The following is a 69530-nucleotide window of genomic DNA, read 5'->3' as shown; positions in this document are numbered from 1 at the left end:
ATCCCCAAAGCCAACACTTTCTTTGGCTGCCTTTCCTTCCAGGTCTCTGCTGTCAATGACTGGAAAGAATTGCAAAAACATCTGAAGCTGGAGACTTATATGTCCCTCTCTAACTTTAAGCATCAGCTGTCAGAGCATCTTACCGATCACTGTACCTGTACACAGCCAATCTGTAAATAACACACCCAACTACCTCATGCACATATTGTCATTTACCTTTTTGCTCTTGTGCACCCAAGTATCTCTACTTGCACATCATCATCTGCACATCTATCACTCCAGTGTTAATGCTAAAATGTCATTATTTCGCCTCTATGGCCTATTTATTGCATTACCTCCCTAAATCTTAATACATTTGCACACACTGTACATATATTTTTTTATTGTGTTATTGACTGTACATTTGTTTATGTGTAACTCTGTGTTGTTGTTTTGTGTCGCACTGCTTTGCTTTATCTTGGCCAGGTCGCAGTTGTAAATGAGAAACTTGTTCTCAACTGGCCTACCTGGTAAAATAAAATAAAGGCCGAAATAAAAAATGAATTTAAAATGAAACAAAATAAAAAAATAAAAAAAGGAAACTAATGCTAATCAAGTGGCTTTAAGTGCGACCTTGTATAACTATATAGAGTCCATTTCAAAATGATAAGGAACTGTGCAGATGATGAAGACAGACTTCATACCTAAATAGGTTCTCCTTGAGATCATGCTAAAAAGATCTCTTTGAGATGTATATCCCATGAATATATTCATAGCTTATTTTCCCATACAGTTTTGAAGACATACTATTAAATGCGTTTTTTTTCCAGTGCTTTTTTTCTATGCGTACTTGGAAACTTTGAAGGTACATTTTTTCAACTGCAATACAAAGGGTACAGCTACTGATAATTCTAATAGTTGGGCTTACTAAATGGTTTAGACTTATATTAACTGAGATGGATTGAAATTGATAGGATCATTAGCTGAATCATCATTAGCTGAATCATCATTAGCTGAATCATCATTAGCTGAATCGTATAGCTTTAGTGCAGGCTAGAACAGATCTCCCGTCCACTCCACTGCTGTACACTGAACATAGTGTTTCCTTACCAGCATGGATCAGGTGAATTCAACAAGTGAGTCGAGTTTCAAATAGTTACACACTACAATTGCTCCATACGCACACACTCGCATAGACTCCAACATGCACGCATGCAAGCATACACAAGCGCACACACCCACACCTTAACGGTAAACTGCTTATAGTCAATGGGGTTAACCTAACCTTGTGAGAGACTGTGACAGGGAACTTCAACTGTTCTGAAACAGGTTAAAAAAAATCCCACGGTGCAGCCATGATAAAATGAATGCTGTTTTTTGGGGTGGAATTTGTAGAGATGAGAGTCCAGAATGTCTCTCCTCACTTTTCTTTTCACTCCCCTCCTTTCCTTTCCTTTCCTTTCCTCTCCTTTCCTCTCCTCTCCTCTCCTCTCCTCTCCTCTCCTTTCCTTTCCTTTCCTCTCCTTTCCTCTCCTCTCCTTTCCTTTCCTCTCCTCTCCTCTCCTTTCCTTTCCTTTCCTCTCCTCTCCTCTCCTCTCCTTTCCTTTCCTCTCCTCTCCTCTCCTCTCATCTCCTCTCCTCTCCTGCCCTGTCCTCTCCTGTCCTCTCCTCTCCTGCCCTGTCCTCTCCTGTCCTGTCCTCTCCTGCCCTGTCCTCTTCTGTCCTGTCCTGTCCTCTCCCCTCCCCTTTCCTCCTGACACTCTGCCAGAGACAGATGATCATCTCTCCAGAGATGTTACACTCAAATATTTCTCATTAAAAATAGAGAGCAGCTTGTGTGTGTGTGTGAAGAGTTAGACAAAGACAGTGAAAGAGAAACAGAGAGGGAAGAGGGTAAAGAAATCTAAACTTGGCCCGGTGGCCCGGTGGCCCGGTGGCCCTGTGGCCTATCTCTGTGAAAGGTTATGTGCCAAAATCAAAAACATATATATTTTTTATTTAACTAAGCAAGTCAGTTAAAGAACACATACTTATTTATGGTGAAAGCCTACCAGGGAACAGTGGGTTAACTGCCTTGTTCAGGGGCAGAATTACAGATTTTTACCTTGTCAACTCAGGGATTTGATTCAGTAACCTTTTGGTTACTGGCCCAACACTCTAACCACTAGGTTACCTGCTCGAACCACTTGGCTTCCTGCTCTAACCACTAGGCTACCTGCCACCTCAAATGAATGCTGGAAATTCAAGCTCTTAAAAGTTATTTAAATAAAGTAATAGATTTTGAATGGTGAGCGAGTGTTTGGCCTTTTCCTTATTAATGATGATCTCATTTTTGGTTTGCACCTTGACTCATGTTGGTTGAGAACCCTCATCTCCTTTCCAACCAACCCAGGGGGCACTGGTTGTCAGTAACAGTGCCAGCTTAGATGAGACATTAATAAAGTTAATATTAAACCTGGGCAGACGTTGAGTGTGTTATCAGTCAGGCCTTTATAGAGGGTACATCTGACATGGGGGCAAGGGGCGGGGGCGGGGCGGGGGGGGGGGGGGGGTGGGGATGGAACATCCAGAGAACAGTGAGGGTAATCGATGGAGGGACTCTGTCTGTCTGGAGGGCAAAGAAGTAGAGCAAACCAAGAGGTCAATGGAACTAAGGCTTCTCTCTTTTCTATTCCATCTCTCCTCTCTCACCTCTCATTGCTCACTTTTATACTATGGACATGAGTAGTGCTTTGTTCAGCACAAGCTTGTCTCCCGAATACGTGTTGATCATCCCAAAAAACAACCTGTTTACTTCAGTTCAAAAGATGAATCTGAATTAAATTGTGTTGTCTATGCCTCAATCTCAAATCAAGGACCAAGTTTGGGACCCTGACAATCTGTGATTTTGTGACAAACTATTTAGTTCAAGGGAAAAGTTGCTACAGGACATCCGTGTTTTTGTTATGTATAAATGAATGATACAGTATATACCCATTGATTCTTAAAGAAAATAACTTAGACATGAGCATATGTTCAGCTGTCACACTCCATCAGAAGTTTTACTCCAATGTTTGTGAACACTTTAAATGTAAACAAACACTGTTTAGCCTCAAAACATGGTTCAAACTATTATGCTGATATCACTGATGGTATTTAGTATTTATTAGGATCCCCAATTACCTGCTGCCGAGGAAGCGGCTACTCTTCCTGGTGTCCAAACAAGAAAATTGAACAAACAAAATACAGATGAATATACATAGCACTGCCTCTACATTACAATTCAGCCGTTCAGCAGACACTCCAATCAGGAGCGACCGACAGCGAGTGCATTCATCATAAAAGATAGCCACGCCAGACAACCACATATCACAGTCGGTCCTTGCATCCATAGCTCTGTCAATGATTTTGAAAGTGGTTACATTTTTCCAAGCCTATCCCTCAGCGTTTTACCAAAACCCAGGTGGGGTGAGTTATTTACTGTTTGAACTGCATATTTCTCCAACAAAGGGTGAACCACTGTAGTTGTTTCAGAAGAAATTAGGATCTCTTTCACAGTTGAGATGTTACAGTAATATTGGACAAAAGTTTACTTTTGATAAGGGTAATGGTGGGCGGACATTTTATAAATACTGTGACTAACGGTTAAAAAGGATGAAAGATCAAACAACCGTTGCTGTTATACAAGTCATCGGATAATCTAAATAGCTCCAGTATCTCAATAGGTCGGTCGCAGCGTAACAAAGACAAAAGTGAATCAAAAATGAGAGTAAAAAACACTCAAAGACTCAAAACAGGTTTACAGCTTCATATACTATCACAAAGCACTTCACTTTTAAAGGAAGTCTCCTCATATCAACACCTAACTTTGACTTTCAAAACACGGCACTATTTTAAAGTAAACTCAGCAAAAAAAAGAAACGTCCCTTTTTCAGGACCCTGTCTTTCAAAGATAATTCGTTAAAATCCAAAAGACTTCACAGATCTTCATTGTAAAGGGTTTAAACACTGTTTCCCATGCTTGTTCAATGAACCATAAACAATTAATGAACATGCACCTGTGGAACGGTCGTTAAGACACTAACATCTTACAGACGGTAGGCAGTTATGAAAACTTAGGACACTAAAGAGGCCTTTCTACTGACTCTGAAAAACACCAAAAGAAAGATGCCCAGGGTCCCTGCTCATCTACGTGAACATGCCTTAGGAGGACTGCAGACGTGACTGCAGATGTGGCCAGGGAAATAAATTGCAATGTCCGTACTGTGAGACGACTAAGACAGCGCTACAGGGAGACAGGACGGACAGCTGATTGTTCTCACAGTGGCAGACCACGTGTAACAACACCTGCACAGGATCGGTACATCCGAACATCACACCTGTGGGACAGGCACAGGATGGCATCAAAAACTGCCCGAGTTACACCAGGAACGCACAATCCCTCCATCAGTGCTCAGACTGTCTGCAATAGGCTGAGAGAGGCTGGACTGAGGGCTTGTAGGCCTGTTGTAAGGCAGATACTCACCAGACATCACCGGCAACAACATCGCCTATGTGCACAAACCCACCGTCGCTGGACCAGACCGGACTGGCAAAAAGTGGTCTTCACTGACGAGTCGCGGTTTTGTCTCACCAGGGGTGATGGTCGGAGGACATCCTGCTTCCTCATGTGGTACCCTTCCTGCAGGCTCATCCTGACATGACCCTCCAGCATGACAATGCCACTAGCCATACTGCTCGTTCTGTGTGTGATTTCCTGCAAGACAGGAATGTCAGTGTTCTGCCATGGCCAGCGAAGAGCTCGGATCTGTTGGATCGGAGGGTGAGGGCTAGAGTCATTCCCCCCAAAAATGTCCTGGAACTTGCAGGTGCCTTGGTGGAAGAGTGGGGTAACATCTCACAGCAAGAACTGGCAAATCTGGTCCAGTTCATGAAGAGGAGATGCACTGAAGCAATGCAGCTGGTGGCCACACCAGATACTGACTGTTACTTTTGATTTTGACCCCCTCTTTGTTCAGGGAAACATTATTCAATTTCTGTTAGTCACATGTCTGTGGAACTTGTTCAGTTTATGTCTCAGTTGTTGAATCTTGTTATGTTCATACAAATATTTACACATTTTAATAAGTTTGCTGAAAAAAAACAAGGTTGACAGTGAGAGGACGTTTCTTTTTTATGTCTCTTCATATCAACACCTAACTCTGACTTTCATATCAACACCTAACTCTGACTTTCATATCAACACCTAACTCTGACTTTCATATCAACACCTAACTCTGACTTTCATATCAACACCTAACTCTGACTTTCATATCAACACCTAACTCTGACTTTCATATCAACACCTAACTCTGACTTTCATATCAACACCTAACTCTGACTTTCATATCAACACCTAACTTTGACTTTCATATCAACACCTAACTCTGACTTTCATATCAACACCTAACTCTGACTTTCATATCAACACCTAACTCTGACTTTCATATCAACACCTAACTCTGACTTTCATATCAACACCTAACTCTGACTTTCATAACACAGCACTCTTTTAAAGGAAGTCTCTTCATATCAACACCTAACTCTGACTTTCATATCAACACCTAACTCTGACTTTCATAACACAGCACTCTTTTAAAGGAAGTCTCTTCATATCAACACCTAACTCTGACTTTCATATCAACACCTAACTCTGACTTTCATATCAACACCTAACTCTGACTTTCATATCAACACCTAACTCTGACTTTCATATCAACACCTAACTCTGACTTTCATATCAACACCTAACTCTGACTTTCATATCAACACCTAACTCTGACTTTCATATCAACACCTAACTCTGACTTTCATATCAACACCTAACTCTGACTTTCATATCAACACCTAACTCTGACTTTCATATCAACACCTAACTCTGACTTTCATATCAACACCTAACTTTGACTTTCATATCAACACCTAACTCTGACTTTCATATCAACACCTAACTCTGACTTTCATATCAACACCTAACTCTGACTTTCATATCAACACCTAACTCTGACTTTCATATCAACACCTAACTCTGACTTTCATAACAACACCTAACTCTGACTTTCATATCAACACCTAACTCTGACTTTCATATCAACACCTAACTCTGACTTTCATATCAACACCTAACTCTGACTTTCATAAAACAGCACTCTTTTAAAGGACCTCTCTTCATATCAACACCTAACTCTGACTTTCATAACACAGCACTCTTTTAAAGGAAGTTCTTCATATCAACACCTAACTCTGACTTTCATAACAACACCTAACTCTGACTTTCATAGCTGAGACATGATAGAAAATAATACACAAGCTTGAGAATGCCTTCAAACTGAGAAACCGGCGTCTTCCTCCCTCTCTTCTCTCATTTCTTCTATTTCCATCTTATTCAAAGATAACCCCTGACCTCCAGTGAAAGGTTGGAGGTATTCTTCAGATAACCTTCTCTCTACTTCCTGAAACTCAATCACCCAAGCTTTTGTCCAAGTCTTAGCCAGGAGACAGGGAACAAACCAATCATTCCACTCACAATAGACCCTGGAGGACCGAAGGGGACCGAAGGAGGAGGAGGGGAGGATAAGTAGACTGCAAGGTCTCGTCTGAAGCAAAGCGTAAATACCTGAGCGTACAATGGAGAGCTGGAACCTGGCTGCACTCAGCCAGCAGACAAGGTCACCTTCTTGTCTGGGAGATGAAATGACTGTTGTCTTCTAAAGGTCAAAGGTCACAAAGGACAGAAGGGGGGTTGGTGATGACATGAGGGGTGGGGGTGACTCGCCATTGTGTGAAGTCAAGATGGCTTTATAGCAGCCGTGTAAACAACGAGACAGGCTGTGTGTCAGGCCACCATCTGACAGGCACATGGATTATTACATTAAAGCTGAATGCCCTTTATAGAGTTGTATAAACAGGGGGGAAGAATGAACATTTATAAACATGAAAGGCAGAGGTGAACTACTGTAAAGCGGTGTAACATTGAGACAGAATTTCTGGTTGTACTGTATCATATAAACTCTTCAGACATACACTGCTGTAGAGCTAGTCAGATGAAGTCCTGAAGGTCTGCCAATGGATGGATACATGACGGGTGGATATCTCTCTCTCTGTTGTGATGCTGAAGTCTCTAAAACAGATCCAGGGTCAGGTACTATAGAGAAAGATTAGCCAATACCGTAGCCACAACAGACCCAGGGACAGGTCCTATAGAGAGAGATTAGCCTGTACCGTAGCCACAACAGACCCAGGGACAGGTCCTATGGAGAGAGATTAGCCTGTAGCGTAGCCACAACAGACCCAGGGTCAGGTCCTATAGAGAGAGATTAGTCTGTACCGTAGCCACAACAGACCCAGGGACAGGTCCTATAGAGAGAGATTAGTCTGTACCGTAGCCACAACAGACCCAGGGACAGGTCCTATAGAGAGAGATTAGTCTGTAGCGTAGCCACAACAGACCCAGGGTCAGGTCCTATAGAGAGAGATTAGCCAATACCGTAGCCACAACAGACCCAGGGTCAGGTCCTATAGAGAGAGATTAGTCTGTAGCGTAGCCACAACAGACCCAGGGTCATGTCCTATAGAGAGAGATTAGTCTGTACCGTAGCCACAACAGACCCAGGGTCATGTCCTATAGAGAGAGATTAGTCTGTACCGTAGCCACAACAGACCCAGGGTCAGGTCCTATAGAGAGAGATTAACTGAGCAGACGGTCAGTAACCAGCAGGAGAGTGACACTATTGACCAGACAGAGGATAACCTTACAAATTCGCCAAACATTACAAATACGAATTCGGTCCATCCAGTTGGAAAAACAGATTTTCTCTACATGTGACAGTTGAACACACTTGGAGCGATCCTGGCTCTCTGTCTAGACGTCTGGGACATTAATAGTCAACGTGCTCCTGCCAACCAACGCAAGACCAGATGACACAGGGTTAGTTCAATGACGCCAGCCTCCCCTGGCACTACCTGCTGATGCCCCTCCCCCCTCCCCCCCACCCACGCGCTACAGTAAATCAATGACTCAACACACGTCATACTGCCAGGCTGAAGTGGTAAATCACTGCATCAACGCACGTCATGCAAGTTCTCGTCAATGAGACACCCAATAAAGGGGAGGTTGAGAGACAGTGAGGCACAGATCTAGGATCAGCTAGCCCTCTGTAAAGTGACACCCTGAGTCCCAAATGGTTCCCCTTGACCCCGTGTCCTATGCACTTGTAGGGATGAGAGGATTTGACAGGTGCAATCAATATGTTAATAGCGCCACCTTTTGCCTTCTGGATAGGCTGGAAGTTATTTCTTATAGAAATCAAATCTGGTCAGATCTCCGCAAGTGCATCGGGTGTAAGGTCTAGGGGTCCGTTTGGGATTGGGCCCACGAGTGACAGGAGCATGTTGTCCTCAATGGTGGTCTGTGAAATCTAGTGGTGGTCTGTGTTAATGTAGTAGTGGTCTGTGTTAATGTAGTGGTGGTCTGTGTTAGTGTAGTGGTGGTCTGTGAAATCTAGTGGTGGTCTGTGTTAGTGTAGTGGTGGTCTGTGTTAGTGTAGTGGTGGTCTGTGTTAATGTAGTGGTGGTCTGTGTTAGTGTAGTGGTGGTCTGTGTTAGTGTAGTGGTGGTCTGTGTTAGTGTAGTGGTGGTCTGTGTTAGTGTAGTAGTGGTCTGTGTTAGTGTAGTGGTGGTCTGTGTTAGTGTAGTGGTGGTCTGTGTTAGTGTAGTGGTGGTCTGTGTTAGTCTAGTGGTGGTCTGTGTTAGTGTAGTGGTGGTCTGTGTTAATGTAGTGGTGGTCTGTGTTAGTGTAGTGGTGGTCTGTGTTAGTGTAGTGGTGGTCTGTGTTAGTGTAGTGGTGGTCTGTGTTAGTCTAGTGGTGGTCTGTGTTAGTGTAGTGGTGGTCTGTGTTAATGTAGTGGTGGTCTGTGTTAGTGTAGTGGTGGTCTGTGTTAGTGTAGTGGTGGTCTGTGTTAGTGTAGTGGTGGTCTGTGTTAATGTAGTGGTGGTCTGTGTTAGTGTAGTGGTGGTCTGTGTTAGTGTAGTGGTGGTCTGTGTTAGTGTAGTGGTGGTCTGTGTTAGTGTAGTGGTGGTCTGTGTTAGTGTAGTGGTGGTCTGTATTAGTGTAGTGGTGGTCTGTGTTAGTGTAGTGGTGGTCTGTGTTAGTGTAGTGGTAGGTTCCTTCCTGTTTGGTTCCGTCTAGTTCTGTTTGGTTCCTAGTGAATACACCCCTTGTCATAGGAACAGCTCTAAGGCATCATAATTGGAGGGAGGGTGATGAAGTTGCCTTTAGACATTTACACTGATCTAAGATCTACTGGACTTGGTGAGTTCCTCACAGGACTGACCATTTGCTTGCTGACAGTTCCCTCTAGTGGCCAGGGCCTACTATTTTCTACATTGTAGAATAGACATTGAAGACATCAATACTATGAAATAACACATATAGAATCATGTAGTAACCAAAAAAAGTGTTAAACAAATCAAAATATACTATATATTTGAGATTCTTCAAAGAAGCCTTAATGACAGCTTTGCAAACTCTTGGCTCTGGCTGGGCCACTCAAGGTCATTCAGAGACTTGTCCTGAAGCCACTCCAGTGTTGTCTTGGCTGTGTGCTTAGGGTCATTTTTTTGTTGGAAGGTGAACTTTCGCCCTAGTCTAAAGTCCTGAGTCCATTGGAGCAGGTTTTCATCAAGGATCTCTGTACTTTGCTCCGTTCATCTTCGCCTCAATCCTGACTAGTCATTCCCACAGCATGATGCTACCAACACCATGCTTCACCGTAGAGATGGTGCCAGGTTTCCTCCAGATGTGACGCTTGGCATTCAGGCCAAAGAGTTCAATCTTGGTTTGATCAGACCAGAGAATCTTGTTTCTCATGGTCTGAGAGTCTTTAAGTGCCTTTTGACAAACTCCAAGCGGGCTGTCATGTGCCTTTTACTGAGGAGTGGCTTCCTTCTGGCCACTCTACCATAAAGACCTGATTGGTGGAGGGCTGCAGAGATGGTTTATCCTTCTGGAAGGTTCTCTCATCTCCACAGAGGAACTGTAGAGCTCTGTTAAAGTGATCATCGGGTTCTTGGTCACCTCTCTGACCAAGGCCCTTCTCCACCGATTGCTCAGTTTGGCCGGGCGGCCAGCTCTAGGAAGAGTCTTGATGGTTCCAAAGTTCTTCCATTTAGGAATGATGGTGGCCACTGTGTTCTTGGGGACCTTTAATGTTGTAGAAATGTTTTGGTACCCTTCTCTAGATCTGTGCCTTGACACAATCCTGTCTCAGAACAATTCCTTTGATCTCATAGCTTGTTTTTTTCTCTGACATACACTGTCAAGTCTGGGACCTTATATAGACAGGTGTGTGTCTTTCCAAATCATGTCCAATCAATTGAATTTACCACAGGTGGACTCTAATCAAGTTGTAGAAACCTCTCAAGGATGATCAATGGAAACAGGATGCACCTGAGCTCAATGTCAAGTCCCATAGCAAAAGGGTCTGAAAACGTTATGTAAATAAGGTATTTCAGTTTTACATTTTTCATAAATTTGCTAACATTTCTAAAAACGTGTTTTCGCTTTGTGATTTTGGGGTTTTGTGTGTAGATTGATGAGGGGAAAAAAAAATTAAATCAATTTTAGAATGTGGAAAAAGTCAAGGGGTCTGAATACTTTCCGAAGGCACTGACTGAGCAAACAGTGGATTTGAAGTTTATTCATAAACAGTAACGTATTCATTTGTTTTCCGTCAACCATGGATAGGGGTGTTAAGTCTGACTGTTGTTAGCTTGCTAGTGTAGTATTGGGTCTATTCTAGCCATCATGCCCAGCAGTCTCAATTTACCTGAGATGGGGAGAACAGTGCTTCATTTGGGGAAGCAGTGGAGAGGGCGGGTTTCTCCGAGGAAGCAGTGGGGAGGGCGGGGTTCTCCGAGGAAGCAGTGGGGAGGGCGGGTTTCTCCGAGGAAGCAGTGGAGAGGGCGGGTTTCTCCGAGGAAGCAGTGGGGAGGGCGGGGTTCTCCAAGGAAGTAGTGGGGAGGGGGGTTTCTCTGGGGAAGTAGTGGGGAGGGGGGTTTCTCTGGGGAAGCAGTGGGGAGGGCGGGTTTCTCTGGGGAAGTAGTGGAGAGGGCGGGTTTCTCCGGGGCAGTAGTGGGGAGGGGGGTTTCTCTGGGGAAGTAGTGGAGAGGGGGGTTTCTCTGGGGCAGTAGTGGAGAGGGGGGTTTCTCTGGGGAAGTAGTGGAGAGGGCGGGGTTCTCCGGGGAAGTAGTGGGGAGGGTGGTTTCTCTGGGGAAGTAGTGGGGAGGGGGGTTTCTCTGGGGAAGTAGTGGAGAGGGGGGTTTCTCTGGGGAAGTAGTGGGGAGGGGGGTTTCTCTGGGGAAGTAGTGGGGAGGGGGGTTTCTCTGGGGAAGTAGTGGGGAGGGGGGTTTCTCTGGGGAAGTAGTGGGGAGGGGGGTTTCTCTGGGGAAGTAGTGGGGAGGGGGGTTTCTCTGGGGAAGTAGTGGGGAGGGGGGTTTCTCTGGGGAAGCAGTGGGGAGGGGGGTTTCTCTGGGGAGGTAGTGGAGAGGGGGGTTTCTCTGGGGAAGTAGTGGGGAGGGGGGTTTCTCTGGGGAAGCAGTGGGGAGGGGGGTTTCTCTGGGGAGGTAGTGGAGAGGGGGGTTTCTCTGGGGAAGCAGTGGGGAGGGGTGTACATCATAGTATCAGGGACCCACACAGTAGGTACATCATAGTATCCGGGAACATTAACTCTTCCCCTATCACCCTATTGAACGTCTATGGACCAAACATTCATGACCCACATTTCCATCATGTTTTTGATTGACTCTCAGATCAGAGTAGCACTAATCTAATAATCAATATAATCGTCGATTTTAGTTGTTACCATGATCCGTATCTTGACAGACTTTCCACACATACTGTACCAAATATCACCTCTGTCCAGGTTCTGAATAATCGAATCAAATCCAGGAATCTAATGGACATCTGGAGACTGCAACATCCCACAGACAAAGACTACTCATTCTACTCTCCTGTTCACATGTCTTATTCTAGAATCGTCTACTTCCTTACAGATTCCAAATTGATAACCAATGTGCTCAATTTGAAATACCATAGCACCTTAATAACTGATCACAGTCCAATTATGCTGTCCCTAAATTTGTCTTTGCCAAAACAGAACTACAGTTGGTGTTTCAACCCCTTCTTGCTCACAGACCAAGCATTCAATGACTGCATGACAGCCAAGTTGAATGAGTTCCTCGAGACTAATGACACAGGAGTGGTATCTGATTCTACACTATGGGAAACTTTAAAGTGGTTATGAGAAGTCATATTATTTCATATGAGTCTGCCATTAAAAAAAATGGAATCGTATGCAACTGGATAAGATAGGAAAAAACCTCCCAGCTTCGGAGAGACATACAGAACTTCACACTCTCAGGTTGACTACAACAATATTTTGAAATTGAAATATGAATACAATTCTCAGGTCAGTAACCTCCTATTAAAGCTAAGACAACAACTATTTGAACTAGGGGACAACCTGGAAAGGCTTTCAATCTTGCAACCTTTCGGTTACAAGTCCAACACTCTAAACACTAGGCGACCTGAACAACTGCTTCAAAGAATTGTACTCATAGTTAGAGTCTTCCAGATCCAATGGTTCTGGTTCTGATACGATGCTTCTGGTTCTGATCCGATGCTTCTGGTGGTTCTGATCCGATGCTTCTGGTTCTGATCCGATGCTTCTGGTGGTTCTGATCCGATGCTTCTGGTTCTGATCCGATGCTTCTGGTGGTTCTGATCCGATAGTTATGGTTCTGATCCGATAGTTATGGTTCTGATCCGATAGTTATGGTTCTGATCCGATGCTTCTGGTGGTTCTGATCCGATAGTTATGGTTCTGATCCGATGCTTCTGGTGGTTCTGATCCGATAGTTATGGTTCTGTTCCGATGCTTCTGGTGGTTCTGATCCGATGCTTCTGGTTCTGATCCGATGCTTCTGGTTCTGAGCCGATGCTTCTGGTGTTTCTGATCCGATGCTTCTGGTTCTGATTCGATGCTTCTGGTGGTTCTGATCCGATAGTTATGGTTCTGATCCGATGCTTCTGGTGGTTCTGATCCGATAGTTATGGTTCTGATCCGATGCTTCTGGTGGTTCTAAACCGATAGTTATGGTTCTGATCCGATGCTTCTGCTGGTTCTGATCCGATGCTTCTGGTGGTTCTGATCCGATAGTTATGGTTCTGATCCGATGCTTCTGGTGGTTCTGATCCGATGCTTCTGGTTCTGATCCGATGCTTCTGGTTCTGAGCCGATGCTTCTGGTGGTTCTGATCCGATGCTTCTGGTTCTGATCCGATGCTTCTGGTTCTGAGCCGATGCTTCTGGTGGTTCTGATCCGATGCTTCTGGTTCTGATCCGATGCTTCTGGTGGTTCTGATCTGTTAGTTATGTTTCTGATCCGATGCTTCTGGTGGTTCTGATCCGATAGTTATGGTTCTGATCCGATGCTTCTGGTGGTTCTGATCCGATAGTTATGGTTCTGATCCGATGCTTCTGGTGGTTCTGATCCGATAGTTATGGTTCTGATCCGATGCTTCTGGTGGTTCTGATCCGATGCTTCTGGTTCTGATCCGATGCTTCTGGTTCTGATCCGATGCTTCTGGTGGTTCTGATCCGATGCTTCTGGTTCTGATCTGATGCTTCTGCTGGTTCTGATCCGATGCTTCTGGTTCTGATGTATCAGCCTTCTTTTATTCCATCAGCCTGCCAAAACTTGATGATAGTGCCAAAAAAGAATTTAACTCAAATTTCACAACAGAGGAAATAATTGAGGCAGTAAAAGCTTTGCCACCTGGAAAGGCTGCAGGCCCTCATGGTTTCAGCTGTGATTTTTTATAAAACATTGAGTGAAGCTCTCACTCCGCTCTTACTCGGGATGATCACTGATTCAACAGAAAATTATATTTTGCCGAAATCATTGTATGAAGCCAATATTTGCCTTATGTTAAAAAAAAGGCAGCGCAGTAACAGATACTGCAAATTATAGACCAATAGCATTGCTTAATTTCGATACTAAAAGAATCACCAAAGTGCTTGCTAATAGGATGAACAAACATGTAACAACCATTATTGTCACGTTCCTGACCTGTTTTCCATTGTTTTTGTATGTGTTTAGTTGGTCAGGGCGTGAGTTGGGGTGGGCATTCTATGTTATGTGTTTCTATGTTGGGTTAAATGTGTTGCCTGATATGGTTCTCAATTAGAGGCAGGTGTTTGACGTTTCCTCTGATTGAGAACCATATTAAGGTAGGCTGTTCTCACTGTTTGTTTGTGGGTGATTGTTCCTGTGTCTGTGTCTACCACACGGGACTGTTTCGTGGTTTCGTTCGTTTGTGTAGTCTGTACCTGTTCGTGCGTTCTTCGTGTATATGTAAGTTCTCAAGTTCAGGTCTGTCTACGTCGTTTGTTGTTTTGTAATTTTCCAAGTGTTTTTCGTGTTCGTCTTGTCTTCAATAAATATTCATTATGTCTTCATTCAACGCTGCGTTTAGTCCGACCCTTACTCCTCCTCCTCATCCGAGGAGGAGGCATTAGACAGCCGTTACAATTATTCATCCGGATCAGACAGGGTTTATCCCTGGCAGATTATCTTTTTCTAATGTGCGCAGGCTGCTTAACATTCTATATGCAAATCATGGAAACGGTTCCAAGGTGGCTATTACATCGCTAGATGGTCAAAAAAGAGTTTGACAAAATAGAATGTCATACATGTTCGAAGCACTGGCGACTCATTTATCGTCTGTGTCAAAATGCTCTACGCCTTCCCAACATCCTCTATTCTGACCATCAGCGACACATCCAGTCCCCTTGGAACTACACAGATCTGTCCGGCAGATCTATCCAGTCCTCTGTTCTTTGCTGTCGTCCTTCAACCCCTGGAGACACAAATAAGGGATCATCCTCATATCCAAGGCCATAAAGTAGGAAACATAGAAAGCCGCATTTCGTTATATGCAGACGATGTGCTTCTATACCTCTCGGTCTCAGTAGCCTCTGTCCCTAGCCTGCTAGTCCCTAGCAAACTATCTGGCTATTCAATCAGTTGGGGAAAAAGTGATCACGTGTATCTCAGATACTATTACATCTAGAGAGGATACCATTTAAAGTGAGCCAGAGAGGATACCATTTAAAGATGTGAATGACCACTTAACTTACCTGGGACTAAAAATACCTAGAAATCCAAAGTTCATCTTAAAGTTTAACTACAGTGAGTTCAAACAAAACATAGAGAACTGGAGAGTATTCCCTCTTTCTTTCTATTAATACAATAAAAATGGTTTATCTTCCCAGGTTCTTTTTTCTTTGCCAGAATCTTCTAACCCATCGAATATGTAAAGCCCACTTGCAAATGCCCAAGGAAAGTGGTGGTTTAGGCCTACCCATCTTCAGGCATTATTACTGGGGACGGCAAATGCCAGCGCATTAGCATACTGTCAACTGGCTTTCCCTGATACATTGGACATGGTTGCCCCCCTGTGGCTAATTATGGAAGTCAGGTCAGTAACAAATTCCTCTCTTACAACCATGCTTTTCTCCAAAGCAGTGCCCAAACAAACTGAGCAACAACTTTCTTTGGAGAATTAAACAAAATATATGTATTAAACCAGATTAAGCATGTTTATAAGGTGCCTGATATGCTTTAATCCCCGATATGCTTAATCCAAAATATGCTTTAATCCCCGATATGCTTTCATCCCCGATGTGATTTAATCCCCGATATGCTTTAATACCCGATATGCTTTAATCATTATTTTGTTCCATCTCGGTCTGGGTGTTTAATGAATGGAGGGAGAAGGGACTGGCCTCAACTGAAGATTTATACATAGTTAAACAGTTAGAACCATTCATACAATTAAATAATACATTCAAATTCTCCCATTCACATTCTTCCCATTATTTAGAAGTCAGACACTATATCAAAGGTAAAATTCTAAATGTTGATACCCTCCCTGTATAACAATAGTTTAATGATCTCACTCTCCCAACTCAAAACACCTCATCTCACCTTTTGTCTCCTTTTTTTCCAACTACACAGAGACCTCTACTGGTCATCTCAAGGACACCTGGGGTAAAGAGTTCCATATAGACATATCCGATCATCTATATGGAGAAGCTCTGTCTACAATTCACTCCTGTTCCATCAATGCCATACTGTATATTAATTGATAGAACACAAAGACATGCATAGACTTCATTACTCCAAAACCAAATGAAATATACTTTACCCCCAGGTCTCCCCACTGTGTGACAGATGTAAACCCTCAGAGTGTTTATTAACTCAGAACTTTTTTGGCTCTGCCCTCTAATAATCCCTTTTCAGAGGAACACCTTTTATTGGAATTGAAAGATATATGAGAGGGCCATTTGAACCTGACCCAGAACTTGCTCTCTTTTGCTGTTCAGAGAAAGTTCTAAGATCGTCCTACGAGGAACAACAGGCTCTGATGTTTGGAATGGTGTCTGAAAAAAAATCCTCACAGAATGAAAGTCACCCACCCCCCCTTGCTACCGTATATGGCTAGCAGAAACTCCTCCAGCAGATTAACTGCTCCAGGACTAACTCCTAACTCCTCCAGGACTAACTCCTAACTCCTCCAGGACTAACTCCTCCAGGACTAACTCCTAACTCCTCCAGGACTAACTCCTCCAGGACTAACTCCTAACTCCTCCAGGACTAACTCCTCCGGGACTAACTCCTCCAGGACTCACTCACCCAGCAGATTAACTCCTCCAGCACTAACTGCTAACTACTCCAGGACTAACTCCTCCAGCACTATCTCCTCCAGCACTAACTCCTAACTCCTCCAGGACTAACTCCTCCAGCTCTAACTCCTCCAGCACTAACTCCTAACTCCTCCAGGACTAACTCCTCCAGCCGATTAACTCCTCCAGCACTAACTCCTAACTCCTCCAGGACTAACTCCTCCAGCACTAACCCCTCCAGCACTAACTCCAAAATCCTCCAGGACTAACTCCTCCAGCAGATTATCTCCTCCAGCACTAACTCCTAAATCCTCCAGCACTAACTCCTCCAGCACTAACTCCTAACTCCTCCAGGACTAACTCCTCCAGCACTAACTCCTCCAGCACTAACTCCTAACTCCTCCAGGACTAACTCCTCCAGCCGATTAACTCCTCCAGCACTAACTCCTAACTCCTCCAGGACTAACTCCTCCAGCACTAACCCCTCCAGCACTAACTCCAAAATCGTCCAGGACTAACTCCTCCAGCAGATTATCTCCTCTAGCACTAACTCCTAAATCCTCCAGCACTAACTCCTCCAGCACTAACTCCTAACTCCTCCAGGGCTAACTCCTCCAGCAGATTAACTCCTCCAGCACTAACTCCTAACTCCTCCAGGACTAATTCCTCCAGCACTAACTCCTCCAGCGCTAACTCCTGAAGCAGATTAACTCCTCCAGCACTAACTCCTAACTCCTCCAGGAGTTTAATCCTCCAGCACTAACTCCTAAATCCTCCAGGACTAACTCCTCCAGCGCTAACTCCAAACTCCTCCAGCACTAACTCCTCAAGCAGATTAACTCCTCCAGCACTAACTCCTAACTCCTCCAGGACTAACTCCTCCAGCAGATAAACTCCTCCAGCACTAACTCCTCCAGCACTAACTCCTAACTCCTCCAGCAGATTAACTCCTCCAGCACTAACTCCTAACTCCTCCAGGACTAACTCCTCCAGGACTAACTCCTCCAGCACTAACTCCTAAATCCTCCAGGACTAAATCCTCCAGCAGATTAGCTCCTCCAGCACTAACACCTAAATCCTCCAGGACTAAATCCTCCAGTAGATTAACTCCTCCAGCAGATTTGTCAAGATTGTGGGTCCCTTTCTGGACCTTCTGGACAGAGATTGTGAACACCAACTAGGAACGCTTATTGTTGTTGTAAATGTCATTGTTCCTCTATTCTTGTCCCATGTCCAATATTTTTTTCATATATACAGTACCAGTCAAAAGGTGGGACACACCTACTAATTCCTGGGTCTTTCTTTATTTTTTACTATATTCTACATTGTAGAATAATGGCGAAGAAATCAAAACTATGAAATAACACATATGGAATCATGTAGTAACCAAAAAAGTGTTAAACAAATGAAAATATATGTTATACAGGAGATTCTTCAAAGTAACCACCCTTTGCCTTGATAACAGCTTTGCGCACTCTCTCAACCAGCTTCATGAGGTAGTCACCTGGAATGCTTTCCCAACAGTCTTGAAGGAGTTCCCACATATGCTAGGTACTTGTTGGCTGCTTTTCCTTCACTCTGCGGTCCAACTCATCCCAAACCATCTCAATTGGGTTGAGATCGGGTGATTGTGGAGGCCATGTCATCTGATGCAGCACCCCATCACGCTCCTTCTTGGTCAAACAGCCTTACACAGCCTGGAGGTGTGTTGGGTCATTGTCCTGTTGAAAAACAAATAATAGTCCCACTAGCGCAAACCAGATGGGATGGCGTATCGCTGCAGAATGCTGTGGTAGCCATGCTGGTTAAGTGTGCCTTGAATTCTAAATAAATCACAGACAGTATCACCAGCAAAGCACCCCAACACCATCACATCTCCTCCTCCATGCTTCACATGGGAACCACAAATGCAGAGATCATCCATTCACCTACTCTGCACCTCACAAAGACACTGCGGTTTGAACCAAAAATCTCACATTTGGACTAATCAGACCAAAGGACAGATTTCCACCGGTCGAATGTATATTTCTCGTGTTTCATGGCCAAAGCAAGTCTCTTCTTCTTATTGGTGTCCATTAGTAGTGGTTTCTTTTCAGCAATTTAACTATGAAGGCCTGATTCACTCAGTCTCCTCTGAACAGTTGATGTTGAGTTGTATCCCACTAGAGGGATATCTTCAACCACCAACCTACTACCCTGAGACAAGGCCAAGTATAGGCCACAAAGATCTCCCCCACAGCACAACCCAAGGAGGGGCGCCAACCCGGACAGGAAGATCACGTCAGTGACTCAACCCACTCAAGTGACGCACCCCTCCTAGGGACAGCATGGAAGAGCACCAGTAAGCCAAACCCTGTAATAGGGTTTGAGGCAGAGAATCCCAGTGGAGAGAGGGGAACCGGACAGGCAGAGACAACATGCTCAGAATGTGAACTGTAGCTTGAGAAAGGTGTTTCCAGAGGGACGGGGCAGGAGCGGACGCGAAACTCAGTATTCACAGTCACGGGCTTAGCTAGATTCTTGGGGTGGCAGGAAGCCTAGTGGTTAGAGCGTTGGACTAGTAACCAAAAGGTTGCACGATCAAATCCCTGAGCTGACAAGGTAGAAATCTGTCATTCTGCCCATGAACAAGGCAGTTAACACACTGTTCCTAGGCCATCATTGAAAATAAGAATTTGTTCTTAACTGACTTGCCTCGTTAAATAAAGGTAAAATACTTTATTTTAATTCTTCAAGAATCAATATAATTATTAATGAATCCAAACATCGATGTAGCTAGTGCAGATGGCATGTAAATGTCGTTAAAGGGGCAATAGGCCACCCGATTTAATCAGGAGACATTATTCATATTATTGGATGATCTCTACCAACCCCCAAAAATACCCCCTGGGTTGACTACTTTGAAATGGTGGAAGCGCTCAATGGCAAGGTCTATTCTAAAATGGGTTATATGCATCTGGAGACCTCTTTCTACCTCTATGGGACAAACCAATGGCAAAACAGAATGTCACCTCGTGATATCTGGGCCCCGGTTTCTCAAAAGCATCTTTCTACGTTTAGCATTAGAACCTTCATAAGAGCATCTTTAACTTTCCGAGCCATTTCCCAAAACCATTTTTATTCACATTGCACTTGAAATCTCTTCTTATCTAATGCCTGCCTCAGACCACTAATAGAACTGCTAAGTGTGTCCTTAGATCATCGTTTACCCTCCCACGTCAATTTACACACTAAAGACAGAATGAAGATGTTTATCTCTCTGTGACCAGTGAACCTAGAAGACTTCATATAAAAAGCCTAAACGTTTTGCAATGTTATAAACAAGCGAAGCTAGGAAGCATTTAATTAAATCCGAAATAACCAAATTATAATAGCTAGATTAGTAGGCTAAATATTGACATCACTTTCAAATACACTACATATGTGGAGACCTGCTCGTCGAACATCTCATTCCAAATCATGGGAATTAACATGGAGTTGGTCCCCCCCTTTGCTGCTATAACAGCCTCTACTCTTCTGGGAAGCCTTTTCACTAGATGTTGGTACATTGCTGCGGGGACTTTCTTCCATTCAGCAACGAGAGCATTAGTGAGGTCGGGCACTGATGTTGGGAAATTAGGCCTGGCTCGCAGGCGGCGTTCCAATTCATCCCAAAGGTGTTTGATGTGGTTCTGGACAAGCCAGTCAAGTTCTTCCACACTGATCTTGACAAACCATTTCTGTATAGACCTTGCGTTGTGCACGGGGAAATTGTCACGCTGAAACAGGAAAGGGCCTTTCCCAAACCGTTGCCACAAAGTTGGAAGCACAGAATCATCTAGAATGTCATTGTATGCTGTAGCATTAAGATTCCCCTTCACTAGAACTAAGAGGCCTAGCCCAAACCATGAAAAACAGCTCCAGACCATTATTGCTCATCCACCAAACTTTACAGTTGGCACTATACATTCTGGCAGGTAGCGTTCTCCTGGCATCCGCCAAACCCAGATTCGTCAGTTGGACTGCCAGATGGTGGAGCAGGATTCATCACTCCAGTAACGCGTTTCCATTGCTCCAGAGTCCAACGGTGGCGAGCTTTACACCATTCCAGTCGATGCTTGGCATTGCGCATGGTGATCTTAGGCTTTTGTGCGGGAACCCATTTCATGAAGCTCCCGACGGACAGTTCTTGTTCTGACATTGCTTTCAGAGACAGTTTGGAACTCGGAAATGAGTATTGCAACCAGGGACAGACGAGCTTCACACACTATGCTCTTTAGCAGTCGGCGGTCCTGTTCCATTAGCTTGTGTGGCCTACCACTTCGTGGCTGAGGTGTTGTTGTTCCTAGACGTTTCCACTTCACAATAGCAGCACTTACAGTTGACCAGGGCCGCTCTAGCTGGACAGAAATTTGACCAACTGCCTTGTTGGAAAGGTGGCATCCTTTCACTGAGCTCTTCAGTAAGGCCATTCTACTGCCAATGTTTGACTATGGAGATTGCAAGGCTGTGTAGTCGATTTTATACATCTGTCAGCAACGGGTGTGGCTGAAATAGCCGAATCCACTAATTTGATGGGGTGTCCACATACTTTTGTATATATATTTTATGTGCAATCAATAGACCAACCTAGTATTAAGTGATAAGGCTACATCTGAGCCGCTTCAACATTTGTATCTATTGGGCTTATAGGCTACTATCATCTAAAAGCTCACCCATTTCACTGTAGCCTAACCAGTAACTTAAAGGTCAACATATTAGGTTTCATGGCAACACGAAACTTGCTACTTCATCTTTACTCATTTAGTATGACTCAATTGTATAATATCTGTAGGCCTACATACGGCTCAATTCCTGCCTGCCATTAGGCTACAATGATTTGTTGAGCAATTACGAAAACCGCTGTCATCATATTCTAGTTTAATCTCATGTTGATGTTTTTGATTTCGATTTTATTCATTCTTGCTCACAGTTTACATAAACTGAAGAAATTCAGAGTTAACATCAATCAAACATTGCACAGAAAATAGCATGAGAAAATACTTAGAATTCATAACACATGGCAAACATATAGTACAGATGAATACATAACAGGCTACAGAACATTTCTTCTCTGTAAAAAAATAACAAATATTTAAAAAAAGATAACTTTGAATAGGTATCCTCTAAAGAGCTACAGCTAACTCTTTAGCCTTCATTCTGGAATCATTGTCAGCATTGGACAGCTCTTGTAACCACACAGGAAAATGTCAGTTTGTATCGAGTGCACTACGTGGTGTTTTGGGAAACGTGTGTGACGTCTACAGCCGTTATTTTGCACAATGCATTGCCATCGGGAAACGGGCCCTGGATGGTTCGTATGCATCTACAAATCTCCTGGCCCCAGATCCTACAATCTGTCCAATATGAAAACATTATTGGAACTGTATATTCCCAATAAATAACCTACAGTACAACGCATTATGCTTAAACATCCTGAAAAGTCAGAATGCAACGTAACAGGCTATATAGCCTGTTAAAATAACTCCCCATCCCCATGCCGTGTGAATCAGCCATGTTCAACGCACGCAAATTTCAGATGAACGGAACGCCCCTGTACCGCATCTCTATCAATTTTGACATCGACTTAACTTGGGAGTACATGTCTACATGAGATGCTATACGGGCGAATACAACTTTAATATACCTTGACATTGGAAATTATACTTTAATGTGCCGAATATGCGTTCATAGGCTTCACGCAATACCAAATAATGAGTGAGGATATCCATTCAGTAATATATCTGAAAATGAATCTGATTATTCGTATGTTTATACTTTTCATCGCTTCACCGGTCGATTCAACTGATAACATCGACGTTTGCCCAACTTTTTGCGACTGCACCAAATGGGACAGTACGAAAACAGTGTCATGCTTCGAAATTGACGTCCTACCTGCATTCCATCCCAGCACTAAAGAGTTGTAAGTACACTCGTTTCCGTATCTTTCTACTGTTTCTTTTTTACCGGCCATGTCAGTCAGTCGGAAGTGATGCTGATGTAAAGGAATAACTCCGCAAAAGAGAAGTTCACTTAATTGACATACGACGAATATTACCTGGTAGTGGGGTTTAGTTTGAAGCTACAGTCTGAGATTCAAGAAATCTGTTCAACTGGGGATTTGAATTCTTTATATTTACCTATTGATTCTTACCTCGTGGGTTTAACACAGCTGTCTGTTTTTATCATTACCCATTACCCAACATACCAAGAAGCTATTCTCATCTTGTAAATGTGTATAATCTAATAATAATAATCAGCTTCTATTGGATACTATGTCGACAGAACAATCCCTCTCTCTTTCTGCAGATCTACACTGACCAGTAACCATCATCCCATAGCCCCAAAATATGTTTATATTATCTATATAATGTCTATGGATATAACAGGTCAGGCAATAGTTACTTTGCAGATAACTAAATTAGAAGAAAAAACAGCTAATGAGTATAATAATGTGTTGTAGGGATATTATAGAGATGTGAGAACTAGAATGGATACCATTACACGCACAACACAAATGAAATGAAAAGCACTATACAATGCAATGGACTATCGATGTATTATCATAACAGGTGGCTTGTGGAGACAAGACTGACCTCCATATCTCAGGATGCCTTCGCCAACTTGATCAACATCTCTCACATGTAGGTTATTGTTTGTAACATGTTATGTTATATCTGTAGTGGTAAAAGTATAATATCATAGAACTGAACAGCCAGTCATTGATTATCCCACTTCCATACACTTCCATAGGGCCTACAGGGGAACAGACTGGATGTAGATGTAGCTCAGGACTGTATACATTGTACTACTATCCAATCTGTTCTTGCAGTGAAAAAGTTACACATTTCCATTCTATATTTTTCCCAATCAGTTACATCTCAGATGATGAAAGTCTGAGGAGTCTGGAGAGACATTCCTTTCACAAGCTGCCCAAGGCTATTCACATGTAAGTACAGTAGATTAGGCGGCCCCGCCACAGTCGCTCTTCTTTCTTCGGAAACCCTTCTCTCTTTTATGTCATATATCTATCTACCTCAGCTCAGGGTTGCAGCATATATAGAGCCCCCAATCTACCATCCAGAGTTTGTGTTTTAGCCCAACGGCAGCCCCGCCATGTGGTTTGGAATTGTAACAGGAGGTGCCTGAATCGTTGTTTAGCCTAAAAGGTTTAGTCAAAGAAATATCAATTACATGACCAAACAAGAGACTGAATAAATATTGGAAAATAACATGCATTTACATGAGTTCCAAACGGCTGGCACAGAGGCAGGGCCTGGATTACCGACCGGAGCACATGCCCCGGGGCTCCAGGTGACAGCCACTGATTTTGTTATAATGTTTGAGTCACTCAGATAAGAAAGAAAAAGGCATAAGCCATGTCGAAATATGTAAATCTACAGGAAATATAAGCACATTTTTCTCTCAGCCCAAAGGCAAAATGTTTAGAATTGCAGGAATTCAGTTTTAAAACAGCAAACTTTTCTTTCTGCCACCAAGAGTACGGGGTTCTAAAATGTTATTGCCCAGGGCCCCAGATTTGGTTAGTCCGGCCCTGCATAGATGCTGTTTTTGTTGTGGTTTGAATGGTTGCAGTCTCCCAGACAGCCATGGTAGACATGCACAGACTCTGGGTTGTGGCTTAAGGAAAGGGAAAGGGGATACCTACTCAGTTGCACAACTGACTACATTCGACTGAAATGTGTCTTCTCAAGAGGCAATATACAGCTGCTACATCCTTTCTTTGACTTATAAGTTAATGATATGTAGCCATTGATTCTTCATGAATATAACTTATAAATGTCTCATGAGCTTAGTTCAGCTGTTGTACCCGATCAGAACCCAAAATATAAGCTTGTTTTACTCCAATGTTTGTAAACATATTAAATGTAAATAAACGCTATATAGCCTCGAAACATGGTTATAACTATACTTTCGATATCATGGACGGTCAGTCCTTGCATCCGTAGCTCTGTCTATGAATTTGAGGGGTTACATTTCTCCAGCCCCATCCCTCAGGTTTTTACCAAAACAGGGGCGAGGATTACTGATCCAACCCAATCATTTCACTTCCTGGGTGATTATGATTATGTTCCAGTTTGGTAGAAATGTGTTTCGCACTGGCAACATGGTAACATAGAACATGGTAACATGGTAATATAGAACATGGTAACATAGAACGTGGTAACATGGCAACATGGTAACATAGAACATGGTAACATGGTAACATAGAACATGGTAACATAGAACATGGCAACATGGTAACATGGTAACATAGCATGTGGTAACATAGAACAGGACAACATGGTAACATAGAACATGGTGACATGGTAACATAGAACATGGTAAAGTAGAATGTAACATGGTAACATGTAACATTGTAAAATAGAACATGGTAACATAGAACATGGTAACATGGTAACATAGATTATGGTAACATGGCAACATAGAACATGGTGACATGGTAAAATGGTAACATAGAGCATGGTAACATTGCAACATGGTAACTTGGTAATATGGCAACATGGTAACATAGAACATGGTAACATAGAACATGGTAACATAGAACATGGTAACATAGAACATGGTAACATAGAACATGTTAACATAGAACATGGTAACATAGAACATGGTAACATAGAACATGGCAACATGGTAACAATGTAACATAGAACATGGTAACATAGAACATGGTAACATAGAACATGGCAACATGGTAACATAACATGGTAACATGGTAGCATAGAACATGGCAAAATGGTAACATGGCAACATAGAGCATGGTGACATGGTAATATAGAACATGGCAAGATGGTAACATAAAACATGGTAACATAGAGCATGGTAACATGGTAACATAGAACATGGCAACATGGTAAAATGGTAACATAGAACATGGCAACATAGAACATGGTAAAATGGTAACATAGAGCATGGTAACATTGCAACATGGTAACATGGTAACATAGAACATGGTAACATGGCAACATGGTAACATAGAACATGGCAACATAGAACATGGTAACATAGAACATGGTAGCATAGAACATGGCAACATGGTAACATAGAACATGGTAACATGGCAACATAGAACATGGTAACATAGAACATGGTAGCATAGAACATGGCAACATGGTAACATAGAACATGGTAACATGGCAACATAGAACATGGTAACATAGAATGTGGTAACATGGTATATGGTAGCATGGCAACATGGTAACATCGAACATGGTAAAATGTTAACATAGAGCATGGTAACATGGTAACATTGAACATGGTAACTTGGTAACAAGGTAACATAGAACATGGTAACATAGAACATGGTACCATGAACATGGCAACATGGTAACATGGTAACATAACATGGTAATATGGTAGCATAGAACATGGCAACATGGTAACATGGCAACATAGAACATGGTAACATAGAACATGGTAACGTGGTAACATAGAACATGGCAACATAGAACATGGTAACGTGGTAACATAGAACATGGCAACATAGAACATGGTAACATGGTAACATAGAACATGGTAACATAGAACATGGTAACGTGGTAACATAGAACATGGCAACATAGAACATGGTAACATAGAACATGGTAACGTGGTAACATAGAACATGGTAACATAGAACATGGTAACGTGGTAACATAGAACATGGCAACATAGAACATGGTAACATAGAACATGGTAACGTGGTAACATAGAACATTGTAACATGGTAACATAGAACATGGTAACATTGTAACATTATGGACATTTTGGACTGTGTGCTGTGGTGTTGGTTGTTGTTCAATTGTGTGCGCATCACATTAAGTTACTGTGTGTGTGTGTCTGTGTTTGTGTGTCTGTGTTTGTGTGTGTCACAGAGAAATAAGGAGTATCAGGAGCCTGTCTTACATTGACCCAGAGGCATTCAAGGACCTCACAAACTTAAAGTACCTGTAAGTGGGGGAAATGATTTCATTTAATTTATTTACTCTTATTTTACCAGGTAAGTTGACTAAGAACCTATTTTGATGCAACCATTAACTGTCATGGCAGCTTCGGACCTTATTCACACAAACACATTTCTACGTTCATCATTTTTAATGGGGTAAGAATCAAAGTGATCCCATGCATAAACCTTGCAGATCGAAAACCGCTTCACACCGCAACGATTATTATTTGTATTTGGATACTCACAAACATTCTAGTCTGTGATGGTTTTAAAAAGACCCAACCGTTTATCAGCTACCCACCCCAGCTGTTTATCGTAGAACATTCTGCTGTGAATAAGGTAGAAGAATAGAAGTCAAGTAAAAACATCCACACATGTTCAAGAAACGGAAGAAGCAGAGAACTGTGAAATGGCTAAAATAATCAGTGGTTCAGTCACTTAGTGAATATGTCTCCCAGGAGCCCTTTCAGCGATGAAGTGTTGTCTTGTTCATGATGGTATTCTCCTGTCCTTTTAGAGGACGATGCATTCGTTTCGGGCTTTACTTAGGCTACCTAATTTATAATAATTGTATTTAATCATTTATGCCATTTAGCAGACACTTTTATCCCAAGCAATTTACTTTCATGTGCGCACCATGCTCCATGCTCTACCAACTGACCTACCTGGTCCCATGGTTGTCTTGGCAGCACCTCTATACATAAAGTAAATTATACTTTATCATATATAATTTACCGGTTAGCATAAGTGGCTGAATGACAAATTGTTGATTATAATGGTGTGCAGGAATTACTGGAACGCAGCAGTTACTACAGCTCTCCCGGACAATATCTAGAATGGAAATCCATTCATCAGTATGTGTGTGTGTGTGTGTGTGTGTGTGTGTGTGTGTGTGTGTGTGTGTGTGTGTGTGTGTGTGTGTGTGTGTGTGTGTGTGTGTGTGTGTGTGTGTGTGTGTGTGTGTGTGTGTGTGTGTGTGTGTGTGTGTGTGTGTGTGTGTGTGTGTGTATGGAGGTGTCAGTGTAAGCATGTGTGATAGTATGGGTAGAGACCAGTGTGTGCATAGAGTCAGTGCAAGAGAGTGTTAAAAAAAAAAGTTGTTTCGCAGTCTTATCGCTTCTTTTTTTTTTTGTACATAATGTAGAAAATCACTTATTTTATCAATGAGAAACTGGGTATATGGTGCTGGAAATAATGAATGTGAAGTTATTAGCTTGAGCTTGCATGCCCAGTTAGGTAGAATTTAGCCAATCACAGATGTTGATCAATTAGCTCAGTTGGTAAGTCATTAGCAGAGTTACGTGTGCATGGTGCTCGTTTATAAATAAACCCTGCCTTGTCACTCCAAGACCGTGGTCATACCTGCAGGGTTGACTCACAGAACACTAGATAAAACCCTAGAATGGAAATTGTCATCCCGGCGACTACACCACGGCCATCTTGGTTAATATTGTATCTCTATGGGTAGCCTAGCCCTGATGGAGACTGATACAGTATTTGTTCCACTGCAGGGGTATCTTCAACACCGGCCTGCCATCCTTCCCTGCTCTGGGACAGATCCGTTCCAGCCAGGACGACTTCATCTTGTAAGTGTGTTCGCTTGTTGTCTCCTTCTGGTTGGGCTTTTCTATTATATCGCCCCCACACCACCACCCCAATTATCATCACCACCACCACGAGCACCACAACCACCACCACCACCACCACCAACACCACCACCCCAATTATCATCACCACCACCACCACCACCACCAAATTGACATCTAATTGCCCAGCCTTTGTGCTGCTGTTTTTTCCCTTAATGTGAGTGGCTGTGTGTGTGTGTGTGTGTGTGTGTGTGTGTGTGTGTGTGTGTGTGTGTGTGTGTGTGTGTGTGTGAGTGGCTGTGTGTGTGTGTGTGTGTGTGTGTGTGTGTGTGTGTGTGTGTGTGTGTGTGTGTGTGTGTGTGTGTGTGTGTGTGTGTGTGTGTGTGTGTGTGTGTGTGTGTGTGTGTGTGTGTGTGCGTGCGTGCGTGCGTGTGTGTGTGTGAACCGCATACAGACAGAGATAGGAAGAGTGCTGCGATGAGACAAATCATGGGGATCAGATGAAAGGGTTATTTATAGGAAATTAATTATAAATAAAAAGTTTCATCTTGTTATTATAGTATAGTCGTCATCACCTAACAGTACAGTCCTCATCACCTAACAGTACAGTCCCCATCACCTAACAGTGCAGTCCTCATCACCTAACATTACAGTCCTCATCACCTAACAGTACAGTCCTCATCACCTAACAGTACAGTCCTCATCACCTAACAGTACAGTCCTCATCACCTAACAGTACAGTCCTCATCACCTAACAGTACAGTGCTCATCACCTAACAGTACAGTCCTCATCACCTAACAGTACAGTCCTCATCACCTAACAGTACAGTCCCCATCACCTAACAGTACAGTCCTCATTACCTAACAGTACAGTCCCTATCACCTAACAGTACGGTCCCCATCACCTAACAGTACAGTCCCCATCACCTAACAGTACAGTCCCCATCACCTAACAGTACAGTCCTCATCACCTAACAGTACAGTCCTCATCACCTAACAGTACAGTCCTCATCACCTAACAGTACAGTCCCCATCACCTAACAGTACAGTCCTCATCACCTAACAGTACAGTCCCCATCACCTAACAGTACAATCCCCATCACCTAACAGTACAGTCCTCATCACCTAACAGTACAGTCCTCATCACCTAACAGTACAGTCCCCATCACCTAACAGTATGGTCCCATCCGTATGAAGTTTTAGATTCAAGATCGGGACAGGAGATGGCAGGATCAACAGTCCACAGTAATGGGCAGTACAGGAATAGTTATAAACTGAGGGGGGGTCGAAATACGGTATGGGGGGTGTGGAAATACTGTATGGGGGTGTAGAAATACTGTATGGGGGTGTAGAAATACTGTATGTGATGTGTGGAGCATTTTTTGAAAAATATTAACTGTGTAGGCCTAATATAGTGGATTTAATAAAAATCGGAAAAAATATTAATGGTAATTTCCCCCTCCCCTTCCGTCGGCTCACTCTCGCTCCTTACTAGCCAGTCACTAATTTACGTCAGTGAATGTCGCAGCCAAGGACCCATCAATAACATTAAAGCCATTTAAAAGAAAGAGTATTGTTGTAACAAAATGTATTAGAGTTGTCTTTGGCATGAAGGAACCGAGTACGCACCAGCGGTTTAATCAAATAACAACCGGAGAGCGGGACAAGCGCCCTGAAGCGGCATAGCTAGCTGTTCTAATACCAACAACGTTGCCGGTCAAGGCTAATTGTTCCTTCGAAATGCACTCGGAGACAATTGCACATGTCCATATCATGAGTTCATCTGACTCTGAGTAAGTAGAAGAGGGCTGCCTTCATTGCCAAAAGCTGGTAATGTATTTATTATCAGCTGTGTGTGCAGGGCAGGCTACTGTCTTGTGAGCACTGAACAGCAGCCAAACAGAGCAGTTGCTATGGTTACTCACAATTCTGTCAGGGCAGGTCTGCCGGTTTTGTTTAGCATCTTGCTAGCAGGTTAGGAGAACATACGCAGCAGGTTAGGATCATTAGATTAAGGTTAAGAAAAGGGTTATGGTTAGGGTTAGCTAAAATGCCAAAATTGTCCACGACGCCACTTGAACTTAATGTAACTAGCTACAACCAGATCTGCTCTGAGAACTGTCTTGGTTCTTGATTCTGCACGCAGAGCGGGGACAGAGGAGCAGCTGCAGAGGAAGTTATTTCTGATGGGATGGGAGTGATTTTTATCCGGACGGACAAGAAAGTATAGACCTGTTGCGGGATCATGACCATACGGGATTTTTGTTTGACAAGAATTCTATTTTTACTGCCTTTGTGTCAACCTCTAGACCCGATGTCTTAATGTCTTGCTACTCCAGCCACTTAAGCCAATTGTAGACAGGTACTGTAAAATAAAGGCCGTGGTGCTGAGACCCAGGAGTATCTCTATCCCGTAGAGCTCCTATTAAATTACTAGAGGGGCTATGTCATAAACCCTCATATTGGTCAGGGAGAAATCCAAACCGGTCAAGTTGGAATGAATGGCAGCAGAGGCATAATCCGGATTTTACTGATGCAGGAGAATACAAGTGATGTATTAGAAATGGTATAATATAATTATTGTCAACTTAATATTGTCATATAATATAAATATAGTTTATACAGGTTTTATTTAAAAAATCTGTATAAGAACATACACTTTGAGCTAATTGAAGCAAAGGTAGCCTACTCTTTTCACACGTGCAAAATGTTATGATCCTATAACGGTCTGGCAAGCTAGCTAACAAACAGAGTGCATTTGAAAAAACCATGGTTGACCTTTATTTACACTTTAGTAATTTAGCAGACGTTCTTATCCAGAGCGGCTAACAGGAGAGATTTTTTACCTAGTCGGCTTGGGGATTCGAGACAACGACCTGTGTTTTACTGGCCCAACCCTCGTAGCAGCTAGGCTACCTGCCGCCACATTTATCCCATCATAAGAAGGTTGATGGCCATTCTACTATTCTAATTCCAAGCTCTATCCCCACCTCTGTTCACCGTCCACCATGGAATTTCTCCTCTTTGTGAAAGAATAGGATCTGTAGTTGAGGCAGTGATATAAAACAATGTTTCCAGTCATTGCATCAATAACATTGTTGCATTACTAGCTCAATAAAGATTGGCCATTGGGACTGGTAGATAATAATCAGAACAGACATTCACCAACAGACATTGATTGTATGTCATTTCTCTCTCTCTCTCTCTCTCTCTCTCTCTCTCTCTCTCTCTCTCTCTCTCTCTCTCTCTCTCTCTCTCTCTCTCTCTCTCTCTCTCTCTCTCTCTCAGGGAAATTGTGGATAACCTCTTCATCAGAGATATTCCTGCCAACTCATTCAATGGGATCTCAGAGAATGAAATCACCCTGTAAGTGAACTGTGGATTGTTTCATCTGCTTCTGAGTCTGCTGTACATACTATGTGTATGATTGGAGCTTGGCCTATTTGATGATCCATTTCCTCTGGTCGTTAACATACTAACTCAACAGCTCTGTCCTAGTAGGTGGTATCACACATGTTCTCTCAGAAAATTACTATTACATCATGTCAGGGTTTAACAGGTCAGTGCAACCTAGCTACAGTATATCTCTCTGGCCAGATGGCTGTGTATGTAACAGAAGAAACTAGGAAGATGAAAGACGACGCTGTAACTCTGTAACTCTAGTGAACACCTGTATTTGTATTTACTATGGATCCCCATTAGCTGCTGTGTTGTTTGGCAGGATGTTGAACAGCAACGGTCTGACGGACATCCATCCCTATGCCTTCAATGGAACCAGACTGGAGGAAGTGTATGTAGTAACAGTAGTAATGGATGTATATAGCGCCTTTCAACCAACTGTGCTTTAAATAGTAACCGTGAATCTCACCTCATCCACCACCAATGTGTGGCACCCACCTGGGTGATGCATGGCAACTATTATTGTGCCAGAGCGCTCAGCACACGTCAGCTAGCATGGTGAAGAGGTGAGTAGTGACAATGTGATTTGCGAAAGGGGGTGGGACTATAAACAAGACTATCTGGAGGTCTATTTAGACTATTTGCCTGAGTATTTTACTGACAGAAACTCTTACTGGCAGAAATAAAACTATTGGTGCAAAGGCAGGGGTTATAAAGCATTAAAATGGCAGGGGTTATAAAGCATTATCATGGCAGGGGTTATAAAGCATTATCATGGCAGGGGTTATAAAGCATTATCATGGCAGGGGTTATAAAGCATTATAACCGCAGGGGTTATAAAGCATTATAATGGCAGGGGTTATAAAGCATTATAATGGCAGGGGTTATAAAGCATTATAACGGCAGGGGTTACAAAGCATTATAACTGCAGGGGTTATAAAGCATTATAATGGCAGGGGTTATAAAGCATTACAATGACAGTGGTTATAAAGCATTATAACTGCAGGAGTTATAAAGCATTATAATGGCAGGGGTTATAAAGCATTATAAAGGCAGGGGTTATAAAGCATTATAACTGCAGGGATTATAAAGCATTATAACTGCAGGAGTTATAAAGCATTATAATGGCAGGGGTTATACATTATTATAACTGCAGGCTTTAAGTAAAGTGTGACCCAACTGTTTACCCAACCTTCCTCTCACTGTCTTTGTGAAGCCGGCATCAGTGTGCTAACTTAGCAGTGTTAGCTTAGCAAAAGCTGTTCTTCTCTCCGTTACATTAATAACCCTTTCTTCCATTCTACACTCTTCTCCTCTCTTTCTCATTCTGTCCATCTTTTCTATTTAGGTACCTCTATAGAAATGTGGATCTGGTGCGGTTAGACGAGAAGACATTTTCTGGCGTGATCAGCGGGCCAACTCTTCTGTGAGTGAAAGGCTTTTACTCTTGACCTCTTAAGGATCCGACCATTTTTTTACATTTTCGACTAAAATGACCTGAAGCAAGAATATGCATATTGTTGATACCATTTGAAAGGAAACACTTTGACGTTTGTGGAAATGTGAAATTAATGTAGGAGAATATAACACATTAGATCTGGTACCATCATCTTTGGTGAGCCCAGGTGCAATTTATATTTTGGCCACTAGATGGCAGCAGTGTATGTGCAAAGTTTTAGACTGATCCAATGAAACATTGCATATCTGTTCAAAATGATGTATCAAGACTTCCCAAATATGCCTAATTGGTTTATTAAAACATTTTCAAGTTCATAATTGTGCACTCTCCTCAAACAATAGCATTGTGTTCTTTCATTGTAATAGCTACTGTAAATTGGACAGTGCAGTTAGATTAACAATAATTTATGCTTTCTGCCCATATCAGATATGTCTTTGTCCCGGGAATTTGTTTTGTTACTTACAACCTCATGCTAATCACATTTGCCTACGTTAGCTCAACCGTCCCGCAGGGGGGACACCGATCCCGTAGAGGTTTTAAGAAATCGGAAAGATGTTGGAAAGACATCAAGCCATGCAACTGTGCCAAAGTCCCATAATCCCTTTCAGGAGCCTTTTTATTCAACTTTGTCTGAAAAGTTTTCCATTCAAAAGTGCAGGAAGTGGCCTCCCAAGTGGCGCGGCGGTCTAAGGCACTGCATCGCAGTGCTAGACTTGTCACCACAGATCCGGGTTTAATCCCGGGCTGTGTTGCAGGCGGCCGCGACAGGGAGACCCATGAGGCGTCACACATTCGGCCCAGCGTCGTCTCAGAGGGTTTGACTGGCTGGGATGTCCTTGTCCCATCGTGCTCTAGCTACTCCTTTTGGCAGCCGGACGCATGCGCGCTGACTTCGGTTGCCAGTTGTACGGTGTTTCTTCCTACAAATTGGTGCGGCTGGCTTCCGGGTTAAGCGAGCAGTGTGTCAAGAAGCAGTGCGGTTTTTCAGGGTCATGTTTCGGGAGGATGTAAGGCTCTCGACCTTCGCCTCTCCCAAGTCCGTACGGGAGTTGCAGCGATGGGACAAGACTGTAACTACGAATTGGATGTCACGCAATTGGGGAACAAAAATGGGTAAAATGTACAACAGAAAATTTAAATAATAAAGTGCAGGAAAACACAGGAGATTTCACATTCAAACTGGAAACAACCAAACACATCATTGTTGTTGGGTTTTGTTGTGAGCTGAGAATAGAAAGTGAATTCCGCTCCCCTCTTCTGTCCCCCCCAGAGACATTTCCGAATCAAGGGTGAACTCCTTACCCACAATGGGTCTGGAGGCTGTTCAGAAACTGAAAGCTAAAAACACTTGGGCCCTCAAGAAACTACCCCCCCTGAGGGCCTTCCAGCATCTGCAGAGTGCTGAGCTCACCTACCCCAGTCACTGCTGTGGACTGAGCAAAGTGAAGAGGAGGAGAGGGTAAGAAATAAATAACCTTTATACAACAGACTGGTTTCCCACGCTCCTGTTTACCACTTCTTTCACCGATGTGTGTACATATGTGTGTGCACGTGTCTGTGTGTGTGTGTCTGTGTGTGTACACGTGTGTGTGCACGTGTCTGTGTGTACATGTGTGTGTGCACGTGTCTGTGTGTGTGTCTGTGTGTGTGTGTGTGTGGGGGAAGCTGAATTGAGTACTCAGAATAGGGAGAACAAAATAACTCTTCACACACTACGATCTACAGATGCTGCCAAGTGTGGTTTAAACAACGTTACAAAACACTTTTTTAGTAAAACACACATTGGAGCATGTGTGAAAAAGTGTATAAAAGTCCTCTTTTATATTTTTGGCATACATGTTATTTGACCTTTGAAATCAGCGGATGTGTGGATATGATATTTTGTTTGTTGCTTTAATTCAGGATTGCCCAACCCTGTTTCCTGGAGAGCTGCACTCCTGTAGATGTTCAATCCAGCGTCAGTAATAACTAACCTGATGCAGTTTATCAACCAGTTAAACATTAGAATCAGGTGTGCTAGATAAGGTTTGGAACAACAAAACTAAGTGACCATATCTCTCCAGGAAAAGCGTTGGGCAGCCCTGCTCTAACTAAACATTAAATCCCAGTGTCCATGGATGAATTATTTATCCCGACCTTACATTATGTAGTGCAGTAATGGAATGGTCGGTAATCACCCCTGAAGGTGATCACTGAGAACTCAACCAGCTGGTCGGTAATCACCCATGGAGGTGATCACTGAGAACTCAACCAGCTGGTCGGTAATCACCCCTGGAGGTGATCACTGAGAACTCAACCAGCTGGTCGGTAATCACCCCTGGAGGTGATCACTGAGAACTCAACCAGCTGGTCGGTAATCACCCCTGGAGGTGATCACTGATAACTCAACCAGCTGGTCGGTAATCACCCCTGGAGGTGATCACTGAGAACTCAACCAGCTGGTCGGTAATCACCCCTGGAGGTGATCACTGAGAACTCAACCAGCTGGTCGGTAATCACCCCTGGAGGTGATCACTGAGAACTCAACCAGCTGGTCGGTAATCACCCCTGGAGGTGATCACTGAGAACTCAACCAGCTGGTCGGTAATCACCCCTGGAGGTGATCACTGAGAACTCAACCAGCTGGTCGGTAATCACCCCTGGAGGTGATCACTGAGAACTCAACCAGCTGGTCGGTAATCACCCCTGGAGGTGATCACTGAGAACTCAACCAGCTGGTCGGTAATCACCCCTGGAGGTGATCACTGAGAACTCAACCAGCTGGTCGGTAATCACCCCTGGAGGTGATCACTGAGAACTCAACCAGCTGGTCGGTAATCACCCCTGGAGGTGATCACTGAGAACTCAACCAGCTTGTTTGAGCCACAGCATTTTATAGCAAAGTCCATCCTCCTTCAGTTTACATGACACAACAACATGTATGGAATGGGTCACAAGGTTAAGATTGGTATAAAATATACTTATAATTCACAGCAGACAGAATCTGTTGTAAAAAACATGAGAACTCATTGTGTAGAGACCAGTGTCTTCCCCCCCAACTCCATACTGGAGCCATCTCTCCCTGATTACCGTATAGAACAGAAACATCAACTCATGCACCGGAATGGGGTATCCCCAAAGACGTGGTAAATCTCCCAGAGACCCATCCTCAGTAGAACACACACAGATGAGCTTTCTAACAACCCCTTATTCTGTTACAATTAAACAACCATTTGATGCAATAAAAGTATTATAACATAATCTTGCAATTTTGCTCTCAGTCCTCTCAACTTAAAAGAACATTTCAAGATTTAAGAAGATTCATTCACATGTAGAAAGTGCATATATTCTACATAAACCAAGAAGCATAAAAGCAATAACTCATTGCATGTGTTCCTTCACGTGACCGGCTGCTATAGCACTGGCTCAGCTTTCTCCCAAGAAACTTAGCACTGTCTCCCATTTCATCCGCCAACACTTATTCTAAGCACTCTACCAATTTGTCTGGGGAGGTTATGATACACTTGCACAAACCCATGAAGAAAAACTAAAGATGCATACAGTTTATGAGATTCAAAGCTATATCTTCATAGACAGTGAAAGCACATATTTAATGCATAATGCAGTGCACGCAACAATGGAGTTTAATCAAATAAGCCTTAGTTATCTATCACACTCCAATGGATCAGCATGGTGGACATAACTATTTCCATCCCAGAAACTAACATTAGCATATCTTGTTGGACATATCCAGGTAATGACTCATAGTTAAAATAAAATGTATTCCGTTGGTGCCGAATGAACATGACCCAGGATAAGCATCATGATTCCACTATTTATATGGCAATGCCTATAGATCAAATAGATTAGGATCAGTTTCACTCTCCGTGTCAGAGTTCACCCTCTCCATTCACCAGGGAAGGCTGAGAATAGTGTCAACATGTGCATAACAACAATCAAAACACTCAATCCATAATACATAAATTGCTTCACTCAATGTCACAGCCGTCAAAAGGAGGAGACCAAGGTGCAGCGTGGCATGCGTACATTCTTCTTTAACCAAAATAATAAAGAAAACATAGATAACTAAGGCCTGGGCGTGACAGTACCCCCCCTCCAAAGGTGCGGACTCCCGACCGCAAACCTGAACTTATAGGGGAGGGTCCGGGTTGGCATCTACCCTCGGTGCCGGCTCTGGTTCTGGATGCCGCCCTCCCTCTTTACACTGATCCCTCCGCCTTTGTAGATCTGGACTGCGGATCATCGAGGCCCCGGACCTTGGAACCTCGCTGGAGACCCCGGGCTGGGAACCGTCGCTGGAGACCCCGGGCTGGGAACCGTCGCTGGAGACCCCGGGTTTGGGACCGTTGCTGGAGACCCTGGGTTGGGGACCGTCGCTGGAGACCCCGGGCTGGAGATCGTTGCTGGAGGCCCCGGACTGGGGACCGTCGCTGGAGACCCCGGGCCGGGGATCGTCGCTGGAGGCCCCGGACTGGGGATCGTCGCTGGAGGCTCAGGACTGGGGATCGTCGCTGGAGGCTCAGGACTGGGGATCGCCGCTGGAGGCTCCGGACTGTGGGTCGCAGTTGGAGGTTCCGGACTGTGGGCCGTCGTTGGAGGTTCCGGACTGTGGCCCGTCATAGGAGGTTCCGAAATGTGGTCCGTCATAGGAGGCTGCGGATTGTGGCCCGTCACAGGAGGTTCTGGACTGTGGCCCGTCCTTGGAGGTTCCGAACTGTGGCCCGTCATAGGAGGTTCCGGGCTGTGGCCCGTCGTTGGAGGTTCCGGACTGTGGCCCGTCGCCAGAAGCTCTGGACTGGGTACTGGCGCCGGAAGCTCTGGCCTATGGAAGCGCACTGGAAGCCTGATGTGTGGTGCCGGAACTGGTGGTACCGGGCTGAGGACACGCACTTCAGGGCGAGTGCGGGGAAGAGGCACAGGCAGTACTGGACTGTGGAAGCGCACTGGAGGCCTGATGCGTGGTGCCGGAACTGGTGGTACCGGGCTGAGGACACGTACTTCGGGGCGAGTGCGAGGAGCAGGAACAGGACGTACTGGACTCTGGAGGCGCACTGGAGGCCTGGTGCGTTGTGCCGGCACTGGTGGTACCGGGCTCGGGACACGCACCTCAGGGTGAGTGCGTGGAGGAGGCACAGGATACACATGGCCATGGAGACGCATTGGAGATCTGGAACGTAGAGCTGGCTCAATGCGTCCTGGCTGGATGCCCATTCTAGCCCGGCAAATGCGAGGAGCTGGAATAGATCGCACCGGGCTATGGATGCGAACTGGAAACACTGTGAGCATTTCTGCATAACACGGTGCCTGACCAGTCACACACTCCCCACGGTAAGCACGAGGAGTTGGCTCATGTCTCCAACCTGACTCAGCCAATCTCCTCTTGTGCCCCCCTCCCAAAAATGTCTTGGGGCTGCCTCTCGTGCTTGCCTTGTTTGTATTTCTCCTCATAATTTCGCCGTTCCGCTTTTGCTTCCTCTATTTCCACCTTCGGAAGGCGATACTCCCCAGCCTGCGTCCAGGGTCCTGCTACGTCCAAAATCTCCTCCCAGGTCCATTTCTCCATAAAACGCTGCTCCTCCTTTTCACGCTGCTTGGTACTTTTGTGCTGGGTTCTTCTGTCACGGCAGTCAAAAGGAGGAGACCAAGGTGCAGCGTGGCATGCCTACATTCTTCTTTAATATAAGAAATGAACACTGAACAAAACTAACAAAATAAAAAAACAAACCGTGAAGCTATACAAATGAGTGCTGACAGGCAACTACACATAGACAAGAACCCACAAATACCCAAGGGAAAATGGCTACCTAAATATGGTCCCCAATCAGAGACAACGATAAACAGCTGCCTCTGATTGGGAACCATATCAGGCAACCGTAGACATATATATACCTAGACCTACAAAAAAACCTAGATATACAAAACCCTAGACAAGACAAAACTAGCATACCCATCCTAGTCACACCCTGACCTAACCAAAATAATAAAGAAAACATAGATAACTAAGGCCAGGGCGTGACACTCATATAGTTATTAACATACTAAACTCAAATCAATCCTTCAGTTTTAAAAATCCTTCAGGTTCCAAATTATAATCAAAACCCAATTAATACTTTTTAATGACATTGCTCAGTGATTCAAATTGGTCCTATCACTCAAAGTCAAAATCTCTCAAATTAACACACATCAACATTGGCAGAATGTACATTTATATTAACATCCAGTATAATTATCCTATAATTCTACTATTAACTTTCTTATCACGATTATAATACAGATCAGTTTCCTAATGCATTCATAATCTAAATGACTATAATTGTATGTAGTGTGTAGACCTCTACAATCAACCTGATATCTCCCCTTCAGACACTCAATCTTCTGGCATCTTCATTGTCTTCTTCTGATAGCTTTACTGTTCAAAGTGGATGGCCCATGATAATGTCCCAATTTCAATGTCTCACCTGGGCCGCCAACACCCATTATGTCTTGTCCATTCGTCAACCAGTAATACCAGCAATTTAAGAGACGTTTGTAACAGATTTCTCCCCATGCTCACACCACGTGGACTCCTGTCACACTCCTGAGAGAAAAGACATGAGAGAAAAGCAGTTGATAGCTTCGATCGGATGCTGTACACTGGTTGCTGGCTCAGGACTCCGGTCTCTTGGTAGAAGTGGTGCGGACAGGGCCGTATTGAACGCCTTTGTCGCTTTTCTTCAGCCAATTAGAGGTTTTTTTTAGGTACACACACTCTTCGGTCCAATTATCTCTTCCATGCATTAACACACCAACTGACATCACCTCTCATGATAACCTTCGAGAGGACAGATCAGAACAACAGTTCAGTTCAGTTACATTTTAATTCAGGAAATCCAGACAAGCATTAACTATATGATAAATTATTACTTTTACCAATTATTCTTAATACCAATGTCTAAACATGTGTCAAAGAGAGTAACAACACATTCTATTGAAATGTAGTTTTTCAAGATGGTTTATACTCTCCATCACACTGTCAACTTCATCGCAGAGCCACAGGATCAGGAAGTTAGACCTATAACCCAACGGGAGAAATCCCAACAATCCAGCAGACCTAATCTGGTGAGATTTGTATCAAAACAGAACAAACAACACAACAATACACTTCTTCACATATCACTCAATACATTCCTATATATCACTCGGCGTGTAAACTTCAATCCAAAACCTCAGAGGACAGTGTCCCTCCCCCATTTTGACACATAACTCCCCATGTGAGTAATGTATAAAAAAAAAACACTACTACTGGTCAGAAAATAAAACAACATCATTTAAAATAACAAAAACAATTTAAAATCACTACCCTTAAGAACTCCATAAAGAAAAATATTGTACCAATACGGTCATAGGAAAATAGACTTAAGGCAGCCTACCCTTAGTCAAAGGCAAAGCCTTCTCCTTCTTCACATTGGTCCTAATCACAAATATGGCTAAGAACTATAAACTTCATCATAATTATTAATATTACAAATGATCTTCAAATCAGTATTACAAATGACCATAAACTCATTATCCAAATGGCTTTCCAATGAGGGTGATCAAACCACACTGGAAAGTCAGAACAGAGGTCAGAGGTCATACAAACCCTTCAAATAAGTTTTTCTTACTATATTAGACATCAAGAAAAACAGTCAAACATTTCATACATTTCATACATCTCGTATCCCAGGTTTCCAGTACATTTCTTTATGAAAATAATTCACGTGTTTAATTAAAACTCCGAAAATAAAATCTTCAGAAAATTCCACGTGTGTGTGTGCTCCTTTAAGATACCTTGGCACTAAGACAAATGGAAACTCATTAAACCCAAGGGATATAGAACACACAGTAAATCAAACATAGTATTTTAAAAACACCAACAAATAGTCATAACAAGTGTGATGTGTGTGGGTATTTGCAAACCTTAAGGTAAAAACACACAAAAATGGCCTTATTTCATTTGGTAGTTTACGGCCTCAATCTCACTCACCGCTCTCTCCAAGACCACAGCCCCTGGAAACATTTCAAAGAGAGACAATGAAACCCCCATTTTCCCGTGAAAAAAACCACAAAACATTTCGTTAGCATTCACTATGCTACACCGATTCAGCAACCCAAAGTTTCAACTACAAACAAAACCTGATAATAATGATAAATCCACAGTATTCCCTCAAATCATTAATTGTTTGTTTTAATCTAACTCAATTTTTATGTGCTCTAAATTTAGCACGTGCTACCCTTAGACATGTGCTATCTCACCACCGAGTCTAACCATTCACTCCCATATTATATTATATGACGGCCCTCTCTTTTCCATAACCATATAAAATTATCCTGGTACCATTACTAAATGTAATACTTCATTATTTTCTGTCGCAAATATAGTCAATTTCTCAGCGTAAGGAATCAGTGATATTTGATCCCAGGCATTTAATAAAAAGCTGTTTGAGACGTGCTCTCCTATGTCTTCATTAACATACATAGTGTAGTGGACATCTGTCCCGGAAGGCAGTATTCTACTCAAAACACATCAGATACTACAGTGTTTCATTAAGTGAAATCGGCACCTAAAATAAACATTAAACACACCCGTAACCCCTTTCCAGTAATCTAATCATTTTAATCTGTTGCATTCATTTTGTAAAAATATAAACCTGTTGTTTAACAAATCTAGAACCTTCAAAAAGTTGGTGCTGTCTCATCAGCGTAATAGTCCAAATGAACTGTTTCCCACTCTTACCAATGATGTGAGCGTGTCCCAAGGGTCAATACTGTTCAGCCTGCACATGAATGATCTGCCTTCTGTCTGTACTGGGTCTGAAGTTCAAATGTATGCAGATGATACAGTGATATATGTGCATGCAAAGAGCAAACAACAAGCTGCACAAGAACTCACTACTGTAATGTTCCAGGTTACAAAGTGGCTCTCAGGGACTCATGTTTGCATCTCAATGTAAAAAAAAATGTTTGCATGTACCTCACAAAGAGGACAGTTGATGCCAGATGTCTATGTGTCAGGGGAGAAGCTCCAGGTAGAATCTGATTTTAAGTACCTTGGCATCATACTTGATTCCAACCTCTCTTTTAAAAGCAGGTGCAAAAATGTAACTCAAATAACCAAATTCAACCTAGCTAATTTCCAATACATACGAAATTGTTTGACTACAGAGGTAGCAAAACTGTACTTCAAATCTATGATAGTCCCCCACTTAACATACTGCTTGACTAGTTGGGCCCAAGCTTGTGGTACAACATTAAAACCCATTCAGTCTGTCTGCAAACAGGCTCTCAAAGTGCTTGATAGGAAGCCCAGTAGCCATCATCACTGTTACATACTCAGAAAGCATGAAGTCCTGAGTTGGAAAGTACACTGATGCATGTCTTGTATTCAGGATCCTAAATGGCCTGGCTCCCCCTCCACTCAGTAGTTTTGTTAAACAGAAAACCCAAACATATGGGGAGCAGGTCCACAAGGTCTGCCATGAGAGGTGACTGTATAGTCCCCTTAAGTAAAAGCACCTCTGGTCAATATACTTTCTCTGTGAGAAGTTCCCATGTCTGGAATACCCTGCCATCAGACTCACACAACTGTGATTAATGTGCACTGTCCCTGTAAAAATACAAATATACTCAAAGTCAATCCAATCTAATGAAAGGATATTGTTTCACGTAATGGATTATAATGTTAGAATACATGAACTTCCTGCTCAAAATCACTGGTGTTACCTAAACTATAAAACCAAGCAACGATAATCAGCAACCGTCAAAGAATGTTTCTCATACCTCTAGTTCAAATGTCCCGCTGCCTGCTCGCTTTCAACCGCAGCTAATCTTTTTTACAATCTCAAGGCTCAATCCCTCTACTCATCATTTAACCTTGTATTGATACCTCCGCTAGTCAAATGACTAAAATATCGCATCATTAGAGCTCTATAAAAAAAAACACTAATAACATATCACCATTCACATACTGTCAGCACTCGTTAAATTTACATCAATCCTCCTTATCAATTTGACTATATTTGTATCACTAACCACTAATTCACACTTATGAAATGTCCAAGACTTTAAAAATAACATGTAATGCGCCAAATCTATAAAATACATCAGTCAATCGATAAAACTAAAATAAAATACATTTCGGTGGGCACAGCTCTATCGCAATTACCTCTCCGCTATTATTAGAATTCATTCGATTTAGTTAACTTTCTCTTCTTTGATTCAGTTATGTCAATACGACTCCATTCTCAATATGTTATTCCAGCACACCATTTTGGCAACAGACAATGTATTACATCGAAAATCGCCTCGCTATTTATGTTGAATAAATTAGCAAGTTGTTGAAACGTTCAGTTTATATCTTAATCAAACACTGGCGGCCGCATCTGTCTAAGCAAAACATACCAATAGTTGAATTACAATCTTTAACCCAGATTGTAGTAAGTACCATAGACCCAAAGCTATTGAAATGACGAAGAAATCCCGCAAATAACCCAATTTACAATTGTCTGTAGTCGTAACGTCAGGCACATTGTAACGACACAATTCCCAGAAAAATAGCCTTAATTAAAGGTCCAAGCGTTTATCCGCAGAGATTCTCACATGCGCAAAAGCAATAGATTAGCAGTCAAACAAATTAAATCAACATCCATTGACTCAAATCCAGATCTTGCGTCTTGTAATAAAAGCAGATCATCTTTTCTTTAGGCTTTAAGGGAAGTTTTCTCTAAATGTAATACCTGGATGGAAAATGTTCAGTTTTCACAATTCCTGACATTTAGTCCTAGTAAAAATTCCCTGTCTTAGGTCAGTTAGGATCACCACATTTTTTTAAGAAGTTGAAATGTCAGAATAATAATAGAGAGAATGATTTATTTCAGCTTTAATTTTTCTTTCATCACATTCCCAGTGGGTCAGAAGTTTACATACACTCAATTTGTATTTTGTAGCGTTGCCTTTAAATTGTTTAACTTTGGTCAAACGTTTCGGATAGCCTTCCACAAGCTTCCCACAATAAGTTGGGTGAATTTTGGCCCATTCCTCCTGACCGAGCTGGTGTATCTGAGTCAGGTTTGTAGGCCTCCTTGCTCGCACATGCTTTTTCAGCTCTGCCCACAAATCTTTTATAGGATTGAGGTCAGGGCTTTGTGATGGTCACTTCAATACCTTGACATTGTTGTCCTCAAGCCAATTTGCCACATCATTTGGAAGACCCATTTGCGACCAAGCTTTAACTTCCTGACTGATGTCTTGAGATGTTGCTTCAATATATCCACATAATTTTCCGTCCTCATGATGACATCTATTTTGTGAAGTGCACCAGTCTCTCCTGCAGCAAAGCACCCCCACAACATGATGCTGCCACCCCCGTGCTTCACGGTTGGGATGGTGTTCTTTGGCATGCAAGCCTCCCCCTTTTTCCTCCAAACATAACGATGATCCTTATGGCCAAACAGTTATATTTCTGTTTCATCAGACCAGAGGACATTTCTGCAATAAGTACGATCTTTGTCCTCATGTGCAGTTGCAAACCGTAGTCTGGATTTTTTGTTGTGGTTTTGAAGCAGTGGCTTCTTCCTTGCTGAGCGGCCTTTCAGGCTATGTCGATATAGGACTTGTTTTACTGTGGACTTTTGTACCTGTTACCTCCAGCATCTTCACAAGGTCCTTTGCTGTTGTTCAGGGATTGATTTGCAGTTTTTGCACCAAAGTACGTTCATCTCTGGGAGACAGAACGCGTCTCCTTCCTGAGCGGTATGACGGCTGTGTGGTCCCATGGAGTTGATATGTTCGTACTATTGTTTGTACAGATGAACGTGGTACCTTCAGGCGTTTGGAAATTGCTCCCAAGGATGAACCAGACTTTCTCAGGTCTTGGCTGGTTTCTTTTGATTTTCCCATGATGTCAAGCGAAGATGCACTGAGTTTGAAGGTAATACGTCCACAGGTACACCTCCAATTGACTCAATTTATGTCAATTAGCCTATCAGAAGCTTCTAAAGCCATGATATAATTTTCTGGATTTTTCCAAGCTGTTTAAAGGCACAGTCAACTTAGTGTATGTAAACTTCTGACGCACTGGAATTGTGATACAGTGAATTATATGTGATAAAGTCCGTCTGTAAACAATTGTTGGAAAAATTAAATGTGTCATGCACAAATTAGATGTCCTAACCAATTTGCCAAAACGGTAGTTTATTAACAAGACATTTGTGGATTGGTTGAAAAAGGAGTTTTACTGACTCCAACCTAAGTGTATGTAAACTTCCGACATCAACTGTACACTGGTTTTTGGAGAGGTGCAGGGAGCTGCCACACTGGGCACTCTGGCAGCTTTGTTGTGGGGGGTTAAGTGCCTTGCTCATGTGAACAACAGTATGCAATGACAGCTAGGATTTGATACCAGCATCCCTTTGGTTGCCAGCTCATTTCCTGCCAGATTTGGTGGCTCTAGTGTTGAGAGAATGCCACAAGTGTGCAAAGCTGTCATCAAGGCAAAGGGTGGCTACCTTGAAGAATCTAACATATAAAATATATTTTGATTTGTTTAACACTTTTTTGGTTACTACATGATTCCATATGCCTTATTTCATAGTGTTGATGTCTTCACTATAATTCTACAATGTAGAAAATAGTACAGATAAAGAAAAACCCTTGAATGAGCATGTGTATTCAAACTTTTGACTGGTACTGTATAACGAGAGACAATTCTTTATGTAGTAAAAAACGGGATAGCATGACTAATTTTGTAATTTTCCACCACAAATCTTATGGTCTTTGAGGGTCTTCAATGGTTAAAGCCCCAAATGCTGTATAGTGTTTTGCTGCTGATAACAACATTTTTATCACTAGCCATCACATTTTTGGGCTTGTAGCAAAAGTCTTCATATGAGAATTGCACCATAGGAATAGCCCTCTCAGAGAGCTGCCATTTGTTGGACTAATCAAGAGGAGTTGGATTAAAGCTTTCGGTTGCTAAGAGATGTACAAACTGAGTTGCTTTCATGGCGGCCCGACTTGTGAGGATGAGCACACTATTTGTTTTCATCATGAGCTAAAGACATTGGTTTTCTACCCAAAGTTGGAAAAAAATGTGTGATCCATTTAATAAACACAAGAGACCAGAGACATGGATGAAAGGGTGTGGCTGTAAAAGCAAGAGAAGTGGCATCTAGTGGACAAAACCTGGTACTTTCATACTGTATGGGGGAAAATGCAAGGATCTTCAATGGCTAATTTCTCTGAACAGGAAAAAATAAATTGCATAGTATGAATTAACAATACTCCAAGCCACAGCTTCATACTACTTGTCAAACATAGAGAACTGATACTGTATACTGGCCGTTGGGGTGGGCTTGGGTTGGGCTTGGGTTGGTCCATGGGTGGCTTTTGACCGTTAACCATTGTTAAGGAAAGGTTTGGTCCAAATCGGAAGATGTGTACCATATTGAATAAGCTTAATTTCTCACACTTCAAATTAACTTTCAACAAAATAAGGTTTCAGGATTGTTAATCTTATCTGTTTCTAACTACAGAAACGATTTTAGAACAATCTGAGATGATGGGTGTCGGAAACTTCCTTCTTGTGCTTTTTGAGGTGGAACGATTCTATACTTATTTAACTTATTAACCTTATTGTATTGGCCCATGCTCATGTAGATATTTCATCTTCTAGACACGTGGAGTCCGTCATTTGCAACCTGACCAGCTCTACAAGACGACAGCGATCAACTAGGCCCTCTGGAAACCCCTCTGAGGCCTACGAGAGGCAGCACCCCGAACACCCTCATCCCACCAGCAGCAACCCCTCCCTCCGAGACAGCCAGCACCATCATCCCACCAGAAGCAGCCCCTCCCACCGAGACACCCAGCACCTCCATCCCACCAGCAGCAACCTCTCCCCCCGAGACCCCCAGCACCATCATCCCACCAGAAGTAGCCCCTCCCCCCGAGATCCCCAGCACCATCATCCCACCAGCAGCAGCCCCTCCCCCCGAGACCCCCAGCACCTCCATCCCACCAGCAGCAGTCCCTACCCCTACGACTACCAGTACTACTACGATAACTACAGCTGTCCCCCCTCCGGTAAGTGCTTCTACATAGTGTTCCCTACGGAGGGCCCAGACGAAGGCTTTGACTACACCGTGTGCGATGATGACAGGGAGGACCAGGGGGTCCCCTGCACCCCTCTGCCCGATGCCTTCAACCCCTGTGAGGACGTGATGAGCCTGGGCTTCCTGCGGGTGTCTGTTTGGCTGGTTAGCTTGCTAGCCGTTCTGGCTAACCTCTTGGTCCTGTTCATCCTGCTGACCAGCCACTACAAACTGACCATCACCCGCTTCCTCCTGTGCAACCTGGCCATGGCAGATCTCTTCATGGGCGTGTACCTCTTGCTCATCGCGTCTGTGGACCTCTACACGCGCTCCCAGTACCACCACTACGCCATTGACTGGCAGACTGGTGCCGGATGCCAACTGGCTGGGGTGCTCACAGTGTTCGCCAGCGAGCTGTCAGTCTACACGCTGACCGCCATTACTCTTCAGCGCTGGCACGCCATCACCTTCGCCATGAGGCCCGAGAAGAAAGTGCGACTACGCCACATAGTGGTGCTAATGCTAGCCGGATGGCTGCTGTGCCTGGTGTTAGCTGTGCTACCGCTAGCTGGCGTTAGCAGCTACCAGAGGGTTAGCATCTGCTTGCCCATGGACACAAACTCAACCGCGGCCATGGTCTACGTGGTCACCCTGCTAATGCTGAACGTGCTCGCATTCGTGTTGGTGAGCGTGTGCTACGTACACATCTACTGCATGGTGCACAACCCACAGCACCCGTCGAGTCGAGGGGACGCCAGCATGGCCAAACGCATGGCCGTGCTTATCTTCACCAATTTCCTGTGTCTGGCACCCATCTCCTTCTATGGCCTGTCTGCTGCGCTGCACCACCCACTCATCACTGTCACCGACTCCAAGGTCCTCCACATCACTCCTCTTTTTATCCATGTATTCATCCTATCGTCATCATCCATCCATCCTCTCATCATCCATCCATCCTCTCATCATCCTTCCATCCTCTCATCATCCATCCATCCTCTCATCATCCTTCCATCGTCTCATCATTGTCATCATCATCCATCCTCTCATCATCCATCCATCATCCTATCATCCATCCATCCTATCATCATCCGTCCATCCTATCATCATCATCCATCCTCTCATCATCCATCCTCTCATCATCCATCCATCCTCTCATCATCCATCCTCTCATCATCCATCCATCCTCTCATCATCCATCCTCTCATCATCCATCCATCCTCTCATCATCCATCCTCTCATCATCCATCCTCTCATCATCCATCCATCCTCTCATCCATCCATCCTCTCATCATCCGTCCATCCTCTCATCATCGTCATCATCATCCATCCACTCATCATCATCCATCCATCATCATCATCATCATCATCCATCCTCTCATCATCCATCCATCCTCTCATCATCCATCCATCCTATCATCATCCGTCCATCCTATCATCATCATCCATCCTCTCATCATCCATCCATCCTCTCATCCATCCATCCTCTCATCATCCGTCCATCCTCTCATCATCGTCATCATCATCCATCCACTCGTCCTCCATCTCATCATCATCCATCCATCATCATCATCATCATCATCATCCATCCTATCATCATCCATCCATCCTCTCATCATCCATCCATCCTATCGTCCATCCATCCTCTCATCATCTATCATCCTCTCGTCATCATCCATCCTCTCATCATCTATCATCCTCTCGTCATCATCCATCCTATCATCATCATCCATCCTATCATCATCATCCATCCTATCATCATCATCCATCCTCTCATCATCCATCCATCCTCTCGTCATCATCCATCATATCATCATCATCCATCCTATCATCATCCATCCATCCTCTCATCATCGTCATCATTTTCCATTCTCTCTTTACCATCATCCTCTGATCATCGTCATCCATCATCATCATCCATTCATTCTCTCATCATCATCATCATTCATCCTCTCATCTTCATCATCAACTTAATAAATCTGCTCATCATCATCCCCATTTATTGACTCTTCTTTTTATCTGTCTATCTCTTCCAGGTGCTGCTGGTGCTATTTTACCCTTTGAACTCGTGTGCCAACCCCTTCCTGTACGGTATCCTGACGCGAGCCTTCCACGGGGACGTTCTGATTCTGCTGAGCCGCTTGGGGCTGTGTCAACGTCAGGCCCAGCTCTTCCGAGGAGCGCAGTCCGACGTGGGCAGCCCCGCTGGGGGCAAGATGCGCCAAGGGGTTCCCTGTCTTGGTGCCCACATACCCCAGATCCTGGAGCTCCGCAAGAGGCAGAGACCGTAAAGACACCAAGGAGCAGGTCATCGAACTGCAGGGTCCCAACGTGATGCCAAGCACCAGGGAGAATTACAACCACCAGCTGAGAGGCTGGATTTTGTTGGTTCTCCAGTTGAATGCTGGTTCCCGTACCTTTCAGACAGACCAAACCATGTTTCAGGTCCCAATTAAGGGCTGGATTCAATCCATATTGCGGAAGTATCAAGGAAGGTCTGCTATCAAATGTAAAGGTCATTTTTGTATGAGCCGACATATGCAGCGTTTATAGTGAATGCAGTCTCTGTGAACGCGGGAACGTTGCCTTTAAATTTCAATGTTTATCTTCCGCAATACGGATTGAATTGAGCCCTTAGTCTTGATCCGTGATCCAAGCTTGACTGGTCATGATGACCAACCAGGAATTGGACATGGAATGGAAATGCCCCAACTAGAGGTGTGTAGTAGAGAACCAACTAGAGGTGTGTAGTAGAGACCCAACTAGAGGTGTGTAGTAGAGAACCAACTAGTGGTGTGTAGTAGAGAATCAGAGTGTATCCTTGGACTGTCTGAGTGTGTTAGATATTGTGTTTTTGCAGGGGCTTTACGGGGGCTCTTTTAACACGTGGAATTTGAATTGTGTGCCCTCATAATTTACATGGATGAAATTGACAGCAACGCTATATGCTTCTGTTGGGCTGAACCTGCAGAGTCTGTGTATGCGCTTTAGAACTTTTTAATTATAGCCTATGCCCAGGCTTTTTTCCCGGTTTTGTTTTACAATTTTTGACATGTTAAATATTGGCCACTATCGGGAGCCACCCTCAGTAATACCCACATACATTTATAACGGTCACTTTACATTTACATTTACATTTAAGTCATTTAGCAGACGCTCTTATCAAGAGTGACTTACAGTTAGTGCATTCATCTTAAGATAGCTAGGTGGGACAACCACATACATATCACAGGCATAGGAATTACATTTTTACTCAATAACGTAGCTGTCAGTAGAGTCAGAGCTAGAAGGTCTTGTAGTGGATATGAGCTTCGACTGGAAGCCAGTGAAGTGTGCGGAGGAGCAGGGTGACATGAGAGAACTTGAGAAAGTTGAAAACCAGGGGTTTGATGGCACAAGCAGGGATCCAGCCAAAAGTGAGTTGCAGTAGTCCAGACGGGATATGACAAGTGCCTGGATTAGGACCTGCGCCACTTCCTGTCTGAGGTAGGGTCGTACTCTACGGATGTTGTAGAGCATGAACCTGCAGGAGTGAGTCACTGCTTTGATGTTTTACAGAGAACGACACGGTGTTGTCCAGGGTCAGGCCAAGGTTCTTTGCACTCTGGGAGGGTGACACTGGAGTTGTCTACCGGGATGGAGAGGTCTTCTTCAATTTGTACCTTACATTTAGCATCATTCCTTTAACCTTTCTTTCCTCTGTCACGTCCGTGTCGTTGTTCCTGAGGGTCACTAGCATTAGTGGATTATATTAGGCTAACGTTGTGTAGTAATTTAGGACACGTAGCCCATTTTGGATCAGTATGGAACTCAGACCACCACATAGCAGGTTAAACCTGGAACCTGGCTAACGGTTCACAACGACTGGAGCGTTGCCGTACAGTTCCATGATTGGTGAGAATTAGGGTAGATTTATAGGACTATTGTTCAACCCCTATTTACATTTTTTACCCACCTTCCAATATTATATGGATTGAATTTGAATATGATAACTTTCAGGATGAATCAAACCCCTGTATTTATATTTTTTGCGTAATATATTTCTTGCGTAAATGATCTCAAAACCAGTTTTATTTCATGAATCTTACATACTATCCTAACCCTAAAATGTCCCTAAATAATCCTACAAAATCAGAGTATCTACGGAGACGAATATGCATAGATGGCATTCTTTCATTGATCCCTATTTTCTGAACCCATTCTCCCCCAAAATGTTGTGTGTGTTGACAAAAGTCAAATTAAAAGGTATACCGTATTTAAAGGGATGGCTTAAAATAAATGTACTGAAATCCCTACTGAATGAAAACTCCAAAATCTGTTGGCCAGCAAGTGGGATGGTTTTCAGCAGTTCAATTCCATTTATTCAGCATGGAAAATGGAACCACGCCTGCAAAACCTGTTATGTACCTTCATAAGGTAAGTCTCAATACAAACTACTGAGAAGTGCATAAGACATTTCCCAAGTCCCAATCAGGCACTTTATGAACACAGGTGAGAACGTGAGGTTCAAAACTCATATCCCCCCCCAAGACATGTGTTTGTATGGTCTTTATTCTATACAAGACATGTGTTTTGTATGGTCTTTATTCTATACAAGACATGTGTTTTGTATGGTCTTTATTCTGTACAAGACATGTGTTTTGTATGGTCTTTATTCTATACAAGACATGTGTTTTGTATGGTCTTTATTCTGTACAAGACGTGTTTTGTATGGTCTTTATTCTATACAAGAGCGAGGTAATGTTGATTACCATCACTGTGTAGCATGCATACATCTGCATTCAGTGCATAGTAAGTAATGCCTAACTTGGCTCACTCGTACTATATGGTATCACACTCAGATACACATATCAGCGGCGCCATCTATTGGCTTGGCAACATCTCATAACGTCTTCCTTCACACAACAAATGAAGATAACTCCTCCTCATAGACTCATAAAGAGGAGAACTGGGGTTAGATCCTTGCCAGTGAAAACATTACACTGTTAACAAAAACATAACTGTGTTCTTATTTAAAGTACTTTCAACTTTAAAGTCAATAAGTAGGCTTCCCTCTTACAAAAAAATAAAATTCTCTATATATAGAATCTTTTAGATTAAACAACAGTCTCTGGAGTATCTCACAGGCAGCCTGATATTTGCCCTGGTGCTGGTGTGTCTCACAGGCAGCCTGATATTTGCCCTGGTGCTGGTGTGTCTCAAGTACACTACCATTCAAAAGTTTGGGGTCACTTAGAAATGTCCTTGTTTTCGAAAGAAGGGCAAACATTTTTGTCCATTAAAATAATATAAAATTTATCAGAAATACAGCATAGACATTGTTAATGTTGTAAATGACTATTGTAGCTGGAAACTGGAATGGAATATCTACATAGGCGTACAGAGGCCCGTTATCAGCAACCATCACTCCTGTGTTCCAATGGCATGTTGTGTTAGCTAATCCAAGTTTATAATTTCAAAAGGCTAATTGATCATTAGAAAACCCTTTTGCAATTATGTTAGCACAGCTGAAAACTGTTGTTCTGATTTTAAAGAAGCAATAAAACTGTCCTTCTTTAGACTAGTTGAGTATCTGGAGCATCAGCATTTGTGGGTTCGATTACAGGCTCAAAATGATGACCTCAGCGGATGTGGTGCTTGGGGTGTCGACGTGATGTAACACATGGCTGTGGTTCACATGTAGGCTGAGCTGTTCACACGTGTCAGGTGACAGCAGAGGAAGCTGGGATGTCTCCATGACCTGACATTTGATATGAAACATTTTTTCCATCATGATCTGCTTTGAGATTACATTCTCCTGTTGGCTTTATCAGTGTGCCGTCATAAAGCTTGAATGTAGCTTTGCTGGGTTGGAGAACTGGATTGTCGTCTTGCATGACTCGCTGTACAGTAGGTCTCCATAGCTTATGACATTCACTTTTGATCCTGTGTCTAGTTGACATTTAATTGTATGGCTGGGGTCATATGTCAATGGCTCATCACTGAGTGGAGCTAGCTTAAGGTTAATAAAATAAAAAAATGTTTTGCCTGGTCTCTCACAGAATTAACCTGTGAGATGTATCACATTATTGTTCAACCTTCTATTGCATCTGTTGTTTGGTCATCTGACTCATTGTCTTCCTCTACATCAGTGGTTCCCAAACGTTTTATAGTCCCGTAACCCTTCAAACATTCAACCTCCAGCTGCGTACCCCCTCTAGCACCAGAGTCAGTGCACTCTCAAATGATGTTTTTTGGCATCATTGTAAGCCTGCCTCGCACACACTATACGATACGTTTGTGTGAGTTTTTGAGTGTGAGTTTTTGTCACAACCCGGCTCGTGAGAAGTGACAAAGAGCTCTTATAGGACCAGAGCATAAATAATAATAATAATCAATCATTTTGCCCTTTATTTAACCCTCTTACATATAAAACCTTATTTGTTCATCGAACATTGTGAATATCTCACCACAGGTTAATGAGAAGGGTGTGCTTGAAAGGATGCACATAACTCTGAAATATTGGGTTGTATTGGAGAGAGTCTCAGTCTTAAATCATTTCCCACACACTGTCTGTGCCTGTATTTCGTTTTCATGCTAGTGAGGGCTGAGAATCCACTCTCAAAGGGCAACAGTGTCTTAACAGCGCGATTTGCTAAGGCAAGAAACTCTGAGCGCAGCCCAATCCAGGAAAATGGCAGTGGCTTCTGATTAAATTACATTTTCACAGAACCGCTTGTTGCAATTTTGATGAGGCTCTCTTGTTCAGATATCGGTAAGTGGACTGGAGGCAGGGCATGAAAGGGATTATGAATCCCGTTGATTGTATCGTCCGTTTCGGGAAAGTACCTGCGTAATTGCGCACCCAACTCACTCAGGTTCTTTCCTATATCACATTTGACATTGTCGGTAAGCTTGAGTTCATTTGCACATAAAATATCATACAATGATGGAAAGACCTGTGTGTTGTCCTTGTTAATGCAGACAAAAAAGAGCTCCAACTTCTTAATCATAGCCTCAATTTTGTCCCACACGTTGAATATAGTTGCGGAGAGTCCCTGTAATCCTAGATTCCGATCATTCAGGTGAGAAAAAACATCAGCCAGATAGGCCAGTCGTGTGAGAAACTCATCATACAAGCGGTCAGACAAGTGAAAATTATGGTCAGTAAAGAAAACTTTAATCTTGTCTCTCAATTAAAAAGAAATGTGTTAATACTTTGACCCTTGATAACCAGCACACTTCTGTGAAGCTGGAGACTCATATCTCCCTCACTTGCTTTATGCACCAGCTGTCAGAGCAGCTCACAGATCACTGCACCTGTACATAGCCCATCCAACTACCTCATCCCCATACTGTATTTATTTATTTATCTTGCTCCTTGGCACCCCAGTATCTCTACTTGTACATTCATCTTCTGCACATATATCACTCCAGTGTTTATTTTGCTATATTGTAGTTACTTCGCCACTACGACCTATTTATTGCCTTACCTCCCTTATCTTACCTCATTTGCACACACTGTATATAGACTTTTTCTACTGTATTATTGACTGTATGTTTGTTTATTCCATGTGTAACTCTGTGTTGTTGAATGTGTCTAACTACTTTGCTTTATCTTGGCCAGGTCGAAGTTGTAAATGATAACTTGTTCTCAACTAGCCTACCTGGTAAAATAAAGGTGAAATAAAATATAAAAAATGTTGTAAAAACGTTACATGGTTGCTGCCCATATCATTGCATAATGCAGAAAATACACGAGAGTTCAGCGGCCTTGCTTTAACAAAGTTAACTATTTTCACTGTAGTGTCCAAAAAGTATTTCAAGCTGTCAGGCATTCCCTTGGCAGCAAGAGCCTCTTGGTGGATGCTGCAGTGTACCCAAGTGGCATAGGGAGCAACAGCTTGCACGCGCATTACCACTCCACCATGTCTCCCTGTCATGGCTTTTGCGCCGTCAGTACAGATACCAACACATCTTGACCACCAAAGTCCATTTGATGTCACAGGGCTGTCCAGTACTTTAAAAAATACCCTCTCCTGTTGTCCTGGTTTCCAGTGGTTTGCAGAAGAGGATGTATTTCTTAATTGACCCCCCACAAACGTAACGGACATATACCAGGAGCTGTGCCAGGCCCGCCACGTCTGTTGACTCATCCAGCTGTAACATATAATTCACTGGCTTGTATGCGAAGCAGTAATTGTTTCAAAACATCTCCTGCCATGTCACTGATGTGTCGTGAAACAGTGTTGTTTGATGAAGGCATTGTCAGTATAGTTTTTTTTGGCCTTTCCTCCCAGCATTGTCCAAGCCAGCAGGAAGAATTAAGTCCTCCACAATAGTATGTGGCTTGTCTGTCCTAGCCACCCGGTAGCTCACCATGTAAGACGCTTCTAGTCCCTTCCTATTAATGGTATCTGTTGCTTTTATACATGTCTTAATACTCAAAGTCTTCTTTATTCTCGCTCAAAAAACTCCTGTAGCTTATTTTTCAAATGATCATGTTTCGTTTTTAAATGTCTCCCACAAGAGAGTAACGGTTAATGTGATTGGATGTTAATTATTTGACTAGGTTACCTGTATTTGACATTGTGTTGTTATTTCGCTGAACACTAGATGGTAACAAAAAAAAATTGGCAGTGAAACGAGGCTACTCAGGCGAGAAAAAAACCTCACCAAAATGTACAGCCCCTTTGGAAAACTGTTTGAAAATGTGAAGATATTTTTTTTAATGCGAATCACATCACATTTTTATTTGGCATACCCCTGACGGCATTTCGCGCACCCCCCCCCCCCCCCAGTTTGGGAATACCTGCTCTAATAGATTGAGTTGAGGTTTGTGTTGTGCTTGTTTACAAACTCTGGCAAAATGTTTTCATTTGCCACATGCTTTACAGGTGTATGCTGGGCATTTGGCTTTAGCATGTGCTGAACCACAGTAATGACAGATGAAGTCATTCTATGTTTGTTATTATCCCCTGTCTACGACAGACAGATACACATAACAGCAGCGCCATCTATTGGCTTGGCGACATCTCGTAACAACATGTTAACCTCTTGCCCTTTCCTATAACAGGAGGTTAGCATGTAATGGCTGTATGATCTTTGACCCCTTTATCACGCATCATTATTCATGATTTTTTCTGGATTATCAGTAATTATAGTAGCATCCAAATGAATGTAGTATTTTGAACCATTATATACTTATTTACAATAAAAGTGACTCCAAAATGACACAATACATTTACCATGCATTTCTATTGGGCACAAAACTATCTGAAAGAACTAAAACGAACTGTGTTCTGCTTTCAAAAAACTTTGTCGTCGCAAGTTGGATGTAGTCATTGCATGCTAGGAATATGGGATCAAATAAACTTTTGACTATTGTATTTATAAGAATATTTAGTATAATTATTTAGTATAATTATTCTCAATAATTTTGACCTCTACCTTTTTCAGAAAAAAATGTATTACTTGTTAAACAACATCCTTTTATCTGAGGCAATTATATTAGTATAAAATATATATAATTTCCCCATGCATTTGAACAAACAGTATAGATCAGTATTATTGCTCATCTTTACTTAGGGTGTCAATAGTTGTCAATAATTTCAGATAACACTGTATATTAATACACCGCAAAACAACTTGTGGAGAGTTCAAAAATCTGAAAAAAAAAGCAATACTAAAAATAAAAATATATATATTTAGTTGATTTTTTCCAGTTTGAACACGTTCATCAAATATGCTGTACCTCTTTAGCGGTCTTGAGTTCTCCAGTTGGGTCTGTGGAGAGGAACAGATATCTTCATTGTGTTGCATGGGGGAGGATTATTATTGGAACAATTTACAGAGTTCTCTGAAATGACATGTTCTGTCCCCCCTCGGTCAGTTCAGAGTAGTGATCAGAGACCTCTATGTTGATAAATGTGTCTGTTTTTCTTCATATAATTTGTAATTTTGTATATGTTTGATGTATTTATGCAGGGCTCTTCTATAAAACAGATCCTAGTCTCAGTATTAATTCCCTGTCAAAATAAATGTTGAATAAACAAATAGAATGTACAGGTTGCAACTACTAATACTTGTTAGTATGACAGACTGATCCCAAGTCCCTGAATATATCTCTTCAGGGTACAAGTACGCAAAAGCAGAGCACAATAAATTACAGTACCTATAAGGAAGTTGTCACGAAGAACAGAAATCCCATAGATTTGCCAGACTGTATCAGTTGTATAAGCGAAACCATTGAAATGTACATCGCTTAAATACCAGGCTTTTGTTAGAAAATCAATCTTCGAGGTTTCAAAAGAGTGGAAAAATTCAAAATATAAGGATAAAAAATGCTCTATTTGTACATCATTCTCCGGACTCATTTCCATCCAGATCAAATCAAATCAAATGTATTTATATAGCCCTTCTTACATCAGCTGATATCTCAAAGTGCTGTACAGAAACCCAGCCTAAAACCCCAAACAGCAAGCAATGCAGGTGTAGAAGCACGGTGGCTAGGAAAAACTCCCTAGAAAGGCCAAAACCTAGGAAGAAACCTAGAGAGGAACCAGGCTATGAGAGGTGGCCAGTCCTCTTCTGGCTGTGCCGGGTGGAGATTATAACAGAACATGGCCAAGATGTTCAAATGTTCATAAATGACCAGCATGGTCAAATCATAATAATCACAGTAGTTGTCGAGGGTGCAACAAGTCAGCACCGCCAAAAATGTCAGTGGGCTTTTCATAGCCGATCATTAAGAGTATCTCTACCGCTCCTGCTGTCTCTAGAGAGTTGAAAACAGCAGGTCTGGGACAGGTATCACGTCGGGTGAACAGGTCAGGGTTCCATAGCCGCAGACAGAACAGTTGAAACTGGAGCAGCAGCACGGCCAGGTGGACTGGGGACAGCAAGGAGTCATCATGCCAGGTAGTCCTGAGGTATGGTCCTAGGGCTAAGGTCCTCCGAGAGAGAGAAAGAAAGAAAGAGAGAATTAGAGAGAGCATACTTAAATTCACACAGGACACCGTATAAGACAGGAGAAGTACTCCAGATATAACAGACTGACCCTAGCCCCCCGACACATAAGCTACTGCAGCATAAATACTGGAGGCTGAGACAGGAGGGGTCAGGAGACACTGTGGCCCCATCCAATGATACCCCCGGACAGGGCCAAACAGGCAGGATATAACCCCACCCACTTTGCCAAAGCACAGCCCCCACACCACTAGAGGGATACCTTCAACCACCAACTTACCCTCCTGAGACAAGGCCGAGTATAGCCCACAAAGATCTCCGCCACGGCACAACCCAAGGGGGGGCGCCAACCCAGACAGGATGATCACGTCAGTGACTAAACCCACTCAAGTGACGCACCCCTCCTAGGGACGGCATGGAAGAGCACCAATAAGCCAGTGACTCAGCCCCTGTAATAGGGTTAGAGGCAGAGAATCCCAGTGGAGAGAGGGGAACCGGCCAGGCAGAGACGGCAAGGTGGTTCGTTGCTCCAGAGCCTTTCCGTTCACCTTCACACTCCTGGGCCAGACTACACTCAATCATATGACCCACTGAAAAGATGAGTCTTCAGTAAAGACTTAAAGGTTGAGACCAAGTCTGCGTCTCTCACATGGGTAGACAGGCCATTCCATAAAAATGGAGCTCTGTAGGAGAAAGCCCTGCCTCCAGCTGTTTGCTTAGAAATTCTATTGACAATTAGGAGGCCTGCGTCTTGTGACCGTAGCGTACGTGTAGGTATGTACGGCAGGACCAAATCGTAAAGATAGGTAGGCGCAAGCCCATGTGATGCTTTGTAGGTTAGCAGTAAAACCTTGAAATCAGCCCTTGCCTTAACAGGAAGCCAGTGTAGGGAGGCTAGCACTGGAGTAATATGATCAAATTTTTTGGTTCTTGTCAGGATTCTAGCAGCCGTGTTTAGCACTAACTGAAGTTTATTTAGTGCTTTATCCGGGTAGCCGGAAAGTAGAGCATTGCAGTAGTCTAACCTAGAAGTAACAAAAGCATGGATACATTTTTCAGCATCATTTTTGGACAGAAAGTTTCTGATTTTTGCAATGTTACGTTGATAGAAACAGTCTTTATATGTGCGTCAAAAGAGAGATCAGGGTCCAGAGTAACGCTGAGGTCCTTCACAGTTTTATATGAGACAACTGTACAACCATCAAGATTAATTGTCAAATTTAACAGAAGATCTCTTTGTTTCTTGGGGCCTAGAACAAGCATCTCTGTTTTGTCCGAGTTTAAAAGTAGAAAGTTTACAGCCATCCACTTCCTCATGTCTGAAACACAGGCTTCTAGCGAGGGTAATTTTGGGGCTTCACCATGTTTCATTGAAATGTACAGCTGTGTGTCATCCGCATAGCAGTGAAAGTTAACATTACGTTTTCGAATGACATCCCCAAGAGGTAAAATATATAGTGAAAACAATAGTGGTCCTAAAACCAAACCTTGAGGAACACCGAAATATACAGTTGATTTGTCAGAGGACAAACCATTCACAGAGACAAACTGATATCTTTCCGACAGATAAGATCTAAACCAGGCCAGAACTTGTCCGTGTAGACCAATTTGGGTTTCCAATCTCTCCAAAAGAATGTGGTGATCGATGGTATCAAAAGCAGCACTATGGTCTAGGAGCACGAGGACAGATGCAGAGCCTCAGTCTGACGCCATTAAAAGGTAATTTACCACCTTCACAAGTGCAGTCTCGGCGCTATGATGGGGTCTAAAACCAGACTGAAGCATTTCGTATACATTGTTTGTCTTTGTCGTTTAAAATTGTCTCAGAAACATAACCCTCTTACAAGAACTTGTGAATTCAATATAGGCTTTTAATACAGAGTAGCAGAAGCCGTGCTAGTCCGCGGAACAGCCGTCCCTCCTTAGCACTGGCTCTGCTTTAATACATACATTGCATTTGTGTACATCCCATATGTAAATTAAGTTACTCCCCCTTAGTTCGTCTGCCACCATTATATTTTTAGTCTGAGTTCTTTGCTTGTTCACGCCCACTAACGCTCATATCTGCTTTTGGTTAGGTTATAATGATGGCAGAACCTTTTCACGTCTTAAAAATAATGCATGCATAGCATGCTTATGTTTCACGTGTTAGTCATCAGTTATTTTGCTACCATCCTCCTTCCTGTATCCTTCTGACCATAGTACGTCCTGCTGTCATAAATGTACATATGTCCTTGGTTAATGTACTCTTTGGAATGTTACCCTTTCAGAAATAGAGTATGGCCTGGGTGTCATCTTCTCTTAATGTGCATCTCCTTGCTACTTCATCATGGCAACTGCACCTATTTATATTTAATACTCAGCTCTCCTTTATGCTTAGCTCCCTCATCTTCAGGAAGGCAGTGAGTTGCTGCGCAACAGCTCTTTCAAAACATTTTGAGAGGAATGGAAGATTACTGCCACTTTTAGTGAGTTTGGTACACATCCGGTGGATAGAGAGACGTTTATTATGTTGAACATAGGAGGGCCAAGCACATGAAGCAGCTCTTTCAGTAGTTTAGTTGGAATAGGATCCAGTATGCAGCTTGAAGGTTTAGAGGCCATGATTATTTTCACCATTTGCGTCAAGAGATATAGTACTAAAACACTTAAGTGTCTCTCTTGATCCTAGGTCCTGGCAGAGTTGTGCAGACTCAGGACAACTGAGCTTTGGAGGAATACGCAGATTTAAACCGGAGTCCGTAATTTGCTTTCTAATGATCATGATCTTTTCCTCAAAGAAGTTCTTGAATTTATTACTGCTGAAGTGAAATTCATCCTTTCTTGGGGAATGCTGCTTTTTAGTTAGCTTTGCGACAGTATCAAAAATAAATTTCGTGTTGTTCTTATTTTCCTCAATTAAGTTGGAAAAGGATGATCGAGCAGCAGTGAGGGCTCTTCGATACTGCACAGTACTGTCTTTCCAAGCTAGTCGGAAGACTTCCAGTTTAGTGTGGCACCATTTCCGTTCCAATTTTCTGGAATCTTGCTTCAGAGCTCAGGTATTTTCTGTATACCAGGGAGCTAGTTTCTTATGACGAATGTTTTTCGTTTTTTGGGGTGCAACTGCATCTAGGGTATTGCGCAAGGTTAAATTGAGTTCCTCAGTTAGGTGGTTAACTGATTTTTGTCCTCTGACGTCCTTGGGTAGGCAGAGGGAGTCTGGAAGGGCATCAAGGAATCTTTGGGTTGTCTGAGAATTGATAGCACGACTTTTGATGCTCCTTGGTTGGTGTCTGAGCTGATTATTTGTTGCGATTGCAAATGTAATAAAATGGTGGTCCTATAGTCCAGGATTATGAGGAAAAACATTAAGATCCACAACATTTGATCTGTATTTACCCCAAAAATAAGATATTTTTTTTACTGTCTCAGAGACAGTTAAAACAGACATTCTATTTTCTAACATTCTACGCAGGACTTACTCTTATAGGTACAAAATGTAATGAATTGTCTCATACATTATGAACAAAACCTTTTTCAGAAAACCACTTTATAATCTAGAAGAAAAAAACAATCCTAGTAGAAAAGCTATTAACAGTATATAATAATTCATGTTTTATTGTAACAAGAACATATTGCGCCCAACCTAAACAGCAACAAACCCCCTTATCGATACATTTGTGGAGTTTGATTTATCCGCTGTTGAGAACCAAATTCCCTCTAAGAGAGATGTTGTTTCGAGATGCTTAAACTAGGGCTCACAAAACACTTTTTTTTGCACACAATGTACCATCTGAAAGATGAAAGTAACCTACTAACAGCAGGTGAAAACAGTTCACATCTGTGTGTAGACCTGTAGACAATGTCCAGTGCAGCATATACAGTATTTAAATTGTTGTTCATACAGTATCTCGTTCACAATGAGTTAATATTAGTAGTATGGATGCACATTGTACACGTAAAGCAAAAAAATTAACTTTACAAAGCATGATCCCTAAAAAGAGATGAATTGATATAAAAAAAAAAAAATCTGCAATTTTCATTATATTACCAAGTATAGCCAAAAGAAAAACGATGTTCTAATCAGCGTATTACAACTCTGTCTGCAGCGTAACGCTGGGACAATAAATCCGAAAATGATCAAGACCATACCAATCACTTATCACAGGCATTTTGCTTATATTGTTCATTATGAGAAGTAGCCTATACATCCGCAGACCACGTGTAATCACGCCAGCCCAGGACCTCCACATCTGCGGGATTGTCTGAGACCAGCCACCCGGACAGCTGATGAAACTGTGTGTTTGCACAACCGAAGAATTGCTGCACGAATTGTCAGAAACAGTCTCAGGGATGTGTGCATGTGTCAGCATATGGTCTCACAAGGGGTGTGAGGATCTCATCTCGGTACCTAATGGCAGTCAGGCTACCTCTGGCGAGCACATGGAGGGCTGTGCGGCCCCACAAAGAAATGCCACCCCACACCATGACTGACCCACCGCCAAACCGGTCATGCTGGAGGATGTTGCAGGCAGCAGAACGTTCTCCACGGCGTCTCCAGACTCTGTCACATCTGTCACATGTGCTCAGTGTGAAACTGCTTTCATCTGTGAAGAGCACAGGGCGCCAGTGACGAATTTGCCAATCTTGGTGTTCTCTGGCAAATGCCAAACGTCCTGCACGGTGCTGGGCTGTAAGCACAACCCCCACCTGTGGACGTCGGGCCCTCATACCACCCTCATGGAGTCTGTTTCTGACCGTTTGAGCAGACACATGCACATTTGTGGCCTGCTGGAGGTCATTTTGCAGGGCTCTGGCAGTGCACCTCCTGGCACAAAGGCGGAGGTAGCGGTCCTGCTGCTGGGTTGTTGCCCTCCTACGGCCTCCTCCACGTCTCCTGATGTACTGGTCTGTCTCCTGGTAGCTCCTCCATGCTCTGGACACTACGCTGACAGACACAGCAAACCTTTTTGCCACAGCTCGCATTGATGTGCCATCCTGGATGAACTGCACTACCTGAGCCACTTGTGTGGCCTCCCGGGTGGCGTAGTGGTCTAGGGCACTGCATCGCAGTGCTAGCTACGCCACCAGAGTCTCTGGGTTCGCGCCCAGGCTCTGTCGCAGCCGGCCGCAACCGGGAGGTCCGTGGGGCGACGCACAATTGGCATAGCGTCGTCCGGGTTAGGGAGGGTTTGGGCGGTAGGGATATCCTTGTCTCAGTATGTAAAAATGTAATAAAAAAATGTATGCACTCTACTGTAAGTCGCTCTGGATAAGAGCGTCTGCTAAATGGCTAAAATGTAAAAATGTAAAAATGTAGACTCCGTCTCATGCCACCACTAGAGTGAGAGCACCGTCAGCATTCAAAAGTGACCAAAACATCAGCCAGGAAGCATAGGAACTGAGAAGTTGTCTGTGGTCACCACCTGCAGAATCACTCCTTTTTTGGGGGTGTCTTGCTAATTGCCTATAATTTCCACCTTTTGTCTATTCCATTTGCACAACAGCATTTGAAATTTATTGTCAATCAGTGTTGCTTCCTAATTGGACAGTTTGATTTCACAGAAGTGTGATTGACTTGGAGTTGTGTTGTTTAAGTGTTCCCTTTATTTTTTTGAGCAGTGTACATAATGCTAAGGCCTTTTGGAAGAACAGACTTTGCGAAAGGGAAAGGCAGAGGGCATGTATGCTTTCCTTACCTCCAGACTGAACACAAAAGTGTATTCAGAAGAATACTGAATAGTGACGCAACACTGTGACAATAAGACTGTTAGAAACATAAAGCAAGTAGGTTTCAAGGTCTACTCTGCATGAAAGGAGCCCCACTCGGGCTCTTCAATATAACGCTTTGATAAAATATCCTTTTAGATCTTTTAAAAATATCCTTTTATCAAAGTGTTATATTGAAGAGCCCAAGTGGGGCTCCTGAGTGGCACAGTACTCTAAGGCACTACATCTCAGTGCTAGAGGCATCACTACAGACCCTGGTTCAATTCCAGGGTCTATCAAAACCAGCCGTGATTGACCCATAGGGCGGCACACAATTGGAACCGTGTCGTCCGGGTTAAGGTTTGGCTGGGGTAGACCATCACTAACTTCCCTAGTTAAATAAATACAAATTTAAAGCCACTTTGGCTCTATTATGCAAACTAATATCAGCCCCTTTTAAATCTATTGAGAATTGTGTGGATGGCAAATGATCACTGAAGCAAACACATACTGTAGAAGCACGTTAGCGATCATGAGCCACACAGTGCATGAAATCCACTCTATGGCTAAGACTGTAGTGACTGTCCTACTAAGGGCACTTACTACACTAATCTCAAAGCCCAGAGTGGTATTCTACAAAGCAAGCTACATCTACTCAGGGTTTTCTAACTTTAACCAGCTTCAGTTAGCTTCACATTGCAGCTCAGGCTTCATCCGTACTACGACAGTGGATATTGCTCGTCCACCTGCCACTAACTCTTGCAGTCTTGTAACTGTTCGCGAGTGCTGCACATGGCTAGTCGAACGCCAAACTATTAATTGAGCCAATACTGAACCGTCAATCCGACGGGACGATTTAGTGGCACATTTTTATTTTTGAATGAAAACAGTTCTTGCAAATTCATCAGGCAAAAAGTGGCATTTTTGTTATATTACGTATCGTTAATACCATCTTTGATGTACTTATCGATGCACAAGCACCTTTTTTGCCCACCTATCAATGAAATAATTGTATAAAGTCATACTATAGAGCAGGGGTGTCAAACTCATTCCACGGAGGGCCTAGTGTCTGCAGGTTTTTGTTTTTTCCTTTCAATAAAGCCCTAGACAACCAGGTGTGGGGAGTTCCTAACTAATTCGTGATGTTAATTCATCAATCAAGTACAAGGGAGGAGCGAAAACCCGCAGACACTCGGCCCCCCGTGGAATGAGTTTGACACCTGTGCTATAGAGTTTTACTGTGTGTGAACTTTCAAATACATCCTGTCATTATGTGTAATGTGATAGATATTTTAAGATTTACATTTACATTCTATTCATTTTGCAGACGCTAATCCAGAGCGATTTACAGGAGCAATTAGGGTTAAGCACCTTGCTCAAGGGCAAAAATATTACTATTTCTAACAACAAAAAACATTTGATTAATAAAATATTATTATCAATCTTCTTATTCAAATGAAGGGGATGATGATGCAATCTTTCCGAGAGAATATGATTTCATTAGTCCTCAACTCGAGGCTCAGTCGTTCAGGGTAAGTGGAGTTAGCCTGTCCCGGAGCAGGTTAGTTCTGAAGGATTCGTTGCCATAGGAAGTGACCTGGCTAAAAGGTAAGCCACTTTCATATGACCGGTCGTCCCGAGTTGAACTAAGAGTTGAACAAAGTTACCTCGCTAACTCCTCAAACCTGCTTTGTGGTATAGGGCTCAGATGTAGTGGAAAGCCTGGCATCGCAACATCTGTAACTAATCCCCATCATACACTAATCTTTGACTCTCACAGGCAATCATATGTGCGCTTTTTTGTTTGTTGGTATTTTACCCCCTTTTTCTCCCCAATTTTGATTTTGTCTCATCGCTGCAACTCCACAACGGGTTTAGGAGGGGAAGGTAGAGTCATGCATGAGAGACATCATGGTCAGACAAGCCTGGGGGGACAGGAGAGACATCATGGTCAGACAAGCCTGGGGGGACAGGAGAGACATCATGGTCAGACAGGCCTGGATACAGGAGAGACATCATGGTCAGACAAGCCTGGGGGGACAGGAGAGACAGCATGGTCAGACAGGCCTGGGGGGACAGGAGAGACATCATGGTCAGACAGGCCTGGGTGGACAGGAGAGACATCATGGTCAGACAGGCCTGGATACAGGAGAGACATCATGGTCAGACAAGCCTGGGGGGACAGGAGAGACAGCATGGTCAGACAGGCCTGGGGGGACAGGAGAGACATCATGGTCAGACAGGCCTGGGTGGACAGGAGAGACATCATGGTCAGACAAGCCTGGGGGGACAGGAGAGACAGCATGGTCAGACAGGCCTGGATACAGGAGAGACATCATGGTCAGACAAGCCTGGGGGGACAGGAGAGACAGCATGGTCCGACAGGCCTGGGGGGACAGGAGAGACAGCATGGTCAGACAGGCCTGGGGGGACAGGAGAGACAGCATGGTCAGACAGGCCTGGGGAGACAGGAGGGACAGCATGGTCAGACAGGCCTGGGGGGACAGGAGGGACAGCATGGTCAGACAGGCCTGGGGGGACAGGAGAGACAGCATGGTCAGACAGGCCTGGGGGGACAGGAGAGACAGCACGGTCAGACAGGCCTGGGGGGGACAGGAGAGACAGCATGGTCAGACAGGCCTGGGGGGACAGGAGAGACAGCTTGGTCAGACAGGCCTGGGGAGACAGGAGAGACAGCATGGTCAGACAGGCCTGAGGAGACAGGAGAGACAGCACGGTCAGACAGGCCTGGGGGGACAGGAGAGACAGCATGTTCAGACAGGCCTGGATACAGGAGAGACTGCTTGGTCAGACAGGCCTGGGGGGACAGGAGAGACAGCATGGTCAGACAGGCCTGGGGGGACAGGAGAGACAGCATGGTCAGACAGGCCTGGGGGGACAGGAGGGACAGCATGGTCAGACAGGCCTGGGGGGACAGGAGGGACATCATGGTCAGACAGGCCTGGATACAGGAGAGACATCATGGTCAGACAGGCCTGGGGGGACAGGAGAGACAGCATGGTCAGACAGGCCTGGGGGGACAGGAGGGACAGCATGGTCAGACAGGCCTGGGGGGACAGGAGAGACAGCTTGGTCAGACAGGCCTGGGGAGACAGGAGAGACAGCATGGTCAGACAGGCCTGGGGGGACAGGAGAGACAGCATGGTCAGACAGGCCTGGATACAGGAGAGACAGCATGGTCAGACAGGCCTGTGGGGACAGGAGAGACAGCATGGTCAGACAGGCCTGGGGGGACAGGAGAGACAGCATGGTCAGACAGGCCTGGGTGGACAGGAGAGACAGCATGTTCAGACAGGCCTGGATACAGGAGAGACAGCATGGTCAGACAGGCCTGGGGGGACAGGAGAGACAGCATGGTCAGACAGGCCTGGGGGGACAGGAGAGACAGCATGGTCAGACAGGCCTGGGGGGACAGGAGGGACAACATGGTCAGACAGGCCTGGGGGGACAGGAGGGACAACATAGCTGTAGGAGGTAGCGGTGTTGAGGGTGCTGCAGCACCCCCTGAAAAATCTGGGTGGAAAAAACAAACAATATGGTTAAAACATTCACAAAAATAGTGCACTGGGCCTTCACTAGTCCTGTATTAGCTGACCCATATAGCCGTCTGTAGTGCAGGCACCCACACACATCTTCGCGTGGCTATGTAAATCCACCTGTTTCACTTCTGCAGGTAAAAAAACGAATGACCACTGCAGCACATGCTGCCACAGTTTTGAACAGATTAGAATATGCCATTTAGAAGGAGCAGCCAACTCACAAACGGACGAGTGCACCAGGGAGAACGAAACGCATCGTCTAATTATCTAACTGGGGATAGCTAGCTAACATAATGTCACAAAGCATGATGCTCTAGTCAGGTAACTTTCATTCTGAAATAACTTCATATTTCCGAGTTACTCAGATTGGTTTAAAAATTCTTGAAATTGTCATATGAGAGCTAACTACTTGCTAGCTATAGCTAGCTACTCATCAAAAAGCTAGATAATTGGTTAATTTTATCCCAAAAAATTGACTATACTACTACTACTCAATGTTTCTCAAAATTACTGTAGCTGGCAAATTCATTTGATCATGTTTTGTGATACACCTGGTTTTATGTAGTTTTAGTCCACACAACATGTCAACAACAACATGGTCAGAAAGGCAAAGACAAGGACACCTACTGCTCAGAATGACTAAAGGTTGATCTCAAAAGTCTACAGATCTGTTGTGGAGTCTGAAACCAAGAATGTCAATAAAAGAGATTGACTATTTAATTGAAGGTGTGATTGTCTTTGGCCACAAGGTGGCGATCAAAGCCGATACAGCGAGATGAATCAGTGATAGGATAGATAAGTTATTTTCTAAACTCCAACACACAACCATGGAATTATCTATGTGCCTTTCCCTACCATCCATCTCTGTTTAGAGAAAAGAGACATCAGGTAGTAGAGGGAGGACGGTCTAAGCGGAGGTTAGTGTTGTTTTTCGTAGCGCTACATTTTTGCATATTTAGCAGATGCTCTTATCCAGAGCAACGTACAGTTTTAGTGTATTCATTCAAGGTAGTTAGGTGAGACAACCACATGCATAGTATTTTTCCTCTACCTGATACCACGTGTCAATTTGGCCAAGCAGTTTGATCTGGGGACTACCATGGCTGGTGCCTTGGCTTGACCTGAATACAGTACATCACTAGGGCCAAGCTTCTTGCCATCCAGGACCTCTATACCAGGTGGTGTCAGAGGAAGGCCCAAGAAATTGTCAAAGATGCCAGCCACTCTAGTCATAGACTGTTCACTCTGCTACTGCACGGCTAGTGGTACCGGAGCACCAACTTCTAAACAGCTTCTACCCCCAAGCCATAAGACTCCTGAACATCTAGTCAAATGGCTACCCAGAATATTTGCATCCCCCCCCCTTTACACCACTGATACTCTCTGTTGTCATCGATGCATAGCCACTTTAATATATCTACCTACATGTACACACTACCGCAACTGATCGTCCTGTTCCTCTCAGCTGGTTGATATAGACCCCCCCCCCCCTCCCCTCCTCCATGTCCTGTTCCTCTCAGCTGGTTGATATAGACCCCCCCCCCCCTCCATGTCCTGTTCCTCTCAGCTGGTTGATATAGACCCCCCCCCCCCTCCATGTCCTGTTCCTCTCAGCTGGTTGATATAGACCCCCCCCCTCCTCCATGTCCTGTTCCTCTCAGCTGGTTGATATAGACCCCCCCCCTCCTCCATGTCCTGTTCCTCTCAGCTGGTTGATATAGACCCCCCCCCCCCCCCTCCATGTCCTGTTCCTCTCAGCTGGTTGATATAGACCCCCCCCCCCCCCTCCATGTCCTGTTCCTCTAAGCTGGTTGATATAGACCCCCCCCCCCTCCTCCATGTCCCGTTCCTCTCAGCGGGTTGATATAGACCCCCCCCCCCTCCATGTCCTGTTCCTCTCAGCTGGTTGATATAGACCCCCCCCCCCCCCCCCTCCATGTCCTGTTCCTCTCAGCTGGTTGATATAGACCCCCCCCCCCCCCCCCCCTCCATGTCCTGTTCCTCTCAGCTGGTTGATATAGACCCCCCCCCCCCTTCATATCCTGGTTCTCTCAGCTGGTTGATATAGACCACCC

The 69530-nt window shown here is 43.6% G+C and overlaps 1 protein-coding gene across 3 annotated transcripts; it reads left to right on the top strand.

Annotated features, from left to right (window-relative positions):
* The first annotated feature begins 22319 nt into the window (after window positions 1-22319).
* LOC129813204 (thyrotropin receptor-like) lies at window positions 22320-54953 on the top strand. 3 transcript variants are annotated; one of them, XM_055865474.1, is made up of 11 exons: window positions 22320-22685; window positions 23335-23406; window positions 23637-23711; window positions 26638-26712; window positions 28220-28294; window positions 31583-31660; window positions 32016-32084; window positions 33042-33119; window positions 34423-34611; window positions 46843-48136; window positions 49294-54953. In XM_055865474.1, exons 1-11 carry the CDS (start codon window positions 22477-22479, stop codon window positions 49546-49548), a joined length of 2469 nt encoding a protein of 822 aa, XP_055721449.1. In that variant the 5' UTR covers window positions 22320-22476; the 3' UTR covers window positions 49549-54953. The 3 variants fall into 3 exon arrangements, with proteins under 3 accessions (XP_055721449.1, XP_055721450.1, XP_055721451.1); XM_055865475.1 differs by lacking the exon at window positions 32016-32084; XM_055865476.1 differs by lacking the exons at window positions 22320-22685; window positions 23335-23406; window positions 23637-23711; window positions 26638-26712; window positions 28220-28294 and adding an exon at window positions 29785-30087.
* Window positions 54954-69530: the final 14577 nt, after the last annotated feature.

The sequence above is a fragment of the Salvelinus fontinalis genome, chromosome 16, assembly GCF_029448725.1.
Source record: "Salvelinus fontinalis isolate EN_2023a chromosome 16, ASM2944872v1, whole genome shotgun sequence".
Lineage (NCBI taxonomy): Eukaryota > Metazoa > Chordata > Actinopteri > Salmoniformes > Salmonidae > Salvelinus > Salvelinus fontinalis.
The sequence above is the reverse complement of the archived record's forward strand: the minus strand, read 5'-3'. Positions and strand labels throughout refer to the sequence as shown.

Coding starts and splice junctions, on each gene's coding strand:
- LOC129813204 (XM_055865474.1), top strand. CDS start 22,477: ATGAGTGAGGATATCCATTCAGTAATATATCTGAAAATGAATCTGATT. Junction 23,407..23,636: donor TTGATCAACATCTCTCACAT/GTAGGTTATTGT, acceptor TTTCCCAATCAG/TTACATCTCAGATGATGAAA. Junction 26,713..28,219: donor CTCACAAACTTAAAGTACCT/GTAAGTGGGGGA, acceptor GTTCCACTGCAG/GGGTATCTTCAACACCGGCC.